This window comes from Leptosomus discolor, chromosome 7, assembly GCF_034619465.1.
Source record: "Leptosomus discolor isolate bLepDis1 chromosome 7, bLepDis1.hap2, whole genome shotgun sequence".
NCBI lineage: Eukaryota > Metazoa > Chordata > Aves > Leptosomiformes > Leptosomidae > Leptosomus > Leptosomus discolor.
In genome coordinates this window covers 22,419,962-22,492,050 of record NC_141397.1, presented here as the reverse complement: position 1 = coordinate 22,492,050, position 72,089 = coordinate 22,419,962, and the positions used below count along the sequence as shown (strand labels likewise).

Below are 72,089 nucleotides of genomic sequence, written 5' to 3'. Positions count from 1 at the left end.
TGGGGGGATGCTAGAGCAATGGAGGAGCTGAAGCCACCTGCTGCAACCCTACACAAGCGTTCGCAGTAATTTCACAGTGGAGGGACTCGTGCCCACTTGCCCATGATGCTGGATTCCCATCACTGCTGCCTCACAGCACTCCAGATGAGAGCTGCTCTTTGGGAGGCAGAGCAACATCCACTTAAATTGTTAGTGTTTTACTGAACTTGTAACACACCAGGCAGGAGCACAAGAGGAGACAGCATTTTAACCAAGAGATTTGCCCATTGCTGGGACACGGCCAGGCAGGAAGCACACACACCTTCCTGCGTAAACAGCAGGGGCAATAAGGATACATGTGCAGGCACCAGGATCTCCTTTTCCAGGGCTATGCAGCAATATCATTGTGGGCGCTACAGAGGGGCACATCTGGCAAATATCAGATGCAGACTTGCAATACTCTAAACTAGGGTTTAGGGTTATTTGATCTTCCTTTCCAATAGAAATTTTCTTTGTATAAGTATCAAAATACTCCTAAGAGAAATTGCAACCCAGAGGATTCAATGTAGATCTTAATTGTAAAGTGCAATTTTCACATCAGGTTGAAACAAACCTGATTTTAAGTGTCCATTATCAAATTCTCATATTTTTTTTTTTCCTAAATGAGTTCTGTGCAGTGAATGTCTTTCTATAAAGACAAAGGAAATATCGAACAGAATACCAGAAGTAATTAATGATTTTGCATGCCTCCAATCTTTAGGTACCAAAATCTGAAATACCTTAAAAGGTAACTGAATGATTTTGAAAAACAGTTTTTAGTACATCCTTCCTAGGAATCTGATTTCTTTGCAGCTTTTGAAATTAAGAATCAAAAAAATCATTCAAAGTTCTTAAAAATGAAACTATTTTTAATCTCATCTCTATGAAGAATGGTTAAAAAATCTCAGTTAACAGCTCTCTGAAACTGTAGCTTCAGTCAAAGCAAGCCCCAGAGCAAAAGTGAATTTTTGGTTCACACTCCCAAATACTCAGTTACGTTAATGGCAGAAAAACTCTCCTCTGCAGAAAAAAAGGACTAGATCTAGGGCTCTAGCCCTGGTTACATGTAGGATCCAAAAGATATGGGTGGCTTTTCTGTGACTGAGCAGATGACGAACTCTGCCCACACAGGTGGAAGTGAGGGTTCCCTGGGCCAAACCCACAGATTTTACGGACCAATAGGTGCCAAAATAATGGAGTTTCTGGCTGAAGACTGCATGCAGCTTTGAGCAACTGCTGCTACTACATTGAAAACAAAGATTAGAACTGGAATAGTTCAAAAGCGGACTTAAAGCCATTACAAGAGTTTTCTGAACTGAGGGATTTCCAAAAAGCTTCCAGGCAGGCAGACATGTAATGCAAGCTGCCTTTGTGCAAAATTTTATTTCAAGGAAACACGATGTTTTAGCTTTATAATGTCCTGCAGTCATATACCCTTTTAAGCCAAGGGACATTGGCTTCCCAGGAGGCTCAAGGGGAAAAAAAAAAAAAAGCTTTTAAGCCTTGCATTTCACATTATCTACTCTCCTTTATGCATTGCATTTCCCCTTGACACAGCCTCTCTGATGGTGAGGGATCAGCTCTCACTCTTGCTGCTGACTGCATGCCCAGTCCTAGGCACAGCAGCATGGCTCTGCCACCCAGGAGGGGACAGTAAAGGCTCCGGGCTATCCTTCCCTCTTTCCCTCCCTCCTGATGGCCTGCAGCTCTGAAATCAAGAGGTGTCTGTTTTCTAAAAGACAGCTAGAGCTGGTCTGAGGTAAGGGCGCTTTCCTTGGACTGAAGTGCACGCATCTCTTTGTGTGCCATAAGGTACTTCGAATGCAAATGGCACCAAAGTTGCTGATTGTCAAGAGGAACCCAAAAAAGCTGCTGCTCAAACTGAAGTGAGAATGAGAAATGGTGCAAGAGCTAATCTCTAGACACGGCCAACATGCCCCATCCAAATCCCAAGTGGTCCAGGCTCAGCAGCCCAGAAGGACCAGCATCACTTCAACAGGCTACCTGCAGGTTTCGGAGGTTAGGGTTAGTGTAATTTGACTTCTAGCAGTACACGCATGGGCATGCCCCTGTGCACAGGATGACAGAGTGGTGTTTCTGGAGCTGACCACAGGGCCATGCATTTGACAGGTGTTAATGTCACTGAGAGAAGCACAGAGGATTTTTCAGGAGTTCTCAGCAATCATCTGCCCCAATAAAAGTCCTGTGAGTAGGACTTTTTGTCTTTGATCATGGAAGCACTTTGGGAAATGCAGACAGTATATCTAAATTTCCAAGTCAGGTGTGAAAGTCGTAGCCTCTTTCTTCCAAAGACCTACAAATCTCGGCTAGGTATATGCAGGATAAGAGATTCAATTGCAGTACAGAATTAAATAAATACAAAAATAAATGTTCCAAGCCAAAATTATAATGAATCAAAATATAATCACATCAGCAAATTGCCCTAATCTGACAAATTCAACAAGTCATCCTAGACTTCAGTTAATATTATTGCCTCTCCAAATTTAGCATAATGATATTTCACAACTCCAGCAGCCTCAAGTTAGTTTAACCACTAGTGTTACCTAGCTCCAGGAGCCTTGCCAAGAAGCTGTGACGTTTACTCATCATTGTTGACATGATTGATGTCACCATTGAATTTGCCTTATTTCCTGTCCTCAACCTGAGATGCTTACCTCTGGACTATACCTTCAGATGCTTGGTATGGAAAATGATCAGCTACGTGCAGTGCTTTACAATAATTTCAGCTGGCATAATTACCAGGCCATTAGAGTGACACCCTCCTGCCAAGGAACCAGAATGCCTGCAGAGATCAGGCCTAGCTGTTGTGCTGGGCATAACGGCGAAGCCTTTGTTCTGTGCATGTGTCTGGATGTGAGAGCTGACAGACAGCAGAAGACATAGTCACTAAGCCAACAAGAGTTGATGCTATTTTAACTTTGGTTTTGGCAAATAATGAAGGGTCTATAAAAGAGCCGCTTGTAGAAAACAGTCTGGGATGGAATAATCCTGAGTCGATTCTCTTTAAAGAATCAGAGAGGCAAATGGGAGTCTCACACAAAGGCACACATGAAGAAATAAGGAGAACTTCTGGAAATAAAGGTTTGCTGGACTGAAAAGATTAGTCTTTGAAATGCAAAAGGCTTCATATTTCCATAAATCCAAGGGAAAAAGAAGTCCTCTTCGGAGTTTCCACCTGAAGTCAGGGGAGAAGACTGTGGGAAAGGGTTCCCAGAGGGAAGGACGACAGAACATTTGGCCTGCTAAAAGCCAGGATGGGGTTTAGAGGCTGAAAATATTAAGGTAAATCTAGATGCCATCCAAAATCTGAGTTGAAATGCTTTTGCCTGTTTCTGTCCAGGACAATCATGTTAGAGAGACAAAGGCAGCATAGTTGACCTCCATCATAAGGGGTTGTGCAGCACTTCATGGAAGTGCTCTTGCACACACAGTTACTTGTGTAAGAATGAGATTAAAAGAACTTTGAGAGCAACCTTGAGATTTAACTGCCTGGCCTCACTACCATGCAAGTGTACAGAACAAAGCTGGGAAGAAGAGAGTCATTAGGGACAAAAAAGGGGACAACATCTAGCATATGTTTACCCAATGCAGTTGTGTCAGACTAGACTTTTGTCTGTCTTTGATGAAAAACTTATTTGCTAGACAAAGGAAAATGTGGTGAATTGTATCTATTGGAACTTCGTTAAACCGCTACAGAGGATTATTAGATAAACTGTGAATTAATACAGGAAATTTCAAGTGCTTAAAGTGACTGCAACCAGCTGGGCTGAAGAAAGGTTTCATCAGGCAAAGGAAGATTATAAACAGAATTCATTACAGATCAATGTTTTCAATTTTTGTATTCATATTCATTAGTGTCTTCATTAATTACATTGTGTCATGAGCACATTCCCTACCAAGATTTCAAAGTGGGAACTCACTGTTAACAAAGAGAACAATAAGAAAATTGTCTAAGAAAAACTAAGCAATCTGTAAGAGAGGAACAGTGGAAATTTAATTATAGAAAGTGCCAGATCATGCACTTAAATGCTATAGTGAATCAGATACTTCTCAGCTGGATCCTGGGAAGGGCGAGTAAGAGGGAGCTGTTTTGCAATTGCCAACTAAGAGCTTAGTTTATTCTAGCTGTGAGACAGGACTGAGTGGACACACAGCTGCCCTCTGTAAAGAGAAGGGCAGTGAACAATGGGTCAGAAGCACAGAGCTGCCCTTATTAGAAGAACACAAGTGTTCAAACTGGCCAGGAATAAATCTAGCTTGGGAACTAGAGCACTCAGGTTTTGAAGGAGCATCCAAAATAAGCAAGAGGCCCAATAGTTTAACTATCACATTTTCAAATTTTCAGCCTTTATACGATTTATAAATATTCTATAAACCAGCAACAGTGAGGGTTGCAACCATGCACAGCTCACTGGAGATGAAGTGTACTGCAGACATGCCCAGCCTCTGATTTCCCCTTTGCCTCTGAGTTGTTGAACTTTTCCTCTAGAGGTACTGTACTTTTGCACATGTAATCCAAACTGCCTATATATAGAAAAATAATAATACTCTGAAGTGGATCTGGATTCATTGATGGTGGGAATTACTCAATGTAGTGGCTTGCAACAGTAGAGGCGCAGACCTGCAGTTGTAGAAAGTCCTGTTTTACATGCTCAGACTATAAACAGTTGTCCCCACATCTCTAGGTCAGGAGATGAAAGGGATGATGCAGAAATGGCTGTACTGTGTGGGACCAAAGGTTACACAGATCCAAAGGGTTTTTTCTCCAACCAGTGCCCAAAGCAGAGTGCAAGAACAGGGCAAGTCCACTGAAATGTTTCACTGCACACTTTCCTGGGGAGCAGGGGCTGAAGTACTCTATAAAGGCGATAAGAGATGAAAGATTATCACTTTATAGCAGGTGATAATATCCTACTCTCGCTGGAGTCACTGCCTCATCTATCAAGTAAGCTGAAAAATGCCATTGAGCACAGTCTATGTGTTAGAGAAGACCAAATATATTTTGGACTTAGAGTCACAGTGTGCTACACTCTGACTTTCACATCATTTATTTCTCCTGTCCCCACAGCTTTTTCTCACAGATGCTGTTAGTAGAAATTAGGGAAACTCCTACCCTTAAAATGTGCTACTGCACGGTATATAGTCACTAGAATTCCTCTGTATTTTTTCTGTAAACAAAAATATGAGTAAGTGAAAACAAGTTGACCTTGATAGGACACCATCATCTTTGCCTGAACCCTGATTTTGCTATGTATGCAAAGGCATGTCAGGCCTCAAAAAGTTCTAAATATACAGCAAATTCATGTAATCATGCATTAAGATCCCACGCAGATGTGAAGTAATCAGCCCTCAGTAGCCTTGAGCTCTTTTCTGTTTCCCACTGTATGACTGCAGTGGAGCGAACTACTGCAGACTGTTCTGCAAAATGCATAATTCCATTTCTGTACTGATAAATGCTGCAATACGCAAATCTGAAGAACATATCTAGTAAAAATGCTATTATTCTACCAGGTATTGATATCATGTATCGGTACTGTTCTATAATAAAGGGAATCATTTGAACTGCTGACTTCCCAGGCCAACACACCTCTGATTTCCTTGATTGTCCTGCACAGTTCTCTCGTTATCTTAGCTCTGTTCCCTGCAGAATTTAGATGGGAATTTCTCTAATTTACAGCAAAGTACTGACAAACTTGGTAGTGACTCCTCTAAGTAGCAGGGATAGTAAGCATCTTGATTTAGAGACTATAACACAGCTTTCCAGTGTGTGGGCACTGGGAATGCAGTGCATAAAAGGAAAATCAAAGCTGATGGCCCTCAGAAACGAAGCCTGCTCCAGCAACTGGCTTGTTGCCAGCCATCAAGACAAAGGACAGGGGAGATCTTTCAGTAAAATAAAGTATAAGGGAAACTGCAAAAGTGTTTTACTGCAAGCCAGGCCCATATTCATCATCTACACAGTAAACAGGCTCAGTAAAAAGAATTTCTATGAATTTCAAGTAGGTGCAAAGGTTCGGCGGCGAATGACTGGAGTAACAGAGTTCATCCATCAAAGCTTCAATTACTCCCAGTCATCCAGGAAGGGATATGGTTTACGTACAGACCATTGCTTGCTTCGTGTCAGCTTTATGCCTTTTGTGTCAGAGCGTTTGTTTTGCTGGCAAACTTGACAGCTTCTGTAACGCCAAAAGAGATGCTCTCCAAAGAGTGTGGATGGGGGAACATGCCAGTGAGGCTCTGCTATGGCCCAGGCCGAGGTCAGCACTTCAGAAATCCCCTGGAGAGGCTCCAAGGAAGCTGGAAACAAGTGCGTGTCCATAAATAACTGAAAAAGGAAAGCTGTTCTTGCTGGAAAAGTAGAGAAAGAAATCAGAAAAGGAATACTGCTCTCTGTCTTTCAAAACCAGGGGAGGGAGGAATTTTTAAACCTCTCCATCCTGCCTCTTCTCCCTTCAGCATACAGGAAGACGTCTCTGCCCATGGTGCCAATGGACCCCCATACTCTGGAGGGGGTTAAGTGCAGGGAAACAATTTGATATGCAAGATCCTGGTCAGATGTGAGACAGGATCAGTCTCACTGACTCCGAGTCTTGAGTTCTGCTATAACATTTTCAATGTGATTTTTCGCCTTGTCATTTCTCCCAGAAAGAGAGCGCCAAGATTACCTGGCTGCTGCAGGTCCTGGGTCCAGGTCAGCATAGGAAACTGGAAGTACATGGAGTTCTGCACTTAAAGATCTCCAGCTTCTTCCAGACCAGTGGTGTGGTCTTTTTTAAAATAACAGTTATCATGACTCACGATTTTCATAGCTGGTGCCTCCTAATTACAAATGCCTGTTTATTTGGTGTGTTTGTTACACTGAATTACATCTTAGAGGGAGTGATTCCATTTTATTCTCCCAAAAAAAAAAAAAAAACCCAAACAAAAAACCAAAAAAGCCAACCAAAAAACCCCAAAAGAAATCAATTAGGCTCGCACACATTTCAGACTCCTCAACATTCACTTTCTGGAAACTTCAGTAGTCTTTGAAATACAGCCTGAATCACTAAGAGCAACAGAAGATGTTTCAGCTGGCAGCACTGTTAGACAAAGGGAAATAATGAATGTGGACTCCTGAATATGAAGCCAGACATTGGAGGGGGCACCAGAGGACCCCTGCTGCTACCAGAAAGAAACTGGGATAGGTTATAACATTTTCAGGGTGTGGGACTGGAAGGACATATCAATGGAAATATGCAAATTCTTTCTCAAATAATCCTATTAATAAATCCAATAAGATAAAAAACAAACAAAACAAACAAACAAACAAACAAACCAACCGCAACCCCCTAGAAAAGGGCTTCCACTTTTATTCACTCATCTGGAAAAAGCAGATTCCTGAACTAGTTTCGCCAGCACAGCATAAGTTAGTGCTGACTTTATAAGGCTTTATAGATTCTCCTGACACAGATTTATGCCAGCTCAGGTCTTTGCTGGCTCATGCCACATAAAGGCTTGTCTCACAGGCCTTCAGCAGGTTGTGCAATACATCAGGACCCAACTTTCTCCAAATCACAAGTGCATCAACCCCATAAATTACTTAAAACTGACTGATTAGCCTGCTTGAAGTTAAACTCCAATTTACAAGCTTTGCCAGTTCATGAACCTAAATAATTCTCCTCAACACTATAAAATAAATGGAGAATGGCGTATTTTGATGCTATGCTCAATACCACTATTGCCTGCTCAATCCAAGGCCATTTTTCTGACAGTGCTTTGAAGATAACAAACTTCAAAAATACAAAATTGGCTGAGCTTAACAAATTTAAGATGTTGGATACAAACTCCTGATATATTCACTAGTTGCATCCTACAATTGTAGATGCCAAATAAATGGCCAGACAAAATTTGTAGGGTAAAACTGGGACCAGTATACACCAAAACATTGAGCAATGGCTCATATCAGGCCATGCCTTGGGAAAACAACCAGTTGGAAAACATGTGATGGTTCTATTTGCTGACATTTTCAGTGGTCTCCTTATCTTAACACCTATGTCAGCACTGGTGCAATGATTGTCTCTGCTGGCTCTAATGGGACTCCAGGCCTTGACATCTGCCTTCCTGAAACTGCCCATGGATAAAACATATAAACAAGAAAATCTGTTCTCTCTTGGGGAAAAAAAAAAAAACCAAACAAAAAAAGTTATTCTGAGAATGTAAATGGACTCTGGTTGAGATATTGCAAAACCCAAAACCAACAGTATAAACAGGTTTGTTATGATGGGAAGAAAGAGAAACCAAGTTCTCTTCCAAGTATTTTACTTGTTTATTCTCAGGTTGTTGTTATGTTTTGTAAACTGCAGAGATTAAAAAGATCCCTGGGGCTCCCAGGTGTAAAAGATCAGCGCTACTGAAAGTAGCTGAGGGAGGGAATGTTCACGAACTATATTCTGTCATCATTAAATCATTTTGCTGAATACATCAAATTGCTAAACAAAAATATTTACACATAAATCAATGCATCTATCTATTCACGTTGCTAGCAGAAATACACAAAACATATGCAGAAATTAAATGGAACCCTTTAAGGCTTCCCCCCAAAAAATAATCAAAAAAGAAATTCATGCTGAGAAAAAGCTAGCTCCTAACCTGGGATGTAACTGAGCAGTCACATCAGCAGCTTGAGTTTGTAAACAAGCAAACCCAGCAGTTTGAAGCAGCATGAATCACCTCTGTTCATCTCAGTGGGGCGTTAGCTTCATTCCCAGTAATGAGCCTCTAACGCATTAACACTGTGAATTATTTCACTGCTGATCAAAGTGTGTAACGGGCAGAAGGAAAAAAGAAAAATGCATGACGTACTTGGAGCAATACCTTATTTTGGCACCACGATGACGGAGCAATGCCAACTCCCAGGCAGTGTCCAGGGGAGCTGTGCCTGCAGCTCCAGGGAGCTGTGCTAGGGAAGAGCCTGGCTCACCAGTTCCCAAAGAGATTCTTCCGTAGTAAGGGATTAAAAAGTATAGGTAGTTACCATGACTACCTGGGTCAAACTCAGCAGCCCCTACGCTCTTCACATTGTGGTCAGACTACATAGTCTTTACCGATGCCAGCGATTTTGGCCAGTGCTTGTAGCCCTGCTGATATTTTGGTTACCGTTCCTAGGAGCATGGGCTTTGCGCCCCTAAAATAAAGGCAAGGATTACAGGATTAAGCCTTCAGTGTGGCAGGATAAAGCCTCCGTCTATTTAAATTTAGGTATGACATTAATATATCACCCCGCAGGGCTTGAGACAGGTAACAAACAGTGCAGAGCATCCACAGAGATTTTGTTTTCTTGCAGAATCCATCATATCCCCTCTCATAAAACCTACATGATGAAAAGGGACCAAAATCAAAACACACAGTGGAGGTTTCAGGCAATTATTGATTTTGCTATTCAAGTAGAAAGTTCCTATGGCAACAAGCCCATCACTCCCTACCTATGGCATCACTTGCTCTTGCAACACCAACTCTTTATTTAAAGAAATATGTTCACAAGTGTGCCTGTTGGAGACTGATTTCCTTTCATTTCACCCTGACACAAGCAATGACCTGCCCTGTGTCTGACTGCTTAAAAAAATCTACTGAGGGCTTTCCCCACCTCCCACAGTCTCCACAGGGACAGCAACGGCTGCAGTGCGGGGGACGCCCACCTGCTGCCCCAAGGGGTGCCCACTGCGGCAGTGCAGGCCATGATGCCCTGAAGCACTTCCAGATGAAGCAACCGAGGGAGCACCCTGTCGTGCTGCTGGCTGGGTCCCCAGTGAAACCTCACTCCTTTTGCATCAACATTACGTAAGGACGGAGGTGCCCCCCATGTTTTTTAATTGTGCCACATTAAACCTGTCATTGGTAGGAAGCGAATTCATGTTCAGCATTCACAGTATGTCTTCTTCAATCTGTCTAACACTAATTAGGGCAAATAACCCTCAAATACAACAAAATTAAATAAATAAATAAATAAATTAAAAGGAATATCACATCACTACAGAAAGTCATGGCAGTTCCAAGTAGAAAAAGTCAACCACTTCTGATATTTTCATCACTTAAACAATATGCCAGCAGGACAGGCAGGCTCCTTAAGAGGTGTAAATCAGCACTGCTCCCTGTTGTTTCAATAGCAGTCAAGTTGTACGGGCTGATGAGCAGGCTCCACATCTCCGGAAGAGAGAGACTGCTCAGAAAAAGGCAAGAGAGATGGTCGTGTTGGGGTGGCTGGCAGGGCAGCACTCAGAGAAAACCCCTGTTGCAGGCTAGCCAATGCTCACAATAGGGCTTTATCTCCACGGAGGGGCCCTCTCCTTGCTGCGACAGCAGAGGAAAGGGCTGCAACCTGTGCTGGCGAGCAGCATTGCTGGGCTGCAGCCCTGTGCAGCCGCCGGGGAAAACACTCGGGCTTGGACAAGAAACATGAGAAGCAGCAGCGACGCTGGTTGGGCTCAAAAGTTAAAAGCAAAATCTAGTCCAGATGCAAGATTTTCCTTCTGAAAATTAGCCACTGGAAGAGAGAAAACAGGGATCAGTGTGGCAGGGCTGAGAAAAGGTGTGGCTGGGCTGCAGGGGCACCTCACTTTACTTCTGGCTGCACACAGGAGGAAAACGCACTGAAACTCACGCTCATGGGTGTGATCTTTCAGATTAATTTTGGTCTCCTGGTAAAATTTTATGAGGCGTAAGCCATTCCCAAGCCACTTTTTCACATGGCTCCAGGCTCCTGAACACAGCTCTGTGCAGCCTGGCTGCAGCTGCCTGTGCCCGTGTGAGCAGGACACAGGACCTGGCTGTATTTCCAGGCTGCAGTACCCAATGGATTTGCAAGCCAGATGCCTTGGTAGCTTTGGAGATCAGAAAGGAGTGTGGTGTGCACAAGCCCGATCGTCCATCTGGGCTACGGGCAGAAGGGTAGCACTGCAAGATGTGCAGGGAGCCCAGTCAGGGAAACCTCAAACCAGGCATGAAGAAAGGAGGTGAAGATATTTTTTTTGGAAGATGATAGAGGAAATCATGGAGAGAATTACAGCAAGGGAGATCAGACAAGCCTTGGCTTGGAAGAAGTAAAGGTGTTAAAGCTGAAAGAGCAGCAGTTAAGCTGAGGGGAAGAATAAATATTAAAAGCAACAGCAGGAGGAAACAGATCAATTGGAATAGCTGGAAGTGAAAAGATGTGAGGACATCAGAGATGTTACAGCGCAGAGCCTAGAAAGATGCAAAGACTGAGGAGACATTAATGGATTTAAAAAAATAATTTACAAAGTAGAAATCTCTGAGAGATACTGGATATGGGAACTGAAGATGTGAGGAGTCAAATCTTGTTACAGGGCTGGGAGGCAAGGAGAAGGACAAGCAGGTGCTGGACCGGGGGCTAAGGAGAGATAAGGCAAAGCTCAGAGGCACACAGGGGGAGGGAACTATGGCAGGAGCAGGCTATTTCATTGGGTCCAGTAGGCTGGCAGTGCACATGGTAAGGGCTCTCTAACAGCCTGATCTTGTCCTGCCCCACACTGCAGGGAGAGGAGAGATCAGCAGAGGGGGCAGGTAAAGCCTGTCCAGGAGTGCTGTAGCTTTAGAGAACTCAGTGCCCTGAAGCAAACCCGATCCCAAAAGCCCGTCCAGAGGTTACTACACAGGTTTGAATCAGTTATTGCGGAAACGAATTTTGTTCAGGAGCTGGGTGGATGACAAGCAGATCTGTAAATTCCCACTCAATACAAGGGAACATCTATTTCACAGAAACTACTGGTACAAAAGCACTAGCAAGTGTGAAGCAAACCAAGGGGTGACAAAGGATAGGGCTTGTAGTATACCAGTCAGCCCGCTAATTCAGCAAAGGAAGACTAGACTGGTTTACCCCTGATAACTTGCATTTCAATCAGATCATATTGCTGAACACACAGTCCTTCTAGAACATGACAGAGTGATTAAAATTAAGACAGGAAAGAAAGTCACTGATATGATATATCATGCACCGTTTATCTAATATCGATGATTACCCAAGACATAGAAACTTCAGGTTCTTGCTATTTTCCTTCCTTTCCTCTTTCCAATTTTCCACCGATTTTCATGGTATTGAAGGCTCTGTATCATGTCTAAGGATCAGCCTATAGAGAGGCATTAAAGAGGGACAAGAAAATTATTTTCCAGTTCTTTCTTACAGCAGGATGCTTTTATAGGAATAATCAAATTTTTTCAGTATTCATTTCTGAATCTGCACAGAAGGGCTAATAATTAGGAATCTGAAAGAAATTCTCTGGGAATAACTGTGGGCTTCAAGGTGCTCCATACGGAAAGGCTACCTTACTATTCCCATTGCAGCACAGTCATCTGTTGGCTACTGTCATGGAAACAGAGCTGTGCAAGACAGATATGCATTTACAAGAGCATTGTCATCAATTTGATGCATTGTATGAATAACAGAAGTCTTCTACCTGCAAATATGGTTGCTGCGCTGTTCACAGCAGAAAAAGCTTTGTCATGATTTTTTTTTTCCACTTCATTGCTGAACAAGGCTGGGATGCAATAGAAACGATGCCCTTGGCATCTCATACAAGGCCACATGAACAACAGTAAGCATCTTCCTGATATCCATTGCCTTATTTGTACCTTTATAGTGCAGAAGAGAGAAAGACCCTTTTATGTAAAAAAAAAATATTTAAAAAAATCTGTGTTTCATGATCACATCCATTAGGATAGAAAGGAGGAAAAAAAAAGCAAGCTGCTGCTATTTAATCTAAGGATAGAAGGTGGGGATGGATGGCTCTTTTCCTGTTGACATTTTATCATTCTATGAATTAGTCATGATCGTCCAATTATCTTCAAATATGTAGAGCACAACCTTTTAAGTAGTCTAATTTGCGAACTTGCTTCATGGCCCTCCTCATCAATTTACCATTTAGTCCCAGATTAAAGGACTGAGTTTACCTTGCTGATGTGGCACTGGGGACGTGACAGCTGAGGAATGTGAAAGCAGGGTTTGTCTCTTTCCTCCTGCAAGAGCCGGGTGCTCCTTTCACGTGTCATGGGGAGAGAAAACTCGATCACATTTTCCATAACACAGGCTAAAAAAGAACATGATTATCCTCTGTATTAAGTCAGAGAATAAGAAAGAAGGATGAGGAAGGATGTGAGGACGGCAGGGGGTTAGAGTTTTGATCTCCTCCAAAACTGCTCTGGGTTTAATCCAGTGTTTAACAGCAGAATTTGGCCCAAAGCATCACTGTCCTGTGGGGATGTTAGATGATGTATGTGATGGGTAGTTTGGGCAATTAGCAGTACCCAGTTAAATCAGGTCATTATTCGCAAACCCACAGAGATTACGTTAAAATGCAAACCCAGGGCTGCACACACAGGTGCTTGCAAAGACCAAGCTTGCAGTGCGCTCGTGCCATACCTTCCCCAGGCTGTTTCACTGCCTCAATGCCACAGATAACCCTCCTGTTCCCCCACACTCTGCTTTGGGGGGCGGGGGGAGACTTACACTCTTTGCTATCACAAAGCACCTGCCTCAGAGAGGCCAGCAAAGCTGCAAAGAAAATGGGAAATAATGCATTAATAAAACCAGCAAAAGCAGGTCTGGGACAGGCGAGGAAGAACATCCCAAGTTGAAATAAGCTGCAAACATTTCTGTTACACACCAGTGAAGGAGACTGTGAAGCAGGACGTTTACCATTTCCATCCGCATTTCAAAGAACTTTTATTAATCGGCAAAAGTTCAGAAAATTATAATTTGTGATCTAGCAAGTCTACCTTATAGCTTTAGACAGATGCAGTTTAATCTACAAACTGTATCCAGAATTTTATCTAGAGCTGATTTGGTAATAATTTTTCCATGCTTACAAAGAAAAGTACACATATATTTATAGGTGAAGCCAATCTGTTAGGTGAAGCTTTAAAAAAAAAAAAAAAAAAAAAAATTAAGTGACAGCCAGATTAATCTAGACAAATTCAGGCTGAAAGGAAGGAGAATGTTTCTTTCTACATTGAACAATGGAACAAGGCAGCTTGCAATGTGCTGGATATTAACTGTGCGAAGTCCTTAGCTTTTCAGAAGAGAGTTAATTTGAGCTAGGTCAAAAAATTTAGGCATTAATTAATAAGTAAAATGAAATTACATGACCTATGTGACAGTGAAATTCAGATTCAAGGATCATGATTTGTCCAGCATTTAACTGGACTGATCCCTGCCTCTCTAAGGGTCAGGATTAGACCTCTGCCAGGAGAAGTTCTTCGGGGGTGGGAGGTCCTCAGCCTCCGCCCACAGTGGGAAGCCCTCTGTGAAGGGCTCCAATAGGATTTTTGCTTGTTTAGCACCTCCCCATTCATACATATTAATTTACAGCATCCCAACTGTGAAAACCTGTTGTTCCTCAACAATCCAAGTACTTCACAGAATCAGTATTTCTGCCATTCCCATAGAGACTATTTCTAAAATTTATCCTACGTTTATGCAGGTTTCTACAAAAATATTCAGCTTTTTTCAGTGGTCCATAGATAAGTCTTCTTTCTGGAGTCTGCAACCAGACACTTTGGTATTAACTATTTCAAAGAGAAACAATGTGAAACTGAAGCCAGGTGTCCGTACTAGTGAATGCCCCAAGAAATAAACTTTTAACCATTGGTCAGAGAAAAAAACCTCCTCTTATGGTTTCTCTGGAAGCAGAGGTCAGATTACAAGAGTCAACACTTAAAATCAAAGGCTGAAGAGTGATTTCTAATGCAAACCACAAAAGGAAGTGAATGATGGCAATGAACCTACCCCTCTGGGTTCCAGTCCCTAAGCTGTGTGCGGGGATATTTGTTATTGCATTTCATAATTAAGAAACAGATTGCCATAAAGGTGCAGCGATACGGCCCAGGACAAATTAACAGATGCTCTGTTGGCTTTTTCTGAGTCTCCTGGTGCAGGCAACTTTGGATTTAACTGCTGAAAAAGCAGTTAACCATAATCTGATGCCAGATGTTTAAGAATTGAGTAGGATTCTCAGGAAAGGGTTCCCATGGCGGAAGATCAGCATGCAGCTTTGGGGTGACATGTCAAAGTCAGCAGGGTAGGAGCCTCCTCCCGGGACACAGAAATTGAAAGCTGTGGGGCAGAATGGTGGCTTCTGCTAACTGCAGTCAAGACTGCTGATTAAAAAAAGAAAAAAAAAAAAAACAAAACCACAACAAAGAAACAACCCCACTATAGGTAAAAGCATCATTTTCCTCACACTATAAAACACAGGGAGGCAGCACAGAGTGCTGGTGAGAGGGACAAAAAGAATTCCATGTAACTGCAAGTCTGAAGACCAGCCAAAAATGTGCTTTGTGTTTGCAGAACTTTTTTAAACCCATGAGTCTTCTCGTAATTTAAATCCATGGGGATTTTCCCTCCCCAGGAAGCTAATTAAACTACACAACATGTTTTGTTATCTAACAAGAAGCCTGTATCCTTTATGGGCCTATGAAAAACCCCACGAAGGCTAGGCTATCACAAGCAAGCGCTGTACACACCGTGCTGATGTGGCCTGTACATACTGCTAGTGTAATATGAAACACACCAGTGCTTCTCAAATGTGTTTCTAGGCCTTCATAGTCTTTTCTTTAATTTTCAGTTTCCATCCATTTCCACTTGATGCGGATGTTGCTTATTTTCCACTCAGCTGGCCGGTTACAGTCACAGCTGATACCGTTCCCTACACAGGGATGTCACCACTCCAGGATTATTTATGCAATAACCAAGAGAATAATTCTGGATCTCAACTGCTTGAATACAGGCAGAACCAGAGGAGGTGGGTCCATGGCCACCTGAGTTTGGGAGGAAAAAAATGCAGAGGGAGTGACTTCCATGCTGCCTCCCTCCCTCTGGAAAGAGCCCCCAGTCCTGTGCTGGAAGCATCGTGAGTGCAGCCCCTTGAGCTGGGCAAGCTCCCTGCAGGCCATCACTCTCAGGTATCAGGAGCTAACACTTAATTCACTCTTTATTTTCCTCAATGATTTTGTCCCCACACAAAGTCAACAACGCATTTCAAAATCTGCACCGCTTGCTTTGCTGGGCACGACCTTGAGTGCTTAATCACAAGCAGTCCACAGCTTAGTCCTGAGCTCAGCATCCGGACAAAGGCCAGGATACAGTTAGTGTTTGTGGGAAATCTGCATATTGCAGGAGAGCAGCCTGCACTCTTCCTCCTATGCCCTTGCAGATACGGGGCAAATCCTACCCTAGTACAACTCAGTCTCAGCCACTGGTAGTGATGGAGATACACCTTTTTGTCCAGGCTTCACAGACCAGTTTAGGTCAGACTATACTGTCTGTACGGCTGGGATAAGAAGGACAAAGTGAGATTTTAAAGAAATCTAGTCTTTCTAAGGTGTAGCAATGGATTAAGATGCATGGTACAGGAAAACAGTCAGTGGAAAGAAGTCTTGATTTAGGTTAGTTTTGTTCTTCAGGAAATCTTACCTCTCATTTTGACCAGCTTCTCTAGCTTAGATCAGCAGGCCTGACCATTAATTTTCACATGCCTTGGCTACTGTGATATTATTCTCACCTTTCCTGCAGGCCCCAAACCATCTCCTCCTCTCCCAGTGCATCAGGTGTAACAACGCCACCCTGCCTTTTGTGACAAAAGTGTCCCCCATGCTGGTCCCATCCTCCCCTCTGCCAGGAGCCCTCCCTCCTGCGCGCAGGGACGGTTCCAAGCAAAATCTGGAAAACCCTGTCTGGGTTTTTCAAGCAAGCAGATCACACTAGAAAAAGGCTTGAATCTCTCTGGGGAAAAGATTTTTTGTTCTGCTCCCAGCACTGTACACTTCCAACTGACGTGGTTTCTCACTACTATAACAATAGAAAAGTATTGATAATACTAGTAATTTCACAAAGAAGTTTGTGCATCAAGGACCATATCTCACCATGCCATTTTTGCCTTTTTTTTGTTTAAAACACCATGAGCAGATACAAACATAGGTACATATATGCAATATGTTATATTTCTGTGGCCTGATATGGAAGAATCTACAGAAAACAGAAAATAATTTGTGCATCTTTTCACCTCATAAATATTTTTCAAACATTTGGAAAGGGAAAGAAAGAAAACTAGAATGTAGCAAGACTCTTTCTAATAATTTCCTTTCTCTTTCTAACCTTCAAGTGCCACATGAAATCTTCTCCCAAGAAAGAGATGTGCCTGCATTAAATGCACTCAACTAGAATCAGAGCTCAGTTTTTCTCTACTAAGAATAAGGAAGTGCCTCACAGGGGATGCTAGACAGCATGTATTTTGAAATGTGGGATATCGTAATTATTTCTATTCCATTTTAAGAATACCTCATCAATAGTCAAGCAGCAAATACTCCCTCTGTGGTAAACTGGAGGAAGAGCCAGATAGCTTGTTTAAAATTCAATGCGTCAGCCAGAAAAAATGCAGCCAGAGAGAAAAGGCTGTGCATTTCTGCTAACTGGCTCAAAAGAAGAGAAAAGTCAAACGGGTCACATCAGAGGTGACAGTGATGCCCCGGAGTGAATCCTGCCCAGCCAGCTCACAGAAACCCACATCCTCACTGCTGGGACCAAGACAGCCCACATCTCGCCCTGTACCCAAGCGCCTTTAAGACAGCAAACCTGTCTTCAGCTTTCTTTCCTTCTGGTGAATAAAGCGACTTCTCTGCTTCGTATGATGCTGGGAAGGGAATTTATTGGTACTTGTAAGCGTGCAAGTATTGCAGTGGTATTACAGTGCCTAGAGAGAGAACTAATACCCCTAGCTTTCCAGACCATATACAAAACTGAATCTTTTTGTGTTACCCCATATTTAAATTCAGGCTGGGAAGCTTGGCCACAGTTTTCCCTAATATTAACGAAAGGGCCTAGCTGAACTATGGACTTGAATACATTAGAGCCATTTACTGATGATATCTTTTAAAAACACTGATGTTACTCTGCACTCAAACCAGCATTAACTCCAACCCAGCTCTGGCCAGCATTTCTAAAGTACAGTTCTCTGGGAAATGCAGAACTAACAAAGCGAGGCAGCATGGATATCTGTGGATACAGTTGTGACCAGGTTTCCAACACTGAATAGGAATGATAACGGTCGTCTTCTGTTCAGTTCAGCAAGCTCACTTACACTCTTTGAGCCTTTGGGCATCGTTTAGTTCCTCATACTTACATACAAATCACAACATAATTTTCACATGCATGAGACAGAAGTGTATATACACACACATACATATATACACACAGCAAGGAATTTTCAAGAGCTCGGAAGAATTACTTTTCTATTATGCATTTCTGCAAGTCTTGAGAAGAATTTCCAAAGCATTTCACGCCACAGCGAGTTGGTTGTGCATGTACCAGAACTTGTGATGAGCAGCTTAGGAAGAAATAAATGCAGATAAAAGGACAGTACGTCCCACTGCTATGAAAATCAAAATTAAAAATGCCAAGAGGTTTCTAGCCAGCTCACAAGACATCCTTACATCCATACACCATTTTTTCATGTCCCTATTAATGTTCACGCTTTACATTCTGAATTACCAAGTGCTTCATGCTCACTGTGAAGGTAACAGCAGCACTCCTCATGATGGTGTAGTTTCCTGTGGCTGCTTCATGCTGACTGCTTTCACTCTAGCATAATACTTTTTTGAGAGCAAATTAACAAAACACAATACTTCATAATATGCTTATTTCCTCCAAATGGTACTGAAAAGGCAATAGGTGCTCCAGCGTAGCCTTGCTTGCTCTCCAGTACAGTGATACAATACATGGGCTTTTGTGGCACACAGTACTTTCTGGCACAGGGATTGAAAACTTGTAATTTCTTATTGATGGGGTTGTTTGAGATGGAAAAGTGCCTTTGATTGCTGGGGAGGGGACACACACACACGTTCTTCAACTCATTTTTCTTGTTGCTTAGTATGTAACGAACTTTTTCTTCCTTAGTCTTATATACATTAAAACTTTGGCTTGTGTTAGTCAATCAAAAATATACACTTATGCCAGTTACCTTTTTATTAAAAGGTGATGGTTCGCAAATTTTGGAAGTCAAGCGTCCAGTCTCCTCAAGGCAATCTCCTTTTCATCCTGCCCTGTATCTTTCACAAACCCGACATATAGAAATAGATTCTCTTCAAAATTTCCTTTTACAGATCATCCAGTCGCCCAGGAAAATTTTCTGATTTCACACAGGAATTCATTGTGCTTTCAACTTCTGCTGCTGGTTTTTACTCTTGCAACTTTTGTTTGTGAAATCATTCTGCTAAAACCACGCACAAACAAAAGTACCAAGAAGAAGGATTCTTTCAGATTTTCTTTGAGAAATACAAGCGGAGATATCTATTTCAAAGTTGCAAGAAGTAGTAATAAAAATGGATTCAGCTGAGTCAGGCTAGTAAGAAACTCAAGGGAGTGAAGAAGAGCAGCCTGAACTCCATCCTAGCAGCTGCTTCTGGTGATAAACTCAGCAATGAAGTTTGCTATGTGAAGGATGGGGCTTATCTGTAGGGACCTGGGAAGGCCCCTCTGACAGACAGACAGAGATGCTTTTAAAAGTTTTAAATCTGTCCAAGCCATTTTGGAGGGGCCTGACATTTTGAATGTAAGCATCCTCCTTTTAGCAGGTAAATATCGTAGTTTATCTTCCATTTATCTTGTCTGAAAACTTACTCTCCTGTTAATGTTAACCTGGTTTTCCTTTAAAAATGCCTTAGCTGTTCGATTTTTATTGATTGATAACTACACAAATCTACTGCTGTAATCATTCCCTCTCCTCTGCATTTATAGCCTTGCATCCATTAAGTCTGCATATATATATATTCAAATAGACACTTTAATCTCTGAACTTCTTGACAGAGAAAACTAATTTTTATAATTTGTATTTTTTTATAGTAGCAACATTTCATTCCCAATAAATTACCAATTTGGTGTTATCAGTGAGTGAAGCAGTACAGCTCAACATTATATTCACTGAGAAGCAGCAAGAATCCTCCTTTTACTTGACAATGCAATGAAACCCATGTGATATCAAGAAGTCATATATAAATTCTTGAGAGCACACTGATTTGTAGCGTCTGAGGGAGGCAGGAGTCAAAAGTGAAAGCCCACTGGAATGGTGCAGTGCCAACAGTCATATATTAAAGGATCTATGACAAATATTTCTCAGATCCATACACCGTAGTCTATATCAGGTTAATTATAGCAGAATGATTTGGCTCAAATAAGCACATAGAATTAGTTTTTATGTATGATAAACAGATATATTTGTGTAATGATTATTACATTCCTTAAAACTCTAAGCAGATTTAATACTGAAATCTGGAGACGTGTTTCCCTTCAGTACTGCCTAAAATTTTAGGGAGGTTGAAAAAAAGAGCTACATTGAACCGAAAAATTTTTAAGGTGAACATAAAAAGTTTTTGGTTTTATTTTGTTCTGAGTTAAAAAAAAAAAAAAAAAAAAAAAAAAAAAAAAAAAAAAAAGAGGCAGAAATTTCTCAGGAAAAAAATTGTGTTGGAAAAAAATTGTGTTAAAAAAAAATGAATTAAATGCTTGTGGTTTTAATTTGGGTTTGGTTTTCTTTTTGTTTTTGTTTTTAACTATACCTTTCTCCCGGCATGTTTTCTTTGTATCTAAAGCTACTTGCCACATCCATATGTTGATAAATAATTTTGGAATTGTAGTGAGAGCAAAAGTGGCTTATAACAAAGCTGCTTTGCATCAGTTAAATTCCACTCCTCCATCTCTGTGAACAAGCAGAGATGTGCTGCTGGATGAGGCCGGATGGACCCAGCTTCACGTGTGTCCTCTTTCTTGTGGACCACCGAGACCTCTGAGTTCTTGTGGGTGGTTTTGCGGTCAAATGCTCAACCGTGCCCAGCGATGTGCACCTCCTGCACTCACACACAGGGAGTGCATGCCAGCTCTAGCCACAGCCTTAGGGCCAGGCACCTCACAGCTGAGAGGTGAAGGCTTTCTGCATCCCGTGCGCCCCAAGAGATGATGCACACCCACACATGGTGAGCATAGGTAAAGTTAACTTTGCTGACTCCATTCTTAAGTGCATTCGTAGTGCTCACAAAATCCGCTGCCACAAAGAGGTGGTCAAGAACGCTGCCACCTCTTGGGTGCTTGCTGCGGTATCCAGGAGGGGGAATGAGCGATAAAAGCAAGTTTTTGACTCTGTCCTCAGGCAGTTTACAACCATCACATGGTAACAGCTCTCAGAAAGGCAACAATGTGTTCTTTCTGAAAATAAGCAAAGAGCAGCTTTCTGAGCCACCTCTCAGCCATACTTTCTGAATGACAGCCTGGTCCACTCCCTTTGTATCAGGAGCCATTCCCTTCCATGCATCAAGAGCCCGTGCCCTTCTCAAATGCTGACACTGCCAGCAGATGCCACTCAATGAAGTTCAATCAGCCCCAGAACTGTATTTTGTATTACATTTGATAAAAGTTTTACTGTAAGAAGCAAAACATACTTTTCAGATATCCGTTTTTAGTAGTTTTCAATTATTCCATTTGCAAGGAAATATTAGTATACCTGCATTCAAACTGCTATTATAGTTGTTAGCCAAAGATTCATTTTGAGTAAAACAGAGTAAAAAAAAAAAACAACCAAAAAACCCAACCAAACAAAAAAACCCTCAACCAAATCTGAAATGTTCTGGTCAATCTGCAATGATTGCCCTAACAGGTTTCCCATCACTTCATAATGTTTGCATTTAAACTCTAACACAGGCTAAACCAAATTTTTCACATCTTGAAATCCCGCAGAAAACTTAATTTTCCTTCTCCATGTAGCTTCCAAGATGGAGCAAAATTAGGTCCAGCGTTCTAAATGCAACAGCTCTGTGTTTCACAACCAACATCCCAAGTTATTTGATGCCTCAGCTAGCCGCACTGCTCTGAAGTCTCTCCAAAAGCCTTCGGACTCAATAATATTTTCCTCCATGATTTCACACAGTTTCACAAAGCTCAATTGCATTCTTTGTCTTTAAAAGACATACTATAAAAATGCACTTATTTTCTTCCATGTGTGCCCTGCAGCTCCAGCTTCCCCTGCAACATGAATCAGAGCTCAATGGATGGTGGGAACGTCACCTGTGATCTCCTGGGAGCACGAGCACAAAGCATCATTTTGCACAGGCTTGGCAAAATGGTGGACCAAATCTTTAGGCAGTGTAAATCAACATGGCTCCATCGATTTCAGAGGTGCTTTCCTGAGACTAGCTACCGGTATACAAGGCAGCATGTATTTATAAAAAGGAACAAAATAAAAACAACCCATATCACCTTGCTGTCTGCTGAAACGTTAGGTGTAGATAGTCTTTAAGCAAATACACTTAAAGGACACTGAATTCAATGTAGAAATGGAGGCAACAGAGCAATAAGTGATTAATACAACATAGCTAAGCCATTAAATCCCTATGCTTAACTCACATCAGGTCCTTGATTTTGCCAGCATCCAGGTCCCTTCCTCATCCCCAAGCCCAACCTTTGAGAGACAGACTTTAGAACATAGAGAAAATTATCCCGACAAAAAAAAAAAATCTCATCTTCTTACAGAAGCACTAGAAATTACAATAGAACTGATGCTATACAAGTTTCTTAGCTCTTGCTGACTGCAGAAGTGGGTGACACACTTCAGTCACCCAGGCTCATGTCTGTCCACATTGGGCAACTTCCCTCACCCTGGCCATAAGGGTCTGTGCCTAATTCAATTCACATTCATTTAGCAGAAGCAGAGCAACCACAAGACTGAGGAACTGAAACTCTCAGGTAAAGGTTAGGGCATTTGCCTAGGCAAGGTAGAAGTGTCTGTAAGCTCCAGATCTACACAACTTAGAGCAGGTACCCTGGCCTGGATTTCCCAAACCCCAGACAAGTGTCCCAGCCCATGAAATACTGGATACCTTAGAAAGGCAAAAAATCTTTAGGATAAAAATTTCAAAAGTGTTTGTTTTCATCACAAGGCATTTAAAAACAAGCTCACAATGTCAACTTCTTTTTTAAAAAAAAACAACCACAAACAAACAAACAACAAATTAAAGACAAACAACAAAGAACAGGGTTCTCCTTTACCAGCCCTCCTTGCTCTGGCGGTATCAGCACCCCCAGACTAGGCACAGGTTTTGCATCAGTGAGTTAATTGCCTACTGTCTCCCCATCCACGCCCCTGCCTACCTCCACAGCTGCTCCTGGAGGAGCTGTGGACCCTCTCTGTGGTTTTGGCTGCTAGCTGGGGCTGTAAGGTGCACACTCGAACTGCAGGGGCGCAAGGGCTTCCAAAGTCCCCGGGCAGGTCCCATGCCAGGGACAGGCCTGGGTCTGTGCTTAAACTGCCAGGCACATCCTCAGGCATCCCCTTTCAAGAGCCAGTCTTGCTTGAGAAGGCAATAACTTGCCCTTCTGGATCACTGTTTGATCTGTAGCAATCTTCAGATGCTTCATCTGCCCAAAGACAACAAGGGATCCATTGGCTGTTACTCGTCTCCCCCTGCACTCCATCCACCCAGGATACAGTCAAGAGCTACAACATGCCTGAGGCACTTGCAGTTTTTTTAGCTCACCCAACCAGAATATCTATTTTCGGTCAGCACTGTTGTTACTGAAGATGCCCCCCCAAAAAGTTTTGGGACCAGAGATAGGAATAGACGGTGCCTCTCCTGGCCCTGGCATGAGACAATGCTTCCATTTGCTTCTCCAGATACCTCTCCGGCCGTGGTCAGAGACTACTAATGCTGCTGTTGTCTTAAGAAGTTTTTTCTCTACCCAGTTTGCATTCTCACCCTGGCCTGTTCAGCAGGGAAATGTCTTAATAACTGTGTTAGGAATTTCTGGGTTAACAGACTGCAATTTAATTAAAAACCAGGAATTTAGTCCTGCTTAGAAATCTCTAGCAGGAGGCACACATTCTCCTTCAACCCATGGCATCAAAAGGGATAGATAATATAATGGTGAAATGCTACGTGAAGGTAATGTGTTGCTGACAGTCTCAAGCATGCCACAGCGTGCAAAACTCTACAGAAGGACAGGTTCATAAAACCAGACATGGGAGGTAAAGGCTGCAAATAAACATGGATAAAGCACAAAACTGGGAATGGGAAGACCAGAGTTGAAGACCTTCACTGACCTTCTTGAGCTCGTAGTTTAACACCCTTCAGACTCAGTTTCCCTGTAGTAAAACAAGAATAAAGCTAGATTTCTCCTGGGGCACAATTTGCTTGTATTTCCCTATAGAGATACAAAATACATGAGCAGCAGTGTTCTGGTAACTTAAAATACCACACACTGGAAACTATTTTAACATAACTTAACAAGACAAAATCTTGAGTCTTATGCAAACCCCAAAGGAACTCTGAGTTTAGCAGGTCAAAAGGAAGGCCTTTCAAATACCTTTCATACGCATAAAGGCATGAGGTTTAGTGAAAGCTCTTTAAAATTCCATAAAGCCAAAGAAAACCAACAGTCTGGTTCTCAGGGGAGACAAGTATATGGTTCAGGTTGGAAATGGCAGGTGTAATCAGCATTTCTTTCTGTCACATAAAGAGAACACTAACATCCTTTTTGGAAAGAAAAGGAGGACTTCAAAACTCCAGCCCAAACTAAAGGCTTAGACTATACAGTCTAGATTAACAGAGTAAAAAAAAAAAAATTAACAGCAGGGACTTAGCAGCAACAATAAGGCTAATCTGCCCAGTGAACATCACAATGTTTCTTAGGCATTTGCCAGAAACCATTTTGCCAGCCTAATCCCAGCCTGCTTCAGCTGCTGAAAGATCATGATTTGTCACAGCTGGTAACTCAGCCAAAGATGATGGAAGAGGTTGCCTGAACACACCTGCATTCAATTTTTATTTTAAAGTTTCACAAAAAATCCAGTTTCATTGTGATGCCGAATCCCTCATGCATACCAGCTCAGTTTTAGTTTTAACACTGGATTTACCCAACTCAAAAACTGAATCCTCCAGAATATGGAGTCAACATAAATATTTGTAAGCTCAAAAGAATATGAACATGCTACTGTCCTGGCCACATTTTAGAAAAGGCATGCGGATACCTTTTACTTTATGTGCTTAATGCTAGGTGTGAAGTTTCAGAGCACCCAGCCATATCAGAGCTTACTGACTCCATGATACTTTGAACAAAAGATACATGTACATAAGTGTATACACACACATATATGGTCACATATTACACATACATGGTCACATATATAGGTGTACATATGTACAGACACATATTAATAATAGTAACAAATGACCCTCTTCTTACATCTCTAAACAAAGAGAGTTTTCTCATAAATCATCTAAAGTGAATAAAGGCACCAGAAGATACTCGGTGACTTTAAACAAAGCCCAGATAAAAGCAAAAACTTTTCATAAGGCAACTATATCAGCAAAACACTCTGGACTGGTAAAGGATAGGCCTTTATCTATCATTACATTTTTCTCAGTCACTATTTAATAATACACAGTCATTTTTAATAATAAGCACGGAAATAACTAACACTTCAAAAGCACATACCTTGTTGGGAATTTTCTTCCTTTGCCACTTATTAGGTATTTAATTTGTTCATGAGACAAAACAACAAAAGTTTCCACTGAAGCTGGGGAGTGTTTTGCTATGAATGAGAACCTAACAAAATTTTCTCAAGACATGCTGGCCTGTTGCCTTGCGTTTTGATAATAAAGTGCGTTGGTTGTACATTTAGGGAAAGAAACGTTGTGAAAACAAATTAAAAACACTTAGAGAGACAGTCCAGATCTTTTTTCTCAGAAAAATAAGGGCTCCAGGTACCTCTAAAATAGGTCTTTCCAGCATCAGTAGAATTGCACCAGAAACCAACAGGGTATCATTTCTTGCTTTGGATACCATAAGAGACCCAGACTCACCAAGTTTCTGAAGCCATGCCTAACACAAAGCATTTACATGGTATGGCTGAAGTCAGTTGAATTACTTAACTGCTTGAAAATAAATCTCTACACACTTTAGCCCCATATAAAAATATTTTTCTATTATTAAATTGGATTACTGACCTCAGATCTCAGTCTCAGCCTTCCTGTGCAAACTGCATGACTTGCCAGCCTCAGCTGTGATGAATGCTTCATCGCACACCCTGTTGGGAAATAACAAATCTATTTCTTTCCAGCCCCTCTCCCAGTAGTTTTGGGCTTTTCCTAAAAATGTTTGTGGTAAGTTATTGTAAAATTCCTCAAGCTAATATTCCTGAGAGATTTTTCCAATTTGCTTTTATTGCCAAGAAGGAATTCCAACCCGACCTCTATTCGTTAAACAAAGGTTAAACAAATTAAAAAAAAAAAAAAAGAAAAGAAAACATATCCTTTAATAGCAAGATGTTTAGTAGTCCTTTAAAAAGAGACAGAATATAGAATGTGTTCTATTGAGGACTTACACAATATGAAACTAATATTACAAAAGGCCTGGTATGTCACTACGCATGTAATTTAGTATATGATGCATGTTTAAGCCCACAAAACCCTCTCTTGCTTTCCTCATGTCTGTTCTACTTTTTGAGGCTGTAGCTCCAATTTTACCTAAGAAAGCAGAAGATAAAGATTTCAGGTTTTAATGAGGCTGACATGAGAAATGCTTTGTCGATTGGCTGATTAGCATGCTAGGAAGTGCTTAGCATCCATCACCCCTTGGCATCTCTCTCCTATCAACAATTACCATCTTAGCACCCAGAGGACAGGAGGGCTTTGGGGCCGAGAGGCTGCACCATGATGTTTTCTAGAGCTGAAAACCCAAAAGGTTTGAATCCAGATGCGGTCACAGAAACCATAAGTCTACTTTGATTAGACCTCTCCCACAATACTTTTGGAAAACATTTCCATTGCCATCCTCAAACAGAATTTTCCCCAGTTTTCCCAAAAGCACTCCCACCTCCTACAGAAAGCCACCCGGCTTGAGGAGAAGCTACTCATACAAGCCCCCCCTGCAAACTGTCATGCAGTGGCACATGCAAGAATTAGAACCTTGAAAAGATTCAGGCAGAAGGCAAAATTGTGCTTGGCTCTTGTAAAAAAAACTACTAGCTGACCCAGGGAGCTGTGCGAAGAGGAGGGCATCACTGACAGGAGGGATGGGCCACTCCTTCATCCTCCCTTCTGCCAGTTTGGCCCTTTGCTTCTCACAGGACATCATTTTAATTGAATGATATTTCGTATGAAAAGAAAAAACCCAAGCACCCAAACCTCGGTTGGGGGTTTTGGTGTTCCATTTAGGGGTTTTTTTGAAGTATCAATAAGAAAATATTTGGGTTTAAAATGCAGGTTGTATTTAACCAAAGGGTCCCTTTTTCCATTCAGTTTTTCTGTTTGGCAGCCACCTTAAAGAGCCAGTTATCACTCAGCCTGGGTTATAGCTCCAGTCCCACAAGATCCCCGGAGCCCAGGGGTGAGCATGGTGAGCATCTCCTCTTAATAAAATGGGTACGGCACCACTGGAGTCACTGGAGTGTGAAATGCAGTGGTGCTTTACAAATCCAGAGACTGCTCTCTAGAAACATTCATGGGGGTTATGGCAAGCTTAAAAAGGACTTTTTTTAAATGTAGTATTTTAACTCAGTACCGTGTCTGGTCTGCCACACTGGATTTCTTTCTGAATCAGATGCCCATGAAACCTCTGCTGACTCAGTGATGAGAGAGAAAGCAGACACAGCGTGAAGGAAAAAAATAAATACCCGTTTCATACAGGGCAAGCCCCCATTGCTTTATAAAGTGTGCCGCCTCTGCCAGAAGGGATGGTAAATCTGCTGGAGCGATTTGCTATGCAAAGTGGCTGCCACAAGAGGGAGGTCCCATTGCACTGCAACAGGGCTCGCTCACCTCGGCTGCATGGAGCATCACTGACCCCTTCCACCCCCTGCCATGAAAGCCTGGTCGCCATCCACTTCTCTTCCCCTCCTGTTTCTCAAGCCCATCTTGCACATGAAGGATGCCATTGCCCTGAAACATCTTCCCTTCCCCTAGCACCTCACTGTGCCTCTTCCTGCCTGTGGAGAAGTGGTCCATGGGCCAAGGACAGTTTGACTGTACATCACAACTGACCTGGGCCAGATCTCAACTAGCTAGCAGTATACTAGGAGCATATTGCACACAAGCAATGCTGCTTTCTTAGCAGCAGAAGGGGACCACGACTCTTGTGAGTTCATCGGTCAGGGAGTGGCAAAGGGGGAAGCAGGTTACCGTGGCATGATATGCATGTACTAAAAGAATCACTTAAGATACTAAATCATTGTATTTCTCTTCACCGAACAAATTGCTTCTGTTCTGTCTTAGCTTTCTCTCATGCTATGTGAGTTTTCTGGACTACCATGATGCTGGTTTTATGATGCATTTTATTCTTTTAGAAAACTTACCTGGAAAGCCTAAGAAAAAAATAATTCAAAGCATTTCATTAATATGGCTTTACACTTCTAACAATGGCACAGGGCCATGCTGTTTTGTTTGTTTGTTTGTTTGTTTGTTTTTCAAATAGCAATCAACTGTGTATACGGCCTTGAGATAATTTTGAAGAGTTCCTAGTTCTGACTTCCAGTCATCTCTCACCTCTTCTCTTCTGACACCGACAGGGACCTTCACAGGGACCTTCTGACTCTACAAGTGCTGTATGGGGAGACCCCTCAAAGTCCTGTGTATCACAGAGCGTGCAATCTAGCAGAAGCTTTAGGGTTATTTGGCACAAACCCATGGCTGGCGTAACTTGTCAGAGCATTGTGGAAGTCACTAAAGCTTAAAGGGCTTGTACCAGCTGAGGGTCTGGCTTGCGCAGATGAAGGCAGATCTCCTTACTCTGCACATTTTAGAAAGAGGTTAGAAGTATACAGGATCCTCCTGTCATGATTGGATTGTCAGGCAGCTTTGCCTCTGTCTTTACATATTAAAAAAATCTTTGTTTTCAGGCAAAGAAATTCTAGACAAAACTGAAAGAAATTTTCCCCATGTAAATCCTCTCAGACCCAGAACAAAAAAGGGGGAAATCCAGCAGCAGCCTGGAGGAGCTGGCCATGAGGCAGCAAAAAAAGCTCGACTTCAGCGAAGGACATTCTTCTCCTGATCTTCTCATACTGTGCCCTTCACTAGCCTTTTGGGCACATCCTACAAAGCTGAGGGCACCATGGTGGAATTTCTCCTCCAGACCGAGCAGGTGTGTAAGGTAGGAATGGAGCACACCAAAAATGTTCCTTCCCAAGAAAATGTTCCTCTCTTAGTCCAGAATTTGTGCAAAAACGTGCCCTCCTCTTTTTCACGTACATTCTCACCTGTTTTCTCTTCTTGTCCTTGAAAACTTCACAACCTTCATTTATGGACTTCATTAACTCTTCAAATAGGGAGTGATGGGTTGAAAAAAAGATTGTGCAGTGTCCATTCCCTACAAAGCATGTGGGAGATGGGTAGAGGTTTCTGTCTGTGGTTTGAAATCAAAATGGTTTTCCCAATGCCACTTAGTTACTCACAAAGTGCCAGGACCAGAGGATCTTGATGCACACCATTTTTTGGATGAACAAGAGCCTCCTGCTCTCAAAGCCTGTCAAGGCCAGTGATGGGGAGGGGTGATACAGGAGCAACATACACCATCTGACATAGCACCACTGCCAAACACCTACATGCCATGTTTGGAGAGCACTGACAGGCTCACATGGACCCAGGACAGCTCTAGGCCTGTGCTTAGCCTGAGACATGGAGTCAGTGAAGATGGCAGTGAGCTGGCAGACATGGGCTGTGTTTTGCCCTAGGCTGGGGTCTTAATAACTGCAGTGTTTCCCACAAGACTGCTGCTAAAGGAGCGCTCTGTTCTCACACAGCTAGGCAATATAAGCATAGTCTTAAAAAAAAAAAAAAAAGAAAAAAAGAAAAAAAGAAAAAAATATTACCAGCTTCTAGATGATAAGAAGGGGTTGGAAGACTGAGGGACTGTGTCCTGTGATTGATCTGATGTTCAGAGATATCTCCCCAAGCTGGCACAGCTCCAGGACCTGCCAGCGCACATCCTCCCCTTGTTTTGGTTTAATTCTTCCTGACATGCCACCTGAATTAGCAGCCCTCTGGCAGTAATTGTTCTTCAGCTAAAACACAGACTAACAACATGTACAGAGCTTGTTGCACTCCTTCCCAGGAAACTCCCGTATGTGCCTTGAGGCATGAGGTGAGTGAAAGCCAAAGAGAGAACAGTAGGAAGTAATGACAGGCAAGAAATAAAAAAGCCATGGCTCTGCCTCCAAGGATCTCATGCTCCCCACCTTGGGTTGGGATTAATCAGATAAAGGTTATTTCAATGGGCAAAGCATGAGCTGACAATGCACTGAGTTGAGTATCTTGAACATCACAAACTAGTCTCGTGCGATTTCTTCCAGTGGGACTGCATCATCCTTACAAGTAACTAATGCCCACGCTGCACGAACAGCATAGGACATGTATTTGACACTGTTCTACTGCCTCCAGCTGTAGTCCAGACCCACCATTCTGTGTGGGAGCCAAAGGGTTATCTTCAGAGACTGCAAAAAGCTGAGAAATTTCTTTTCCAGATTATGTTAAATTAATGAGACTGTCTTCCCATGTGTTTGCTGTGAACACTGCTGACAAGTCCTTACCTTCTGAGCGTTTCTGTGCTGCTCTGTCTGAGGTCACTCCAGACCCTTATACCAAAGTACAGAGAAAAGCTGCAGCATTGCAGAGCTTACATCAGGGCAAGAATGACCTCTGCATACATATATGCTCAGGTTAACGTGTAGCCCATGCTGGATTTCCATGGCTTTGTCAGAATTTCTTTTTGCAAAGTTAAACCCAGATTTTGGTCAAAAGCCAGGCTAGATCACAGCTGAGCTGAATCCAGTTTTATGAAGCATGCCCGAGAGACCATGGAATACATGATGTCCTGGTTTGGCTGGGATAAAATCACAGCCCAGCCATGCTAGGCAGGATGTTAGCAGTTTTGAGTCAGTCAGGGCAGCTGACCTGAGTTAGCTACAGGGGTAGCCCATACTGTAATGTCATGGTCATTATAGAGGGTGAAGGTTTGCTGAGGAGAGAGAAAGATCTGGGGGGATTCTGGCTGGTGTCCTGCTGGGGTTCCTCCTGCTCATGAGGACTGTCTTCTGTCAATTGTGACTGCTGCATATTCACTTGGCTGAGTATAACTTTGTATACCTTTGTTGATATTAGTGCTCTTTCATTAAATCTGTTTTCACTTCAACCTGCAGGTCTTTTCTCCTTTTCCTGATTCCCCCCTTCTGGCTGGTGAGGTGTTGTTGGGTGATAAAGCAACTGTTTTGGTTTAGCCCCAGATATGGGCTAACTGTAGACACATGATTATGTTGTTTAAAAAAAAAATAACTTGGTTTCCTTCAACAGTCAGTCTGACAGAACTGAGTCAGTGTTGGGAAGTGATCTCAAACTTTTAAATGTCTGTCTCAGATATACTATTAAAGTTGGTGCCAGCAATCTGCAATTTTTAGGCCCTCATCAAAATATCCACACACAGGTCGGGTATTATTGTTATTACTGAAAATCCTTCTCAAGTAAAGATTACTTATAGATGAGATGAACGTTGAATAAATGTAACCCATGGATTAATTAGCTAAAGCCCTATGTTAATCAGAAAGCAAGAAAGGGAGAAACACTAGCTCATTAAGCATTTAGAAGCATGTTGTATGTGCTTCCAGGATTCAGTTACCCTCTCTCCATAACACAACTGCTTTTTATTTAACACTTGGAGGTGTGTGAGACATCCAATATCCTCATATGTTAAAACTCAAAACTGTCAAATTATATAGTGTTAGTTACCAACATGAGGAAAAAAACCCTAAATACCATAGGACAAAATAATTAGTGCTACAACTCCATAAATTGCTCACACTCTGCATACCAAGTCTGACATTTACATAAGTAATAGCTGGATTCGTGGTTGTGCATTACTTATTCATACCTTGTGTGGAATAACTCAGAGGTAAAAGACTAATCCATTAATTCCTCCGATCCATAATCCCAAGAAATCATAAACCCTGCAAGACACTTTATCCTCTTAGGAAAATCAGACTCATAAGCTGAGGACAGCAGTGTGCCTGATGATGAAGAATGGCAGCATTTCCCCATTGTATGGCTATGCAAGCTCAGGTCAGTCTTACACGGAGCTATTTTGGGATCTGTCATCTCTTTGATGCACAGACATGGAAAGTCCTTGTCTGTGACCTCTCTCATAGCACACAAGATGTCTCATTGCTCTCCCAGGCCTGTTATGTTTGGGGCTTGTTCAAAGTTTTTGTGTATATGTTTCCTTTAATAAAGCACCTTCTACAATCAAAGATAGATGGGTGTCAAAAGGATGTGAAATGAAGTACATTTTTCTTACTCCAAATACAGCATTTTGAGAATATCCCACCTTATGTTTTTTACCCCATGAATAATTCAGTGTTGCATGCAAACAACTATATATTTTTTTCTTTAAACTCACTTTTTTTGACCAACACTCTTCAGTGTTTGTGCTCCACAATGCAGCATCACACAGGCAAAAACAGCGCAGAGGTAGAGTGAGATCTCCACCAGGCTAATTCTGGGGGGAAATTAGATCTCTAAGCACTTACCAAAAAAACAAGACAAAGAAGCCTGGCAAGTCTGTGGTTTGGCCTAACCACACTGCACTTTTTCTTGGTGTCAGCTTGCATGACACCATTTTGTTGCACTGAACCCTACTCCTGGAGGCTCCCCAGGCTCACGTGCCCAGCCTGTCTTCTGTCCCTCTGGCACTGCCTGGTCCACTTCAAAAGTGATGGTGGCTCTGCACCTTCCCCTGAGGACATGTGCCATGAGGGACAAAGACCCTAAGGTTTCTTGTCATGCTTGTGTGGCTGCACATCAGCTGCAGATAGACCACTGCTTCTGAAGGAGAAAGACAGCATCAGCTGGGGTCTTACTTTTCTTGAGGCTCTAAGGCAAAGGGAGCAGCAGATCATATGCTACACTATAGGCTGAGTCTGAAAGGTAATGTAGGGATTTCTCCTTAAGGGTAAGTGCTTGGGCAGTCACCTTAATAACCCTCTTCATTAGGAAATATTAGCCAGCCATTATGCACCTCCCTCCCCTCCATGGGATGGAGTGAAGTTTGAAACATAATGAACCCTACCTATGCAAGGGCAAAATGCTGCCACTCAGCCTGTAAGAGTACAGTTTTATCACTCTCAATCGTCCCGTGTTTGACAGTGTAGGTACGGAGTGGCAAAGCAACATCCATACAGAGCTTACTGCACGTATGTTCAGCCACTAACCAGCCGTACTGATGTGTTGGCTCACAAGCATTGTACAAAACGGCTACCATTCCTGCTCTGTCCCTCATGCTGGTAAAGGGTGATCTCATCCCCCCATGGAGCAAGGGGTGCCCAGAGCCCCTGTGACTGCCATGAAAACATCATACCTTGCCACCACCGCCTTGAACAGATTATATAATCAAAGGACACGTGTTTTGAGTCGGAGCAGGAGACAGAGGTATTACCCATCTGAGCATTTTGGCTGTAAAATGAATTTGCAGTCCCCATTGTTTTTCAAAATCATGCACTTGGTACCTATGCGTATGCCCAGTGGCACAAGCAGGTCTGGAGCCTGCAGCTGCCCCAGCTCCAGTGCAGATGACGGGTGAATTACTGACTATGTGATGGGGACACTCAGCTCTGGCAACGAGACACTCACATGAGCATACCCTGAGCATGCAAAAAGCATCTGAGTATGCCTTGGTGGAGAAGAAGGGTGCCATGAGGCAGAAGCAGTGCCAGCACAAAGCACAGTATGTGTGGGTGTGATGGGCATTCACACCCCTTTTTCCTCTTACTACCTGATTCTCCAGAAAACTTTCAATTAACAAGGAAAATTAAGTCCCTAGATCCTCTGTTTGGGAAAGAGATGCTTAGGGCTGAGGCTTGAGGCAACTGAAGTAGCCTGCAGAAAATCTATTCCAGTAGCCTCCAGCGATTGCGAATCGCTCCATTTTGCCTGGAGCAGTATTAATGCAATGACCTAGTGATCATATTTAGAACAACTTTTCAACCTACCACATCGACACACAGGGTTATAGCTGAAGCTTGTTCACTGAGAAGAAGTGAAGACATCACTACTGCTGTCTTCAGCCGCAGTCAGACCCACTGGTGTGAGGAACATATACTGAAAATGCCCTGTCTACTGAACTTGTAGGGTTAGAGTTGTTAATAATGTACGGGCATATACCATACATTATGTATTTAGCTCAGGCAAGCTGAGCTAAAGTCAAAGGAAGATCAAACAATCTGTGGGATTGGACCTAAAATATTTGAAAGGTGCCTTTAGACCAAAATTCAGCAGGCAAAAAGCAGCAGAGTCTCCTGTTCAGACTGGCACCTCCTCGGGTGCTGCACCTGACCCAGAACAGGAGTCATCTGCAAGAGTCACTGGTGGCAGCAGCCCCAGACTGATCACCACAACATTCCTCTCTTTTGGGAGAGAAGAGGGGAATTAACATTCTCCCTGCCAACGCTTGGAAAAAAGTCTTTGTGTACTGTCACTACACCAGCTCCCCCAAGGGTTGCCTGCGTGAGCCGGGGGTCGGCAGCAGATTTCAGAGATGGGGCATGAGGGTAAGCTTTCCTCTTGGGAAACTGTTCCTGCACAGTCTGCATGCCTGCAGGAGAAACCCTGTGCTGGGAATGCACCAGTTCTCCGAGGAACCTACAGCTGGGGCAGTTGCAGCAGGTTTTACACCAGAGATCACTCAGACAAACCTATTTTTGGCCCATCGAAAGATGCAAACTGAAGCATGCAATACAATACTTTGCGGTACTAAAGGACCTTCCGGATGAGGGTCTCACATTAATTAATTAAGCCTCAGAGCACCTAGAAGGAAAATCTATCCTATTTTACCAGCAAGTGCAATGAGTACACAAAGGTCACACAGAATAGAGGAGCAAAGGAAAGAGAGATCCCAGTGTCCTGACTCCTGACTCCTTGCTGCATCTATTACCTCCTGAGTCCCCTACAAAGGACACACATGGAGGACAAAAGGTGACCCACAGCTGTGCCCTGAGAGGCACCGACTGAGAAGTTTAATAAGGTGCAGGAGAATGACTAACAGAGTTACACAGATTGACGCAGGTCAGTAAAGAATATGGCATTAAGAAAATTGATCCTTTCAAAGCCTCCAGCCACATGCTTATGTCAGAACCAGACGTGACTTGTGTCTGTGTTTCATATGATAGCACCAAGTATCCACCAAAGGGCTTTCCTTCATGTTTAAATAATGAAATGCAATATAATGCCAACAGGTGCTTTTTTTCACAGGGAGAAGGGAGCAGGCGGGAAAGCATTTGGATGGGCTGAGGCAGAGCCCGGGTCTTCCCTGCCCTCCTCTGCCCACATGGCTTGCAAGCCGGAGGTCACCAACAGCTGGACGTGTCTGTCTGTCTGCAATGCCAAGGAGGCAATCACACGGGCACTGGAAGAGGGAGTAACCTGTATATGACTGGGGTGTGCGTGCACAGCATAGCAGCTACGGTATCTGTGCAAAAGACGGGAGGCTGTCATGGGGAAGAAAAAGAAATGTGCTTTACAGGTCATCATGGAAGATGGTTGGTATCACTATGAGATCATTTCAGTTTAGATGCTTCCAAATACTTGACAAAGTGTCTCGGGACTTCCCAAGCACACCATTTTGCATCTCTTAAAGATCGTGCAATTTCAGTTTGCTCATGCAGGGAACTTTTGTTGGTCTGCCAAACTAAAGTAAATATTAAGAGCATCACTGTAGGAAAAAAATATAATGTATAATCAATAAGGGACATTCTGCCAAGTTCAGCTGGCACTTGAGGGCTAGCTGTGTAAAGCATCGTTTCTGTAAATCCCAGCAACAAATGCAATTATTCTTTTTTCTTGTCTTGCAGCCGGAATAGAAATTGATGGACAAGTCGAAAGTGACACAGAGAGTGAAGGTAATGTAGAGATTAAAAAATGCGGTCTTGTTTGAAATACAAGAGGTGATACTTTTTATTTTCTCTCTAGCTTGTGACTTGCTTTACAACAGAAACCATTTCATGAGCTATTTGTAAGCAAGCAGATTTTTCCCTTGAGGTTTGACTTATAATAGTGATATGTAACCACCGTTTTGAAGCAGTATGTCTGCTTTCATCCATGCTTTTAGAGCAGGAGGCTGTCAGAGCCCACATCCCTTGGTAGTCATCCCTACTAAACCAGTCACTGAAGTAAAGCACCACCCTATGCAGGGCTGGGACTGCTTTGCACCACACCAAGGTCCTGCTTTGCCATCCCTGTAAAGTTTGCTTATATCATAACACACTGGTATCTTCATTAATCACGGCCACGAGAAGATAAAAATGAAAATGGATTGGGGGGAGTCTGATGGCTGTGAGGAAAATCAAGAAAACCAAGTGACAGGATTAAAAACAGTTTTAACCCTGTATGTATAGTAAATAAAGAGAAATACCTAAGTGGGAGGACTGTAACACTAAATAAAGAGAGATCACTAAAAGGCAAGATCATAACTGCACTGGATAGGTGATATGAATGTAGACGCCACTGCAAAAATGTTTCACAACAGTGTCTGTACGATCCATAAAATATGAGAAAGTAATTAGCAAACTACTGGGATTTTTTTTTTAAATTATACCCACCTTTTCTAGACAGGTAAACAAGGCAATAAGATAAAAGTAACAAACAAATGCCCCACATTTAACCTAATGTTTGGTAGGTTGCAAATGAATACTGTGATCGTTGGCTGCCCAAAATGAACATTTTCCCAAAGAGGGTAGGTGGTCCTTTGACCTAGATCACTAACTGAAATTCAGCTGAGATGGACCATTACACAGTAACTGAAACCTACCTAATGGCTCCTGAGAAATTAGTTGAAAGCTGCTTCTCATTCCGAGTGACAAGTGTGACAACCACCACCTCCTAATTTTTTAACACTAGCAAGCAAAAACTATTTTCTTGTTATTAATTTCTAACTTTCCACCAAAACAAAAATGCAAATATTCAAATTCTTTTTGCTTCTATTTTCCTTGCCTTTTAAGCTGCTCATTTTTCACTCTGGATCCCATTCCAGCATGATTTCCTTCCTCCATTACAATTTCTCCAAACCTGAAGAAAAAAATCAATGCCAAAATTACAAATTTGTTTGTTTGTTTGTTCATTTGAATATTTTCATCAGCCAGAAATTTTGGAAAATTAGAAGCCAAAAGACTCTGGAAAACTTACTATTGATTTTAATGTACTTGGTGATAAATGGGATGAAAAGGCTTGGCTTTTTTTGAATGTTTTTTTCCCCTTTCCATAATATTCTGCAATTACATCATGCTCCATTTCAGTCCTTCAAACTAGAAGCACTTCTGACTTCTGGACAAAAGAGGGTTTTAGCTTGCAGTGCCAATAAGAATGAAATGTGCATCAGAGACTATCCAAGTTTTTTCTTCTCTGGATATATACCTTCCTATATAAAAGAAAACTCAGAGAACCAAAACCAGGTGCTGCCTGAGCTGTACCTTTTCTCTCTATAGACAGAGAGAAATATAAAACCTATTTCTCTATAAAACCTCCATCCCCAGCCTTGAAAAGTAAACATCTTCCAAGGACATTGTACCAAGAAGCAAACTATATACTGTATAACCAGTTGCAATTTCTGTTTCTGTTGCTCTGGTGTGTTTACAGGTCATGAAGATATCTGCCTGTGCTCTCTGATAGATGGCCTTTTGCATTTGTAACTAATTTCCAGTTTTCTTATGGTCACATATAAGTCACTGATGTGCTCAAATGAGCCATACTGTCTTAAATGGGATTTGCATAATGGAAGAGTTGGATGTGGTTCTTGGACAGGGCTTAATGCAAAGCCACCAAGGTCAGCGGGCATCTGCTCATTGACTTCACTAGGGTTTGCACCAGGCATCCTGGCTGCCTGCACTTATGTGGTGAATACTTATTTTGCCAGCATGGATTTCCCAAAGTACTTGGTTTTTATCCCTTGCAGGAGATGAAGTAAAAGACAAGACACTTAAGAAACAGCCCCTCAGGGAAACCAGCAGAGCAACCAGACTTGAAAGGAAAAAGCAAGAGAAAGACAAAGAAGAAGATGAGCGCAAAGAGGAAGACAGTTGTAGCCAACACAACAGAGCTTCTAGGAGAAAAAACTACCAAAGAGAAAACAGTGATGGAAAAAAGGCAGGAGAGGAAGGAAGCCAGCAGAGAGAGAGAGGCAAAAAGGCTCCTACCAAAGATCAAAAGCAGTCAGAAAATACAGAAAAGAAAACAAACAAGAAAGGAAAGGAGGGGGAGAACAAACAGAAGACAGACAGGAAAAACAGGTGATTAAACAATCCCTGAGTATGGTGCCTTGTGTCAGACTGGCAGCAGTATCAACATGCCAGTGGTGTATGGGTCAGAACTGCAAAACCAATAGACTGAGAATAAATTACTGCTCTCCCAAAAGAGATACAACAGTGGAAAACAGTAGTGTTATGCCACATATCTAAACTGGTCTCCTGTTACTTTTTCTCAGCCAGGATCAAACCCATGCACATAGTGGAGTCCCAGTGCCTACACCTCGGGGTAGAAAGGCACTCTTAAACAAGACAGCTTGAGCAATTCGGATCTGGGCACATTTTTTTTGGTTGGTCTATAGAAGCATTCAGATTAAAATGGATCTCATGTTTCAAGTCTCTTCTTCTTTTAAATCTTGCTTGTCCCAGCCTTCTGCTTCTCCCCACATCTTCCATTTCCTTCTGAAGGTGTGAAAAACATTTCTCCAGAGCCAGCTATAGCCCTAGGCAATGCTTCTGTAGCTGAAGCGTGGTCCAAAGCGCAATGTTGTGTGAGTTACGGTGAGGCACAATCAACTCTTCATTATCCTGGCTGGAAGTGGTCTGAAGGGGTCACGCTGGCATAGCATCGAGCCAGGGGACAGTGAGGCACTGTGCCCACATCAGAGTGGGATCCCCAGGGGCCAGTGGCACTGTGCCCACCCCAAGCAAGACCTTCTCTCTTACTCTTGTGAGTTTTTCTATTTTGTGCCCTTTATTTTACGTCTCTCCCAGTACTTCTTCTGCTTCTTCCAACTCATCTGACGAGGAGTCACTGTCAGAGGAAGAGCTTGCGATGCTGATGGAGCAGGTGGAGCAAAAGAAAAAACTGATTTCCACTATGAGGAACAAGCCCTGGAGGATGGTGAAGAAGCTCTCGGTGCTCAGGTACCCATAACACTGGGAATACACACCCCTGGGGTCTTTGCTGACTGTTGGATGCACTTTGCCTTTCCTAGAAATTGCATATTTACTGCTGCTACTGTAACACGCCTATCTCAGAAGAAGCAAGTGGCAGAGCCTGGCCAGCCTGTCTGCGTTTAAATGATCAGAGTTTAAACGTGGAATTTGATTTTCAGCCTCTGTAACCAAAGAATGGACAAGGTGCAAATCTGTTCAACTGATACCCACGGCCAGGTCATTCTACCCTTGTGTTTAAAACCAAATGACTCACTACTGTCAGGCTACTTGTTAAAGTAAACTCTGTGCCCTGGTTTGCTTATTCATGCCTATTGTCAGACAGAAATCAGAGCAGCAAAGTGCCATGTTACTTCACACTCCTGAGAAGGGGCTGCTTGGAAAAAATGCTGTATTATTTGCAGAGGTTTATGGAGCCAAGATAATACTGCCACCCTACCCACACTGAATGTGGGAAGAACTCGGGCAGCTGCAGAGATCCCTAAGTGCAGAGAACTGGGGGCAGTGGGACAGGGCAGACCAGGGAAATCAAAACCCATAGGTCAACAGGGAACAGCTCATAACAAACCATTCCCATGTTGACACAGTGATTCCAACCTCAGCTCTGCTGGTTAAAAATCCTCTGAAACACCTTTCTACCAGGAGAGTTTTTGAAATAGGGTTGCAAGGCATGCACAGCCCCACAGGGAGGGGAGATGTCGCCCCTCCATGTTTGCCAAGAAGCTGCTCAGTGCTGCAGTGACCGGGCTGTGAAGGCTAGCAGTCACTGTGTGTCTCTGCTTCTCTCTTTTACACCCTGAAGGCCAAGACCTGCTTCAACTTCCATTAAAACCAGGAGCCTTGAATACTGCCAATTATTTCTAAAAATCTAAGTAAAGATCTATACAGGGAAACTGTATTAAAGCAGCTTTTCTATCTCACAGGCATGCTACAAGCCCAAGCTCATTACAAATAAAATCTTATGACCCTAAAAATCCAAAGTTCTGCAAGGAAAAAAAAAAAAAAAAACCCCCAAAAAAATAAAACAAAGCAGTATTATTTCTGACATATTTTCCCTTTGGTGTAGGATCCTAGCTAAAATTCTGCTTAGGATCATATTTGATAATGTACCTCTATCCCTTCATCTTATCCCTGAACCGTGGAAATCATTACCACCCACTAAGGTACCTAAACAAAATTGTTACATTGCTTGTGCAGGGGTCTCCAGAAAGGCTCTCGGAGTGCTGTACATTCATTAGTTATTTTGGCTGCACAAAGTCAACCCTGAGACAAGAAAGGATTAGCCCCACTGCACAGATGAGGAATGTGAAACACAAAGAGAGCAGAACAATATGTTCAAGACTTAGAAATCTCCTTTAGGTTTGCAAATAAAGTCTCAGGTGATTTTCCCAAGGTTACGGGCTGAACTAGCCAACTATTTCTACTAAACAGAAGTCTATCTTTCCCACAGGCTTAGGATTGCAAAGGACCTCCCAGCTCCTGAAATTTAATCTCTTCTTATGCTATATTAGCAACACCAATACACGATATAACTTTATTCACAAACTCAGCATGCTCTAACAGCATCTACCTAGGTTCTTTTCTCTGTATTTCCCTTAGAAATCCTACTGTAAAACTGATTTCAACTTGCAGCTTGATTTTACTCCTGACACTTATTTCTCTGGTGCTGAGATTATCCTGTTGGGCTAATGGCACATCTCTGATATTTATCCAGGAGGGAAATTCTCTTGGAGTTTGTGTCACTAGACAATGTTACTTTCTTCTTGACAAATGCACGAGGAGAGAGAAGTTACTGTAGGCATGCCAGGGTGGGAGAGCACTGGAGCAACAGGAACAGGCAGGCTTTTGGTATACACCCAGAGAAATGTGTGGAACAAGATTTGGGACACATCTCTGCGTGAACATGAGTGCTTTGGGGACCTGTTAGCTAGCCCCAGGCGGGTGTGTGAGCTCCACATGGCACAGCGACACCACCAGCAGATAACAGCCAGAACCCCAGGGGCAGCACAGGGTGCAGAGAGAGACCAAACCCCCACCTTTGCACAAGTGCAGCTGCTTTCCCACTGGTGCAGGCAGAGGTGAAAAGCTAAAGACCTCTTTGCTGTTTCAATAACCTACTTGTTTATTTTCCAATTAGGGAGGCACAAGCTTTTGTAGAAAAGTTTGAAGGAGCTCTGGGAAAAGGGAAGGGAAAAAAATTGTACGCATATAAGATGATGATGGCAAAGGTAAGTACTGTAATGATGTCAGGGAAAAGCTTGGGTACCCGGTTATGTATTCAGCACGTTTTTGGTAGAGTTTATAAATCTGTATTTGACAAAAGAGACACCAGGAAATCAGAATAAAACTTCCTGCCTGCATTGAAAAACAACTAGCCAGCTTCTATGACTATTATAGGAAGAATAGGGGGAAATTTCCCCCAACTTGAATCTCATTGCGACGTTCCCTGAAGCAAGGAAGGGTTTGCAGGAGCAGGGAAAACCATGGCTTTCTGGTTGCAATCTCAAAACCCTTGATCTGTGAGACAAGGCACCCCTAAAGGGGAGAGAGGCCATGCCAAACTCTTGCACTGCTCCATCGACTCCTGTAAAATTTCATCTTCCGTGGTAATGAGGAGATAACAGGGAGAACGATGAGCGTGTTTTAAGACTGAATTCGGTAGCCAAGTTGCACGTTGTCATGGAAATTATATTGAAAAGTGAAACACGGTGCCAGGCCTGAGGTGATGAAATCAATGAGAGTTTAGCTGCTGGTCTAATGAGGAAGGATTCAAGTTCAGTATTTTATCAAATTAAATTTTGTTTTACACAGAGTTGGTTCTGCATCAATTCTTTCAATCCAGAGCTAGGTCTGAATTTTCCACCCCTATATAATATGGTAAACTCATAGCGCAACTGCAGCGTTCCAAAAGCCTGGGAAGGTTAAAACTTAGATAACGAATGTGAACTGTTGGGGGTGGGGGGCTTTGGGGTGGAAGGAAATTTCTGAAATAGTCCAAAAGATCAGGCCTAGACTAAACCAAAAGTCCTTGCTTTGGACTTCACACCCATTCCTAGCAACACTACCAACCCCTGACATTAGAAAGCCCTGCAGACAAAGCAACGTCTCTCTTTGCACCTCTGCTCACTGCGATCTTGTCTTGTTTCAGAAATGGGTGAAATTTAACAGAGACTTTGACAATTTTAAAACCCAGTGCATACCTTGGGAGATGAAGATAAAAGAAGTGGAGAGTAAGTGAAAATTGCTGTGCAGTGGCAGTGAGGCATTTTGTAAGACAGCTTTGCCTTCACCGAAACAATGCTCCCCAGTCTCCGCTTGCCCTGGGCACTAGTGCCAACCAAGGAGCATGCACTCCGGGTGGCTCCAGGCTTTGCTGTCTCCATCAGCGGTGGGGACTGTTGGACGGTCTTGGGCAACACACTGGGGAGACCTGAGGTTAAAGGGGGCCAGGTCTTGCTGAGGGCAGTTTAACACTCCTAAACTCCTAACCATGAAGTTTCTTCTGGTTTAAGGTCACTTTGGCTCCTCAGTCGCTTCCTACTTCATATTTCTGCGATGGATGTACGGAGTAAATCTTGTCCTTTTTGGGTTAATATTTGGACTGGTTATAATTCCAGAGGTAAATGCTTAATTCTCCTTTCAGTGATATCTTGCCTGTTGCTTAACATATACATGAGATTGATAGCACAAGCAAGTGTCTTATAACACGAGGTGCTTTAGAAAAATGAAATGTATAAGGACGATTGTGGGAGGACATTTATGAAATAAGGGACATGTGAACAATCCAGCCTTTCCAGAGAATCTGAGCTGGGACGTATCGGAACTGTGGAAAGCATAAACAACTTCTGGTGCAGGGGGCATGAACATCTTACAGGTGCAGGAGAATAGACAGCCGCCATTAATGACGCAGTTTTAATTCTTGAAGAAGATGGGTGTGAACATCTGTGAATGTGACTTGAACATGACTCGTAATGTGGCCAGTCAGGGTGGACTATGGGCTGTTATTTGCGACGAAGCCAATCAGTATTTATTGGGTGTGGTCGAGGGTTATAAATGGCACTGGAAACACGGAAATAAAGGTTCACTTGTTAGATCACATTGATCGTGTCAGTGTCCTCACGCAGCTCCCGCAGACGATCACTTACAAAGAACAACTTACAAGGCTGTTACTGACACAGTAGCAAACGTTGGACTGAAATCAGGAGACCTAAAATGCTATCAAAGATCCTGCCCAGCCAGCAGCTAGAACAGGAGCTCAAAATCTAATCTAAGGCTAGCTTTACATTTTGACTAAAGTGAAAAACATGACCTATGAATCCTAGGTACAAGCTCAGGTCCACAAGAGCCATAAGAAATGGACTGTGTTCTGAAAGTGATCAAGAAACATTTGTTTGGGAAATATCACTTTTCTGTACTTCTAATATAGATGATTCACAAGGAAGAGTTTTATTTTTAGTTTTCCTATTTCTCACTGTTCTTGGAGAAGGAAAAGGATCTCATAGCCAACTTTATACTATTGTTTATTGAAAAAAAATTCAATGTAGCCATTACAGCTCTGGCTAAATTACTCAGTGCAGTCTTTAAAGGCTGTGCAATCCGCAGACAGTGGCATCTGTTCTGTTCAATGCAGATTTTTATGGAGCAAAAATGCAGCACAGAGTCTCTCCTGAGGACTGTGCTTTTGTTCTCCTTAATGTCTTTGCTCACACTATTGAAAGTAAAAGCTCTGTTTCCTCCCAGGACGAAGAGGCATAACCATTAGCACTGAACAATACAAATGTATTTTGTTAGGAGCTGTGCATATGGCAGAAGACTAAACAGCTTTTGTCTTTAACGTATGCATAGTTACTTGTTGCCTACTGAGCTGTTACAATATGGAGAGTAGCTGGGCAATAAACATTTAATCATAAATTATTTTGAAATTAATTAGCCCTTAAAAATAAGTGATAGATTATATGATAGGGGCTTTCTAGGCTATGAATGCTAATGAGATATTTTGGTATAGGCAGCAGTCAGAGTCTGCTTGGAAATATGTTATTAACTCTCCATAGCCTTTGACATTCTCTGTCTGGACTTCAATAGCTGCTGGATTTGCTGCAAGACCTGCTTTGCATGGTGCCATCAGGAGAGGCTGTACCATGGAAACTGTTCTTTCCGTCATTATGTCATATGTTTTTTGCCATACGTTTTTTGCCCATACCTGACTACCCTTCACCTCACCTTGAGATCATTTTTCAATTCAAGACTATATGATACAAAATATACTGCAAGCTCGACCCAGCGCTCTTGACTTCTCCCAAAGGAGGAGTCCTGCATAAATAGATAAAGCTAATCCCTTTATTGCATTAGACCCATGAAGTTCAAGCGTAAACTAAAGACATTTAAACTGGAGTTGTTTGTTGAGGGTTATAGTTCTTTGGCAAAATACCTCCTGTGCCATGAATGTTACCAGTGAAAGGGAAGTTGTCTGGTTATTTGGGTGAAATCAATTCTAAGTATTTTAAACTGCTGCTCTGGTATTAAGGAAGAAAATATCTATTAAAATCAACAAAAAGGAACACCAATCAAAAGCAGACCAAAAGGGACTCGTTAAGGGAATAACTGCAAAAAACTGTACAGTGTGTTATATTATACATGCATCACTATTATTAATGTTCACCAGGTCCTGATGGGAATGCCATATGGGAGCATGCCAAGGAAAACTGTACCCCGAGCTGAACAAGCAACAGCTATGGATTTTTCAGTTCTCTGGGATTTTGAGGTAAGCAGAGGACTGCTAATCATAAGAGATCAGTTGAATACCTCCTAAACCCCTTCAGAAGTTAGTGGTGCTTTGTTCCAAGACAAGCCAGAAATGCACCTATTTCTTGCAGAAAATGAAGACACCTACTGCCACGAAATCTCTGGTTCTCCAGAGATTTCTGGCCAAAACTGCATGTGCACGCGCAGGCACCTGAATATGGATTTGAACCACTTCCATATACAAATGTGCTGACTGGTGTATGTCACATGTGTGTGTATGCACACAAAGACACACAGACATCTATTTCTCAGGTCTGCATGAACAAAGCAGACGCACTTTTATTCCAAAGGGGACATACCACATCCCAACACAGCTGGCTAACACCACCTAAAATGTGTCTGTCTGGGGTCAGTGAGGTACAACAGGACAAAGTAAAATCCTCTAAGGCCAGTGGAGTTATACAGTTCTATGCTGAAAGAAGTTAAAGCAGATTCAGGAAACCCACGTCCTTTTATCTACTCAGTATTTTTATTCATGAAGCACAAGAAGCCAAAGTTAGGTTTTAATGTGGGCATTAGTAGAAGCAGGTGACTATGTAAACTGCCCAGTGATGAGCTTGGTACAACTCATTTAAACCATGTTCACAGAGTTGCCTTGTGAACTCAGGCAGAAAGAAGATCCTTTTTCAGAGAAAAATAAATAAAACCCCAATAAATAAATTTCTGCTGTATTTTAAATCTACATAGAACAATCTATAGATATTTATATCATACTCTCACATTCATGATGTAGAATTCTGTACGCACAAGAGCTGTTTTACTTCCAACTAGAAAGGCAGCCAGCACACAGGCAAATCTCAAGAGCTGCTCCAAACCAGGCAGCCAGAAGGCAAGTTCAAGCTGCGGACCCCCTTTGCAGGCAGGCAGTACCTTGCCATACCACTGCGCTTGCTTGTAGCCTTGGGAAGGAGATCGCTCCCCACATCCCTGCCGTTCCCCTGAAATATTTGTATGAGCCTGAAGCTGGAGCCAAAGTTTAGGATTTGCACCCAAAGGGAAAGCCCATGTTCCCAGCCACCTGTGAGCACTTGGCTATCACCCTGACTTTAACACACACAGCCCAGTTACTCTTTGCCTTTGAAGATTTAGGCCAAAGGGATTAAATGTTTTTAGGGGACAGCTCAAAAAAAGAGAAAGATGTGTGCGGAAGGTGAAGAGATTCTGCTGCGGCCAATACCTTGGGATCTGACTTTCAAAGCTGCTGCTTCTGGAATTATGTTTTAAATGCTTGTTGGCACTGGCCCACATATTATAAGCCTGGGGACCCAGTCCTTCTGTAACAAACCTCACCACATTTTCCTTAGCTACCAAACCCCACAGTAACTACTTTAATGTAAGCCACATTATTTAAATAAATTTATTAATAGGGCTTCAAATTCCTGGTGTTTCCAGGAACCTGACACAACCAGACCTTCATTCACCATCCATTTTCTGCTAAGGACCCTTTCAGCTCTTGCTCTCCCAGCACTTTCACCCACTTACCAGAATCCAAGATTCAGAGGTCAATTAGCAACATTTTGAATAACACTGCACTGAATGAAAAGCTCATTTGAGCAGCATGCTGTAAAAATACAAGAAGCAGCATTTAAACTCATTCGTCCAGAAAAAAACAAAAAAACAAAAAACCAAAAAAAAACCCCAAACAAGCCAAAAAAGCCCTGCAGGAGTGTTGCTGAACTGCAGCTGCTGATTTGTCTGGGAGAGCGTAAACTATATGCACATCAATAACGAAATTTGCTGTTGGATGAGACTATACCGTTGCATGAAAGGCAAGTCGTCTGCCTGTGGCTCAGTACATACATCTACATTCCCCTGTTATCACCAAGGGCATGATCCTCTGAACTCCTCTGCCATACAGGTCCCCATCCCATACCCACTCCCTTGCTGCTTGACACCAGGGAGCAATCACACAAGCTTAAGAAGCAATCTCCAGCTATGGGGCAACGATATACACCTATACCCTTTGCAGCCAGAAAATGTCAAATTAAGCCCTTCACAGAGGCTTGCCCTTTGAAAATTAATAGATGCTTATTCCAACGTGCTCCACAGGAGAGGTGCAATGGGGAAACATATTTCAGAGCAGGCAGAAAATGAAGAGTCAATACTATGATCCCGAAAAATACATTTCGACAGGCAGAAGCCAGGGAAATGTATGCTTTGGCAGCAAGTGGGTCACATAATGGATTTCTAGAGGAGTAGAAAGGAATAAATATCACTTAGACACCAGACACCATGTCTCACAAATGGAGTTTAAAGAACACACTGAATGATGTGAGCAGAGCAACCCATTTTTCAGTCCCCACCATTTGATGAATCTAAAAGACAAAGGTTTAGGATTACAACCTGAGAAAAAAACTTCACTAGCACCCTCCAGGAACATTACTTTTTATGAGGCTTTTTTCATTACACCTCCCCAACACATGTTATACATAACATGCTATGAGCCCCAGGCCACCATGCTGTGGTATGCCAGCTGCGGGCTTGCTGCATTTCCCCAAGTGGCTCAGCAGTGCTGGCAGAAACACATGCAGAGTTGTCCGGTACCTGTGGCACTGTGCTTTCTGCAGGGCAAACGTGGCATCCAGGGATACCAAAGTTTTGTATTAGGTTAGAAGTGAAAAACCTAGCACTTGGGGGAGCTTAGTCAAGTTGATTAGATGAAGGTGGTCAAGCAGTGGAAGAGAGGCCCAGAAAGGTTGTCGGATCTCCATCCTTGGAGATTTTCAAAGCTCAGCTGGACATGGCCCTGAGCCACAGCACTTAATTTTGAAATTGGCTCTGCTTTGAGCAGGGGACTTGACCAGATGACCTCCAGAGGTCCCTTCCCATGTAAATTGTTCAATGTCTCTAAACAAGATCCATTACACAGCCTCTGATAAGAGCTTTAAATTGTGTCTCAATTTTAGTCTTTCCAAAGACTTGATCAGAGGGGAGCTTGCTCAGCTATCATAGCCAGACTGATTAACTACAATTAACTTATGAGCTGAAAGACAACAAGCTAAAAATAGAGAAGTACAATATGCAATGGTACATATCAACTTGGATGAGATATGACAGAAAAACAGGGAGAGATTGCTCATGCAGATTAGGAGATCTGCACACTCATTGAATGCTCAACAGTTTGTACAACAAAAAATAGATCTACTTGAGACAACATGGTTGATATTGTGTCTGAGCTCTGCTTTCCAAATGAAAGTAATGCTTTGAATCTGGTCTTTAGTTATATTTGCTCTGCAGGTGGTAGCCAGTAAAAGGAACTACATCTGCAGCGTAGCGAGCATCAACTGCCTCCTAGCTGAAAGAAAAAGTTTTGTATCATGGTGAGAAACCCCTTCGCTACACCATTTCTGCAAGATCTGAGTGTTTGATACTGGCTTAGAGAAGCAGGTGGGCTACAGCCACAAAGAGCCATAAAAAGGTTTTTCTATGAGGGATGAAACAGTGATGGATAAAAACTATATTCTAGTTTTGAGCCAGTATCCTCCGATGTGCTCTTCCTCTTCTGTGCTCTCTTAGGAGGATAAGCTTTTAGGAGGATGGCACTCAAAGGTGACAGGGCAGCAAACAGCTCAAAATGAGGCCCTAAAATCTTTTCTAAGTTGATTTTCCTTTTTTTAAATCTTCAGTTTTCACCAGAAACCTCTTTCCTACAGAAGAAAAGCTGCACAACTTACACAAGTATTTGCTTTTGCTTTTCCTCTAGGGCTACATCAAATACTCAGCACTCTTTTACGGATACTACAACAACCAGCGGACGATTGGCTGGTTAAAATACAGGCTACCAATGGCATATTTCATGGTTGGGATCAGTGTATTCGGCTACAGCCTGATGGTTGTTATAAGATCGTAAGTATGGCTGGCATTGACCTCTGAAAAATCCACCCAGATGTGTCTCGCAGCTGGGTCCCCCTCCATGGGCACAGCTCATGGCTCAGTCCAGCCTTGGACAGGCAGCTGGGTGAGCGTGGGGCAAAGTGGGCTGCGTGCCTGCTGTGTTCATGCACTCAGCCTCAGCATCCACTACACCTGGCTCTGGCGGGCTGGGTGGACCCAAGCAGTCCCCTGCGTCAGCTGTGTGCTCACATGCATTATTTTGAATCCTCCTAACCTCATTCTCCAGCCCTCTTCTTCCTCCTCCTCCTCTCTGGATCACTTTAACCCTACCTCTAGGGCCATCAGGTGGATTTTGTACATGACGGAGGATTTTTCTTACAGTGAATTTCAAAGGCTCCTTTTCCCATCTTTTCATTGCAAAAAAATCATTCCTAAAAGCCAATGTGAGTCACACAGACGGTGTGAGGGATACAGAAAAGAGACAAATGCTACCAGACTGCTTTTGCTGTGTCCCCAGAGTAATTGGCAGGGTGTTAAAGTAGGACCCCAACCTCTGTGTCCCTGGTGCACTGTTCCCAAGCACTGCTGAGGGCCCTGCAGCATCCCCAGGGCACTGAGGATGTAACCGAGGCACTTCTCGCTGCTGAGACAGTCTCTGCAAAGCCAAAAATAAAAAAAAATAACCCTCCCTGTTTCTGCCTGGAGAGCACAACATGCAAAGTTTTCCCTCCTTTGCAAGAAAGGATAAGCCTGTGGATTTGTATTGCTGCTGAAACAGGCCCTATTGCTGTGCAGTAGAAAGAGCCTCTTGAGCCTTTGGCTGGAGAGAGACATGGGGATTTGCTGTACATTTGCCATGAAATTGCAGCATCTGTTGTCTCACCTTCCTTGAGAGACTGGTGCTAGGAATTCTAGTGGGAGTTACAGAAGGATTTCAGGGATCAAATAATAAAGAGGAAACTGCAGAAGCCGTATCTGCTCCTATGCTGATTAACAAGAATAATCCTTTTTCTCTCCCTGCATGACTTGCTGCAAGCTCTTTGGCTCCAGCATTGTGCAGCTACTGAAGTCTCACTAAAGCTTTGTGTTGCAGTAGGTGTATTGCACAGCACCAGTGGTTTTTGACTGAATTTAACTAACCAAAGGTAACTACAATCATATATTGTACCCTAGGACCCAGAAGTATTGTAAATAGACTTTCTTCATGCTCTAGCTGGTGGAAGCAATCTTTAATCTGCTTTAATCAGGTTTTTCCTACATACAAGACCTGCATAGCCCTGAATGCCCCATTTGACAGTTCAGTCCTCCTTAAACCTAAAGTCCAATGGCACGTGTCAGAAAGTTGCACCCAAACCCCAAGAACTGTCACCCCACTCCTTCCTTAGCCATCAGCAATTCCAAGCCACTGGCCCTGCTTTGCAAAGCTGAAGGACATGTGATGATCCTATGAAAAACTGTCTGACCTTGTCACTGCACACGTCCTTACGCAGGATGGCACGCAATGCCAATGAAAGCACATCAGACGGGGACGATGACAACTTCATTTTCAGCTGGAAAATGTTCACCAGCTGGGACTACCTCATTGGCAACCCAGAGACCGCGGACAACAAATTTGCATCCATCACTACCAGCTTCAAGGTAACCCTAACCAGCATTTCTCTCTCTGCTTCTGGGGATGCTCCCAGCACATACCATGGCAGAGGTTCAGAGGGAAATCTGGGTACCTGTACAGCATCTCTCTGTACAAACAGGATATTGCGCTGAACCACAGCAGCTCCAGTTCCTGTGCCCTGGGTCACCCTAACCCCCTTTTTAGGATGTGAAAAAAATTTGGTTTACTTCAGAGTGCAATTCCCCACCACATTCCCCAGGGACATGGGAAACTGTTTGCCACTTGATGTCTTTCAGTCAAACCAGGATGCCTGTATGAAGCTTAGTTTGAACTTAACACAAACTACCAAGTTCAATATAGCCAGAATAGCATCGGATTGCATTTCATAGGGTGGAAAACCATCTATTATTGCCTTAGACTCGGTGCTATGAGATAATTGCTCCAATTCTGTGAGAACACCTTTTTTTTTTTTTTTCAGGAATCTATCGTGGATGAGCAAGAAAGCAACAAGGATGAGAATATCCACCTGAGGAGGTTCCTGCGGGTTTTGGCCAATGTCCTCATCATATGCTGCTTGTGCGGGAGTGGCTACCTCATTTATTTTGTGGTGAAACGCTCCCAGACGTTTTCCAAAATGCAAAATGTTGGATGGTATGAAAGGAATGAGGTAAGAGAACTTTGCTTCCCGTTTTCTGCTGTGATAATTTGCCCTGGACATCAGCATAAACATTGCCACAGCTTGAGGACAGCATCCAAGGTGGAGAGATTCTCTGCCAGGGCCCAGAAATCCCCTTCAGTACCTTTGTATTTGTTTTAGCCAGGAAGCACATTGGTCTCACTGAGAGTTTCCAGGGCAAATTAACAACTCCTGCAGAGAGGGGAAAATACTCTTGCAATACATCACAATAAAAGTCAATGGGTCTTCAGCACTTACAACACTGACCAGTTTCTAGAGAATCTACCTCAAGTTCCTATTAATGCTTACAAACTCTGTTGTACTAGAAAGCTCTCTGGGTTTTAGCAATGTCCATGATCAGACTCAGATCTTTATTATCCATCTTGAATTACAAGAATAAGATTTTAGAACCTGCAGAAAAATTTCGGTTGTCAAAATTTTTCTGTGTTGGATTTTGGAATGAGAAGTTCAAAACTGGAAGCTCTTCATAAAACAAAAAAAAATTGTTTTGACCTATAGAAAAGTTCAATTTCAATGTATAGTACATTATCATGTATTTATATATCAAAGCCATGCATTTTCATAATTCCCTCTGAAAACATTAGCAAGACAGCACTTTCTCACAAAATGCTTTGATTTATTTCAGTGAACTTTTCCCACAGAAAAAAATCCTATTAAAAAAAAATTAATAAAACAAAACTTTAATGTCTGACACTTTCCTGGTGATAACTTGAGATCTGCATATACACAGTTCTAGGTACTGTTCTCTCTCTTGGAAAGAAAAGCATAAAAAAGACCTGTGGTCAGAGCCTGCCAGCAGCTGCATGGACACAATCCTCTGCGGGCTGACAGGCACTGTAGGGCGGTAAAAAAAGATAGAGCCTGCAAGTCATGCCATTGACTTGCCAATGACCTCATTGACCACAGTACAACTTAGCATCTTGTGCTGTAGAGAGGAACAAAAATATCACTAGGACATATTTCCTGAGCTGCAAAACTGAGTCCTTGATGTGCTTCCACTCAAATCCGTAATTGCCTATTGCAAAAGCAAAGGTGCTGAACATGGAAAATAAACATTAGCATCGACTAATTATCTTTATGCACACAAGCCAAGTCTTGCGCTTCCTCCAAAACTAAAATAAGAACCTGGGAGCTGATGCAAGCAGTACTACGAGGGACTTGAGGAACCTAAATATTCATGAGTCTGGACTGACAGGGAACAAATTCTTCAGAGTTCATCCCTTTGAGATAACAGCAAAAGTGCTCCTGCAAGAGCAAGCTATGCAACCCAGCCCTGAAGTCTGAAGCTGTGCTGCCTGCACACTAAGCAAAGCCAGAAGCTGAGCTCGCTTTGGCTTCCCTCCCCTTTATAAATCCTTCAGAAATGTCCAACCAGTGGCTGGCAGCCCCCACTCTGCTCAAAGTAAGATAGTTGCTATTACTGTTAGTGGTAATCTCATTTTCCTCATGTGGCAGGTGGAAATTGTGATGTCCTTGCTGGGCATGTTTTGCCCTCCACTGTTTGAAACCATTGCTGCACTAGAAAATTACCATCCCCGCATTGGGCTGAAATGGCAGTTGGGGCGAATCTTTGCGCTCTTCCTTGGGAACCTCTACACATTTTTGTTGGCCTTGATGGATGATGTCAACGAAAAAGTAAGAACTGAGCTGAAAAGCCATGTTCACTAGAATTTTCCAGAGCCAACGGTGGGCACAGCTTGTCCCCGCAGCCAGCAGGGATGATTACCCTTTTGAAGCAGGCACTTCTCCCATCCCCAATCCTCTCAAGCATCAGCTGCAGCACCCTGGGGAGACTCACTGACCAGAGGGGTTTCCAGAGAGTCTCCAGCTTGTCTTTATAGCCCTGAAAAGAGAGTGGTTATTGTCTCCTATAATCGTAGCATGTTAGGGCAATTTGACTTTTTTCTCCATCTGACAACATTTGCAATTTCTATTAACACAGTCCTCGAGGATATAGTTTATAATCCTCTTCCCCTGCCCTCCCCTCTTTAACATTATCCTGGTAGCATGTTGCAGGCAGATAACTGCTGGAAAGGATAAACGTCTAACTGAGCCGCAGAAAAAATTACTCTGTTTTAAGCTGAGAAGAATTAGAGGAATTGAGGCAGTTTGCCCTGAAAAATTATGGAGAAAGTGAGGAAGAAGGACTGGGTGGAGGCTGCCTCTGTGCACAGTAGTCTTGAAGGCGGTCTGGCTTTTCCACGTGCAGGTAGATGGTGCCCTGATCTGCTTTCGGTCTGAAAGGGCTATTCCTCCCCTGCTCCTGGCAAAAGGGAAGGAGTTTCTGTGCTATTGCCAACACTGCAGATGCTTATATGTTGGGCAGTAATTTGCAGGGAGGAGGGGGGAACCTTGGGTTTTGCCAAACACATCCTCTGCAACCCCTATTTCCTGACATTTTTGGCTGTTTGTTTCTTCATTGCAGCTGGCTGAAGAGGATGTGGTGAAGAACATCACACACTGGACACTGCTTGGCCACTACAACTCATCCGCAGGGAACGGCAGCACTGCCACCCCGCCTCCCCTTGATCCCGCAGACGTACCCAGGGGACCCTGCTGGGAGACAACTGTCGGCATTGTAAGAAATTCGTTACGTAGTAAGTCTCCAGGCTGATTTGGGGTGGGGTTTTTTGTTGTTGATGATGTTGTTAGCACTTCCAGGCTTGAAGTCTTCCTCGCAAATGACATCCTTTCCCAACCCTCACACAGCAGCACTAAGGCAGTTTAAGTCCTTGGCCATGGTTCTCAAGCCATAGTGGTGAAATCCCCAGCTGGAAGCACCCAGGGCACCCGCAGTTCTGTGGCACTGGCCATGAAGAGCACAAGAGGCCAGGTAGTCTTCAGCCATGCCTGCATCATGTTTCTGTTCAGATCACAACTGCAACTTTGAAGCAAACCTGTCTTCTCCACTTTATTGCCTCACTTCATGTTACAGAGCGGCTTTGGAGCACCCAACCAGAGGACAGGCCTCAAGGGAATTCTTGACTCTTCCCAACCTCCGACACCATGGGACAAGAGCAGATTAGGCCAAACAACCCCCTCAGAATGCATGCAGGGTGGCCTTCAACTCCTCAGAGTTTCACCACACAAACCCACCCTGCAGCCTTCACCTTGCACCAAGAAATTCTGCAGCCAGACTATGCACAACTTAAAAAGTAAAAGCAATTATTTAGTGGCTGATATAGGTAGCTAGGGCTTACCAAGCTATGAGGCTATGCATTACTGTGTATGCACAATGTGTCTTCACAGGCCAAGTGGTTTTCGTCAAGTGGGGAAAAACCAGCCATTGTCACTCCTCAGAAGAGGCTGATCCTAAGTGCAGCTGAGCTGTCATCCTCCAGATCCTTGTTTTTTGCTCTCAGACTTTTAAACCTTTTCTTGTAAGTGTTTTCCCTTTTGAATCCTCGGGACACCAGCTATCTCCATCCTACATCTTACTTCTGCCTGCAATTTTACCATTCTTGTCTTGCACATCTCCCCTCTCTACACTTCCTCACAGGTCTTATCTACAACTGAGCAATTTCCTCAGGAGTCCACACGAAGGTTACGGAGCTGAGCCATAGCAGAGCTATGCAATATCCAAATTACCTTCAGTGTATGTATGTTTTGCACCAGCATTATTTCAGCATTAACATTCTGCTTCCGTATTATGTGCTGCCACAACATATAGCGCAGTCAATATTGCCAGCAGCAACTATAAGGGCTAATGCTGTAACAGAGCTCATGGTTCCCAAGCACAGAGGTAAAGCTTAGGCACTGACAAGTGTTTGAAAACAGACACAGAGTTTGCTCATGGCATGCTTTTTCAGAAAAGTATGGTTACTGTCATATAAGGACAAATGGCTTAATAAAAATTACAGTCCCAAACGCACTACTGAAATTATAGGAGCTAAATGTTTTTTTCCTTGTTTTAAATCGCAGGAGTTTGTAAGGCTCACCGTGTCTGATATCCTGGTGACCTACATAACCATCCTGGTGGGAGATTTCATCCGAGCTTGCTTCGTCAGATTTGTGAATTACTGTTGGTGCTGGGACCTAGAGGCTGGATTTGTAAGTCAGCGTCTTATAGCTGAGAAAACAGAAGTAATTTATGGCCATTTAGGCAAGTGATACAAACAGATTGGTTTTGAATGCTTCCAGTGGTCCTGCTTGTTAATTGGCATAGGCAGTCTCTGCATCACTTCCCTGGATCAATCAGTCCCACCCCAGAAAGAACACTACAAAAATGCGGTTTTCTCCCCCACCTCAGGACTTTAAAACATGAAGTTGAGTTAAAAAAAAATTAATCTGATGTTCATTCAGTTGTTATAACTCCAAACCTTCGGGCCTTTCTATACCTCTTCTCAAAGCCCCAGACCTTCCTGTTTGTTGCCCACCCCACAGGCAGTAGCGTGCTTCTGATCGATGGAAGCTGGTGTTACTTCCGCTGCAGTGGGGCAAGGAGCATTTCCTTCCCCGCTCATGTATGTGTAACACACAACAGCGCTGGACTCTTTGGTATACATAAAGTTTACATTACCAAAGCAGCCAGTACTGGAGCTGCACAAGTACAGGAGAAAATAAGGAAAAAAAAGCCCATTGTTTCACATAAGAAGTGAGAAAAACAGATGGATTCAGACAGAGATGGAAATACCTTGCAAGATTACAATTACAGCAGTGCACCAGCTGCCTAGCTGTCATACTGGGAGGGGGGGAATCCAGGAGGGGTCTGAAGAAGACCAAAGAGGAGGGTTTTGCAAATGTCTACAGGGACCTGGTCAAGCAAAGACGGTTGGGGCACAACAGGCATTTTGCTTCTCTCAGAGATCTTCATATTTCTTCTGGGGGAGGCAGAGAATTTTTCCCAGGGTGGCCAAGGGATTTCAGAGCTTGGAGGACCCCCTGGCAGCCTAACAGCACAAAATTGCTCCCATTGCGTGAGCTCACAGGTCACAATCTTCTTGAAGCTTCTAGTTTCCTCCTTCTGGCCATGTCCTCTCGCTTAGTTAGGCACCTTAGATTATTTTTTTTTTTAGATGCTTTCCTTGAAACAACCTTTACAAATACCACAGGGGTTTTCTTCCTTCTTAAGATCTGCGTTGTACAAACAGCTGGAAATCTCCTCTGGCCTGCAGGCACTCCTTGATGTACTAAGAAAAAAAAAATTCCTCGACATCCATCCTCTACCTCTCAGGGAAAGTTAAGAGAGCTGCTTTAGGACTTGTTCTGCACTTCCCTCTCTACTTTCCCCTGGCATTCAGCATCAGCCCAGGCAGGCTGCAAGGCGATTTTGCACTGAGAAATAAACCTCATTCATCATCTATCAGCGGATGACCAGACTAACATGCTCCAGTAGGTCAGCTATTTCAAACAAGCAGTCCAACCCAGGGAGCTCAGAAGGAATAAAGCAAGGCCCTTATTTATTAGGACTAAGTAGCAGCTTTAATTTGCAGCCCATAACATGGGCAGCACTAGAGGGCTGGCACTCTGCAGCCTGGCAAAGACAAAACTTTCCTTTCATGCCAAGCAGCTCCCATGGTACATACAGAAAGAAAAAAGCACCAGGTCTTCCTTCCTCTTTTTCTCCTACATCTTCAGGAGATTCACATATTCTTCCTGGTGCTATGTGTATTACTCCACTGGTGCTCAAGTAGGGGTTGGGTTTTCTTTTCCCCTGGCCCAGGAATGAATAAGAGTGAAAGATTGTTTGGTTACAGCCATCTAACCCAACCTGGCCATAGGCACCAGCACAATCGTATATATGTTTTCCTAATGTATATAGTGAATAAGTCTCTTGTTTAACCCAGCCTTCTCATACAGAAGTACTCAAGGCAAAGGACAACAGTGAAAGTTATCTTTATTTTCATGGGAAAAAGAAGCAAATATTAACCTCTAGCTAAAGATTTGACGTAGAAATGGACTGGAATCAAAAGAACAAAGAAAACAATGTTTGCACCCATCCCTTCCCAAATCTGTGAGCAGTCAGCTACACAAGTCTCTGACTAGGCTTCTTTCGAGTTTTCACCACGAAAGACAAACATTTCAAACCTCAACTTTATGAAGGGCTGACAGTATATTAATACAGGCAAATTGCATGAAAAACAGACATAATGCAGAGGCCATTTCAAATATATAAGGGCATCACACATCATGTCTTAGAACCATGTTTTCTGCCTTGCATTAAAAAAAATATTTTTTTCAAGTAAACTTAAAGAAAAACTCAACACATAGTTTAATCTGCCAAAAGATATCTGAGTTTTGTGTGTGCAAAAGCAGATATATGTGGAAGAAGCAGTAGCTTCATCATAGGCAAATCTAGCAGAAGAATAATTTATAAAACAACAAATACTGTCAATAGATTAGACCAGCCTGTTCTGGACTTGCCACTTAGCATCCACATCAGACAGGTTGCTCCATATAAAGCAGTATTTTAACAACTGGCTAGCACAGAGCAAAATGCCACCAGATACTCATCAGGTCATATATTCCCTCATATTTCTCTCCCTTTAAAACTCAGTTTTCTGTGCTTCAGCAGCCTGCTGCTGCGAGACCTGAGGATATGGATATATCTGGCGTAGCATAGCTCATCATTATCACTGTTTAAACATTCAATATTTTACCATGGTGGAACTCTAAGTGTGTAGCCAGATACACCAGCTGGAGTGTAAAACTTAGTCCCGTGCCATGGCTCCTTTGCTCGCAGATGCCTTTATACTAGCAGAGAGAGATAAACATAGAGCACCTCTGAGCACCTCCATATATCTTTCCAATTTTCAGCAAGCCAAGAGAGAAGCAGCAGCCCACAGCGCAGCAGCTCCAATTTTGCTTTCACCACACTGCTGCTGGTCATTCAAGTAGTATGCACACAGTGGGAGCCCTCTCAGAAAGCCCTTCATACTAGCTTTAAATAAGCATCCTTATATCCAGCAGCAAACAACAGCAGGTACCTCTAGCCACAACACACTCTCCTTTCTTTCCCCATGCAGCCATCCTATGCAGAGTTTGACATTAGCGGCAACGTTTTGGGTTTGGTCTTCAACCAGGGAATGATTTGGTAAGATATTTCCTTTTTTGTTTGTTTGTTTTTTGCACTATTTAGAAAACCTGACAGTGAAGTTAGAAAGCTTCAAAGCCAGCTAAAACAACATTTGGGTTTTGGTTTCTCTGATTGTTTGGCCTTCTGTGCTTGACTATAAAAGTGGAAATTTAAAAATGCCAGCTTACTCATTTAAGAGGAGTATCAGTGGCATAACTGAAGCAGGGATTGGTTGTTTAAACCCTGCCCCAGTCTCACATTTATCACGTCATTTTTTTCCAGTGGTAAAAATACATTAATATCGTCCATATGCTGGGGGAAGTGATCAGAAAGTGTTCGGGGGGCACCACAAGCTTACACATCAATTTAAGGGTGGGCACAGAGCCAGCTAGAGCAGGTTGGGCAGGAGGGCCATGTCCCAAAACCACCCCAAGGGAGGGCAAACAGAAGCTGCTCTGCCCTGCTGTGGTAGCACCAGAGACAATAGGCAACAGCACAAAGCATCCTTACCTCCTCTGGGAGCAAGCTTTCTTTTGCCATGGTTTGATAATTTCTGCCTATTCCCCTACTACAACATCTCTGCAGATTTAAGGCGGTCTCTCCCTGCTGGTTACATTCACCTGACATTTTCCAAGCCATCTTGAAGCGATTTTGTCACAAACTGAAAATCTTTCATCGCAATCACTGAGGGGTCTGAGACCCTGCTGGTCCTCCATGCGTGGTTACCATACCCTAACACGAAGGCAGGTGGCTTCTCTTCCGGGAGCACAGGGGTAGCAAAAGCCAGACTTCATTTGTGGGCAAACTTGCTACCACATGAACACTTGTTTCCCTTCTTCTGAAAAAAACCCCCAACCTTCCAGCCTGTCAAAAAATAGCATCTATTCTTCTTTCCTTTTCAGGATGGGATCCTTTTATGCACCAGGGCTCGTGGGCATAAATGTGCTGCGCTTATTAACCTCCATGTATTTTCAGTGCTGGGCTGTTATGAGTAGCAATGTCCCTCACGAACGAGTCTTCAAGGCTTCCAAGTCTAATAATTTTTACATGGGACTTTTGCTGTTGATCCTGTTCCTAAGCCTCCTGCCTGTGGCTTACACCATCATGTCCCTGCCTCCCTCCTTTGACTGCGGACCATTCAGGTACTAGCAAAATGACGAAAAAGCTGATACGTGCCATTATTTTCATAAAGTCCTGGACTCCAGCAGAGATGGCGAAATGCCTCCATTCTCTATTTGGTTAAATCCTTAGCAGTACGAGGCAATGGGCCGTGCCCAGCTGTGGGTTGCAAACAGCCGGCTGGGAGCACTGAACCTGCTCTGAGCTCCTGTCTGCTGTTCTCCAGAGCTCTCTGCAAACTCAGCTGCTTTGCCTCCTCTGCTACATGATTCCTGGTGTTTCCCCAACACACACCAATGAAAGCACCAGAGGACAGCAGGGGTAGGACAGCAGGGTGCAGCCCCTAGTAAAAAAAAGCAACAGGAGTACCCCCAAGGCTCTCTGGAACATTGTGGAAACAAAATGGGGCCAAAGCACCCTGCTTAGACCTTCCATAGGACCAAGAACTCCCACAGCACGAGATGTATTTTAGATGCTGAATTTTGTTGGAAAACAGCAGGAAATGGATAGGTCTGAGCCTGAAGAGTTCTAGCTTTTTTTTTTTTTTTTTAATGTGTTTTGTTTTGTTTTAATTAGGACAGAATCAGCACTGCAGAGAGCATTGAGTGGATGGGATTCACATGCCAATAAAGTCTAATTTGATTGAGTAATGCCATTTCCTGGGCTTGCTGGGTCTGACTCAGCAAGGAGTCAGCCTGGAACAAATTGGTCCTGTAGATACACGGTTTTAGGTTATTCACCTGCTAATGGAGAATGACAACAGAAAGCTAAAAGACTCAAGGGAGAAGGCAAGAGACCAAAATTCCATCAGTTCTATAACAAGGACAGGTGTCAATGAGCAATGTCAGATCTGACAAGAAACTTGTTGCGCACACACTATCATTTGGAGATGACTAATCTGTAATGTGAAAGAGCTATTTCGATTCCCAATCAACCCTTCAAAAGCCACTCAGCCTGATTCAGACCCTTGGCACACCTCTCAGCTCGACTGAAAGCTCAGCTTTTCTGGGCTTAAGGCAGTTGATGAAGTTGGTATACCATTTAGCAGAGTTTGTCTTTATTGACTCTGATCATCAGGACAGAATCCAACACCTTCCTGATCAGAATCCTGAAGGATCCCAGGAGGCAACAAACCTAAATATGAGGAATAGCACTTGTAGGGTTGAATTCACAAACCCAGAGATGCTGGGGAGAAAAGAAGGTTGATTATGTAATCCAGCATTTCACAGATTTGTTCTCCTTTTGTACAGAATACTCTCGTCTGCTTTATCAATCCAGCTTGAAATTACTCTTTCACTGAGTTTCCTATTAAGCGATAATCACAGCTTGCTATTTTTGTCATTATTTAGCAGCTCTTCAAGTTGGCTCATTATTACAGAAAGCTGGAATTTGCATATGGAAAGTCATCTCTACCATGAATAGGCCATATTTAACAAGATATTGATCAGAAATGTATGGTTACTGCAATCCATATGTTTATATATATTTCAGAGGGGAAAATAGTCAGAACTCATAAAGGAGCCACGTGCAGAAAAAAATGGAGCAAGCTGGCCTAGCAAAGATTATTCTTACAATCAATGGGGGGTGGGAGGGAATGGATGAACCAATAGATAATTTAAAATGAAGTCATTTCAAAATCCTTGGTGGCCAACAGCAAGCTGATGCTCACTGAAAGAGAGAGGAAACATGCTACTTAGCATTGTTAGGTTAGGAGATATTTTGTCCCTCCAGTAAATACCTATACTCCCTAACTGGCCATTTGTCTTTCCAGTGGAAAGAAAAGGATGTATGAAGTCATTCAAGAGACCATTGAGCTTGATTTCCCGCTTTTTGTTGCCAAGATCTTCAGCTATGTGGCAAATCCCGGACTGATCATACCTGCAATTCTGCTCATGGTGTAAGTTTTCCTTGCAATATTACATGCCTGGCTGGGGGTAGGAGGTTGAAAAAAAAAAAATGCTGGGATGTTAGTGAGGTCTAAATACAGCTTCTGCTGAGATAACAGCCTGGCTTAGGGCAGACACATGCTCCCTACCCTCCTCACCTTCACCCAACGCAATTTCACAAAATTTAATTACCCAACTCAATTAAACACAACTTTGTAGATGAAACACATTGCTGACAGAGGCATTGTGGATATCAAAGTTGTCACAGCTTCCATATAAAAATTTTCGGTAGCCAGCAGGAAATAAATGGACAGTCTCAGCCTGGTGCCTTTTGGAAAAACAATTTCTGTCACAGCTAGCAGTATTTACAACACTGTCAAGCCAGGGTGTTCAAAAATTGCATGTTCCAAAAATATGAGGAGGTATGGTTTTTGTTTGAAATATTTTTGGGTTTTGGCTTTTTTTGGTCATGGTGTTTGTGTTTTTTTCTTTTTCCAAATAATACATCTGGAATTTGTGGCAGATCATTTTAGCTTTGGAACCACACTTAGATCCCTAGTACCTTCAGCAGCACTAGGACCAGAGCAGTTCTCTTTTTAATTTTTTAAAAAAGTTTTTTTGGCACTGTTCTTGAGGTTTCCTTAGCTATCAAAATGAGTGGGAGAGCTGTGGCCGAATTTTATAGGCAGCTCTGAACATTCCAGACTAAACTGTGGGAGACAGAGGTTTGGGGAGTGTATTACAGGTGCTTCCCTGCTCTGACTCTCCCTTGGGCATCCACACACATTGGAGATGGGCTTCTGGGCTGATCCAGTACAGCTGCTCTTGAGCACTGTGATCTCTCATTCTGCATAGAGTACACTGAAGATAATGACATTAAATTAAATCAAATACAAGTTACCATGTTGCAAAGTTTCTTATAGAAACAGCCTGAGAAAAATCCCAATTCAACTGAAAATGACCTGCCATCCCTCTACCTGCCTCAAACTACTTACTCATTTTAACGTAAATAAAGATGATCAGATACTGTAACTCAGGCAGACAGATCCTACAATAATCAGATCAGATACATGCAGGAGACACGAAGCCTCGCGCTACATCCCTGGTACGGCCAAGCATACTATTGAGCTATTCACTCCCTTCCTGCAGGCTTTGCAGTAGCACTAGCAGATGCTACTGCAACATGAGATGAAGACTGCAGAACTAATCCACCCCAAATGGAAGACCTTTACAAAAGGGCTGCAGTTCAGCTTTCTGAGGCTTTGATGCCACCCTCCAAAAATATGATGGGAGAGCAGTAGACCTTTGAAAATATTGTTTTGATCAGTGACAATCTCCTGCCCTTTCCTCCATTGACAGCCAATACAGGCAACAGCACAAATCCAGTTTATCTGCTGAAGAGATACCTTTTATCACCCTTTCCCAGTCTGGGCTGTTCCCACACCACAGCCTTACCATCAGACCATCTCTCCTTGAGACACCATTTTCTCTCTGCCCCAATCCCCTCTGCAACCAGAGAGATACCCTATGTCTACATTACCTAAAACATCCTCATTTCCCACCCAGATGCACTGCCTGTGTGGCCTTTAAGCATACTAGGTATTTGTGATTTCCAGTCATTCAGCTCCCAAGAGAGTCACAGCCCTAAAAAAGTGGTTGCCCCCGCGGTACCTGCACGAGTCAGACCTACACTCCCTTGGCAGTAGCTCTCGCATGCCCCAAGAGCATCAGGTGTCTCTCAGAAGCACTGTTTGCTATGCACACGCAAACTTTTCCTGTGATAATCCCAGACAAAATCATAGCTACGGTACAAAGATGTTTCCTAAGGCTTGAGTCCTTTTCTTCTCTCAGAAACTTTTCAGTCAAGGGAACCACATTTAGCAAGTTACCGGTTTCCTGCCTTCTCCCTGAAAAGTCTTCATCTTCTGCTGCTACTTTTGCTGTGGGGCAGACAGGTAGACAGGGTCAAGATGGAGCTGGTCCTTATGCTAATCCCCATCCAGCTTGCCAAGAGATTAAAACCAGGGAAATGCAAAAGTTTCATTTGGTCTGGATGAGCAGAGAGCCAGAAGCTCTCAAAGTAGCAGGCAAGGCAACCTATAATGCAGACTAAACAAAAAATTGTCTCTACGGAGAGAGACGTGTGGATCTGGCATGCACCTTGGAGGACCAGCCAGGCTGCTTCAGCATTGCTGAGGCTTGGCCTGAACAACCCAGTTCAAATCTGTCTGACTACCTGCAGATTTGGACTGCAGTAAAGGCATCCCCCCAAATCCCCTTTCTGTGGCACTGTCCCTTTTCCCTCTCCCTCCCAAGACCCCTTAACGGCAGTTCAATCCTGGACAAACTCAACCTCCCTTGAGCAATAAACCTACAATAAACCACAGACAGAGGAAACGCAGGCTTAGCCTGCAGACAGAGCACGTTCATATCTCTCAGTGTTTGGGAGAGGGACGTGGTGAGTTCATACCCTTCCCATCAATGCCCCATTCACCACAGGAGTCAGCAGGGGAGGAAGCTGTGGTGCTTGGAGACCATGCTGGCCACTAATGCAGAGGATGAGGAAGGACTGAAAAAGGAATGGAAACGGATTTGCCCAGTTACTCAATGAACTTGAGAAGGCAGCTCAGAAACAGAGTGCATAGCATCCCAGACAGCTTTGAGTAGGCAGATCTAGATACCTTTATATGAAAACAGGGGCACTCCAGGCACTTACATCCTGGCTGGCCACAACAAAAAAGGCAGAGTAGCCCCAAAGCCCTGATTACAAAGCAGTATTTCCTAGGCAGTGAGTTTAATAACATAGAAGAAATAAAACTATCACATCCTTAGAGAAGAACAAAAATAATTTCCAAGAGGTTTTTGCAGATTATAAAGACTGGGGTTTGGGTTAATACTAGTCAAAAGAAAATAAATGTGTTTCCTCTAGACAGACACCTGCAAAAAGCCTCAGGAAAGGCCATCCTAAGTATCCCTTCCTGATCTCCCACCTGGACACCAATATACCAGTACACGGTGCCTTGCTGGGCTTAGAGTCAGGCACCCTGCTGACAAATTCTTGAGCCTGATTTGAGGATGCTGAACCTGGGCTGGATCCACACAAGTAGGTTATGAACTCTCAGGAAACCTTTTTTTTTTTAGTCTGCCTTTTTCTTGGGTTTGTTTTTGGTTTTTTTAAAAGAGATTTTTCTACTTTACATTTAAAAAAAAACAAAACAAAACAAAACAACAAACTACAGTGGTGAACTGAACGGCTGGTGCTTTTTCCTGGAATGGCTCGGAGTCACTGAGCAGATGATGTTTATAATTTAGAAGAATAAAAGCACTATACAAAAGCAGGAGGAGACATTTTTGACAACCAAAATATTACTGGCTGGTGATTGGCAGTGGTAGCGAGACAACCCCAGATGCTTGGGCATGTTTTGAAACATGCGCTTCCCTGCGCGCCAAAGGCTGGCTGCCAGCACACCCTCTCCCATCTTGCTCGCCTTTCAGCTCCCTCCAGCTTGGCTCGGTTTTCCCCTGGCTTTGGCATGCCCTTTTTGCAGAAGAAGGGTTTGAAACAAAAGCCAGGGGCTCCACTCCGACCTGGCTTCTGCTTGCCCTCAGTTCCCATCTCTGCTCACTCCTGACGACCCCTTCCCAGGATGCAGGAGGCAGCTGGTCCTGGCCAAGCGGGAAGGAGGACCATGCCTTGAGCAACGTGCTTTTCAGGAGAGGGTTCAGGGCCCTGTTCTGCCACCATTTTCTTGGTTTTTTTTTTTTTTTTCTAAGGTCCCTGTGTAACCTGGTGCCCATTTTGTCTCCCAGGCCAGGGTTTTCCTTTCAGCCATAGCAGAAAGCCATGTGTTTTATCAGCTAAGTTGGTTTTCAAGGCTGGTGCCTGGTTTCACTGAGGCTGGTGCAAAGGAAGCAGAGGGAGCTCATGGCCAGCCAAGGTGGAGGCAGGAGGGCAGGATGGTCATTTTTCTTCTGTTTGAGCAGAACTGAGCTACTGGACTGGCTCAAATCATCTTAGCTGACCATGCCACGAGGCAGCCTGAATTTTTCTTAAGCCTTGAGCCTCTAAAGGTAGTTTGGAGACAGCTGATGGGAAAATTAGGTATTAGAAGGTAGGCAAAAATTAAATGTTCCCTCCTTGTGAAACTTTCTGTCTCCCCTGATGCTATCACTGAAGCAACACATTTGTTTTTGTAGCCTCGCCATCTATTACCTAAATGCTGTGGCTGAAGCATACCAGCGCGCCAATGCAGAGCTAAAGAAGAAAATGCAAATGGTAAGTATCGATTTGGCAAAGTCAGAGCCAGAGTTTGATGTGGGATATATTTACTTTTAAATTGCTGCTCACTTCTGAACACATTAACGACACAAGGGGAAGATGCATTTTATGCTTGTTCAGTCCTCTCTGATGCCATTTAACGGCTAACTGCAAAAAGTGGTCACATCCCATAATAGGCTGCTATTTCACACATCAAAACTACAGTGAGTTTCCCATAAATTGCGCTTTCCACCTACAAAACCAAGTTACCTCAAAGTTTAAGTAATGTTTTGGAGCCCGAGATTTCCCAGGGATGATGATAAGCCTATGAAAACCACAGTCAGATTTTGTACAAGCTGAAGAGCAAAGAGCTGTAAATAACAACACGGCAATAAAATTTTTTACCAGTAATTCACAAAGCACTTTACAAAGGAGTTGGTGTCTGTCTTGCCACACAGATGGAAAAAGCAAGATACAGACAGATGCAGGGTAGGATTTGGACCTCATGATATCCAGACCTGGGAGAGGGTGCAACATGCAGAGGATCATAACGCAGAGAACCGTGAACTAAATATGAATTAAGTCTGGCAGCAGAATACCCTGCAAAAGCACAGCTCTGCTCAGATAATGAGCCTCAATGAGAAAGCAAAGGTGTCCTGCTACCAGGGCCTGTGCTGGTCCGGCAATACGATTCCCGCAGAGCTTTCCTGATGGGTCTCTAACCATGTGTTGTTTTGTACCACATAAATGCATCCAAAATATTGAGCTTTGCATCAGGAGAGGATACAATGCTATCAAAGGACCAGTATCAGCCATTTTACTGGCACAGCGCAGGATCCAAGCCAAGGAAGCAATGCCACATCAAGCAGCGCATTGCATAAAGCAGAGATTGGTGCAACATTAAAAGTGAGGATGTGAGCACTGAGAAAGGAGACTCCATAAATTACATCCAAATGTTCAAGTTCAGAACTGAACACTCATGCACATGGCTTAAAATAAGGGTTTTGGTGCGTAGAGCATCCTCAAGTATTGCAAGAGTTGAACACGTGCTACAGCACACTTAGACTTAGAGGCACGTAGTCTATTTCATGCTGCACAAACTGGTTGTGATCAGGGTTTAAGGGAGCACAAACCTCATGAAGGGGTCTCAAAGCAGGGTCCAGAGCTAACCAAAGGGACAGAAACATCCAGACAAGCACCTGTCTTTGCACAGACGTTACGTATCTTTGTGCTGCCGGTACCTGCAGGTTTGCTGAGGCAGCCAAGCACAGCAAAAGGAGGGGTACACAGCAGGGCAGGCAGAAAAGCAGGTCATCAGCACAGTGCCACTGCTTAGGGAGCAAGAGGTGGGAGCTGCCTGGTCATGGCAACGGTGGGCAGCAGTCGGAGCCCACCAGAGACCCCCACATGATGACCTGCTGAGCTCAGATAGATCTGCTGCGCCTGCCCCCAAAGTCTGTCAGGTTTGCCAAATGGATGGAGGCTGCTCTGCGGGACGGGACCTCTCAGCTGTAGCAAGGCCATGAGCCACCTTGCACTCCATGGCTCCAGCACACAACTCCCTCTATTGGCAGATCACCCTTTTGGAAGCAGGGATGGAGCTGGAGTGGAGTCCATCCAAGCTTTCTCACTGCATGAGAGAGGGCAGCTTCTACCTTCCTCATCCAACATACTTGTCCTGAGCAGAAACAGCCTCTAGGTATTTTTCTCCCTTTGCCATCCAGAAGGAAGTAAAACCAAAGACAGCCCCTACAGCCCATCCCCATGCTGCCATGCCTTCCTGCTGTTCCTCTGGCATTTATCACTGACACCCTCCCTCCTAACAGGTCCACATTTAAAAACAAACAAACAAACAAACAAAAAAACCCATAAAACCAGGGAAGGCAGTGGCAGTTACAGAAACACACAGACAGTCCGGTAGACCAAACCCACATTTATCAGCAAGTGCTTTGCCCTAACAGGAGCAGAGCCATTGCTTCCCAGGCTCTCAGTCCTGCCTGGGATGTACTTTCTTTCCCTAAAACCCTTGGGTCACTGGACCAAGATTCAGTACCTTGAACTTGGCAAAAAGATTGCATTCATACCAACACAACATTCACACAAACCTAGCTAGGCCAAGCATGAAACCAGTCCACCATTTCATGGATTATGTCTGCAGTTTCAAACTAAACCCTATGTTTTTGATTGATGCAGCAACGTGAAGAGGAGAAAAACAAGAGAAACAACAAAGCCACCACTAACCCCGTGCTGCAAGATCTGGAGGATTTACTTACACCAAGTACAAAGAGCGAAAGTCACACCAAACAAGCAGAAGGTAAAAACTAAACAACCTCCCCTCAACCCTCCTGAAAAGGCTCCTTTTACCACCAGACTGGGGAATCAGACGAGTATAACTAGCGCAGATTTTGTCCACTTACACAAGTCCACCTGCCAATGGACACCCAGGACGTTCAAGTTTCTAGACTGGATTACATGTCACACAGGCTTATCGCAGTGTGGGAATTGTAATCCAAAGTTACGATTCATATCCCAACTATTAAAAGTGCCAGTCATGAAACCAGCAATTTTTTCTGGGAACAATGCTGAAACTCCAGCATATTTTCTGGGCTGATGAGTTTAGCCAGGCACTGACTTTTCTCCAAATTGATGTTTTCATTGGAAAATTCATTATGAATGAGACAGAAGATTTTCACAGGTCTTAGTTGGTTTTAGGGTAAATAAATGCGCGCTGTAAACTCTGCTAAGGGGGGTCGTGGCTGTACATAAAAATGCAGGAGAAGGTATTGGCACTAGGGTCTGGGCACTCTCAAGGAAGACAGATCCTCCAGGCTCGGTCTGAACCAGCCATCTCCTGACTGCCAGAGCCTCCTGCTCTCATTTGTGAGAAACAGTGCAACACGTGTGAAAGATTTTTATTTTATCTTTATGCAGACAAGAAGAGCAGACTAGTGCCACCGTAACCCTCTTGCATTTAGATGGGCTGTTTCTTGAAGAGGCAGAGACGAGCTGGAAAGTTAAGACAAACCAAATACAGATTCACCCCAGACCAGACCCAGGGCATTAATTTATATGGAAATAGTGCTGGCAGCACTGTGGGTGCATTGAAAATAAAGACTAAAATCAGCACTTACCCATGACCACCACATAGCTAGAGGTGTACCAGCATGACTGGCAGGACTATCGTGTCTTATAAACATATCAGCCAGAACCTGAAAAGAGTGCTTGGGCAGAAGAGACACACTGGCCAGGGGCTAATGGTCTTATTTATGGTTTCTTCACTCAGATGCTCAGACACAAATCCCCAGACACTTGGGTTATAGCATAGAAGAAACAGCAGCCACTGGGGAGAGGAAGAAATGCAGTATTTGCTCTCAAGAAAATAACATTCATAATCTTTGCTCTAGATAAGAAAATAGAGTCTCCTAATGGAACCAGACCTATGGGGAAACAAGGCAAAGGAGCAGCCCTGGATGGCAGCCCCATGGCTGGCGGGAGAGGAGCAGCATTCAGCCTGTCGCCACACGTGTTCGTGACACAGCCACCGATGTTGGGTGTCCGAGCACCTTACCCTGGCCAGCTCAGGCCGAGGGGGCACCCACCAGGACCAGTCCCTGCAAGAGGGAGAGGGCAGCCACGCTACCCACATGCTGCTCGATAAGCTCAGCAATGTTTCTCCCATTTGACATTAAAATAGAGGTGCTGCATGAACTATGATAGTTTTAGTAGGAAATGATTACTGCATGTTGGTCACCCACTTGTGATGGTCTGTATTTATCCAACACTGACTAGAACAGCTTTGCTTAGAAGCTTAGTAGTACTTTGGAGTTGCAAGGCCCAATGGCTGCGCTGATTTTGATCACGAAGGAAACAGGAGGCAGTCAGGGTGAAAACCAGCCGTGGCATTGCTAAACTACTACATACAGGATGCAGCCCTGTGGCCACCACCAGCAGCATGGTGAGCTTGCTCTGTGGCATGAGTGCTTAGTCAGTCCCTTCAAAGGCTTCTCCAGTTAATAAAAGTAGCATGAGTTTACCTGTCATTTCAACAAAGGGTTGGGTTGTTTTTTTTTGCTGTCCATCTAACTGAAGAATTACATATTCTTTAAAAAAAGTGAGTGTCCTGTCCAGCTGCATGGCAGCCACTACTAGGAGCAGAGGACTCCTACTAGACCAGCACAGGAGAAGGTTTTGTCAGCTGCATTTTGTCCTTCGTGATAGCTTTCCTCCAGTCTATCTCCTCCAAACTTTCATCTTTTTGTTCCAACTCTGCTGTGTATCTCCCCACCACTTTCTCTGGGTTCCCGCTCTGCACCTCTTTTCATAGTCTGTTGACAGTAGCTTGTACCATTATTTCAATCCCTATACACGACTCCTAATTTAGTAACACCACCCAGCTCAGCTGAGAGACTAAAAGTGCTTTGGCCTAGTTTCCAATTATAACCAGTTAGAAATTTCTGGTGCAATTTAAAGATCATATCTTCCAGATCTACAGGACTTCCCAGGACTCTGTAAGCAGGACATCTCGGGGTTGATCTCCTCTTTTACGCCTACAGTTTCTTCCTGGTTTTGACACAAACCCATCCCAGCCAGCTTAGAACTGGTGTTCACATACATGTTGTTCTTCATAAAGTTTTCTGTAAAAAATAAACTCATGTTCTTCAGCAAAAACGAATCCATAAATACAGCTAGTAACAATTCCACTACAGCTGGGATAATTGGGACTAAAGGTTCTCATCTTGAATTTTTCCACTAAATGCCACAAATATTGTCATATGATATGTTCACGACAGGAAACTCAGTAACTTATTTCTCCTCTATGGCATTTGACCTTAAGCTGAGAATGTCCACCTTTGAGGAGCCGGGCAAAGAGGTCCTGTTAGGTCAGACATGAGGCAGATTGCAAAAAGGATTCCATTTTTTCTGGTCTAAACCAACAAAAGTATTTAGGCATCTGATTCCTCATAGGAATTAAGAGCTTAAATCTTGTGGTGTGCTTATTTGTAGAGACCTAGCTCATTTTTTTATGTCTGTGCTTCACAAAAGAGACCAGAGCCCTAGAGAAGTACTTCCAGGAGATACAAGTGAGAGTCAGCTAAAAGGAGAATTCAGAATTTCTTCAAAAATGAAATCATTGCATTTTGCTTTCAAATACAGAAAAGTCAACGGGTTATTTGTAGAAATAACTGTCTCTGGTGTGCGGCTCAAAGTCAGTTCGGCTGTTCCCAGGCACGCTGCGATGGTCGGGGCTGGTCATTCTCCTGGGGAGCCTTCACATGGGAAGCTGCTCATCAGATTTATCTCCTGGTCTTGGAAGGACCTTTCTCTGAGCTGGGTCTCACAGATAAGGTCTTGTCTTGCCTCTTTACTGTGAGAGTTGCTGGTGCAACACAGCTGCTATTGCCTCTCCTGCCACCTCTGTCCACAGAGATACCCAGTCATTGAACTGAAGAAAAGTCACATGAGAGAAGGTCTTTTTCAGGAGACAGCAGCTGTTTTCCTCCATCCTTCCTCACAGGTGTCCATAGAAAATATTGGTCAGAAAGTGCCGGTGGAAGGTGCTGCCAGCCTGCTAAACCAGAAGGTTATCACAGAAACAACGCAGTGCCCCGATGTCAGCACAGCTGGTCTGTCTTGCAGATTCTGGTATCTTATGGAATAGTTGCATAATGAGGAATAGGATTTTCCTCATCTTAGCTCCTCATCTCACATTAAAACATGACTTGGAAAGGGAAGACGTGGCTTCAGATCTCACTCACCTCAGCTAGAAAACAGGAAGGGGCTGGAAACATGCATGTGCATACATACATGTGTGCATACGTGGAAGAAAAGTAGAGGATATTTATTTATTTGCACAAGGAATATAAGGGCAATAAGAAACATTATGAAGAAGCCACAGAGAACTCCAGACAGGTTTTGAAAACCTGAGAAGCAGAAGCAGATTAGACCAGATGAGTAACTATTCCAGGATTTGAATGCTTTCTGAATCAGGCCCCCGAGACCTGCAATAACACTGAGCATTACAAAGCATTTTGTCATCTCTAGAGCATGCAATTGCCCATTAGCTAATTGTTTTTTCAAGGTTTGCTCAACTCTAATTGTAATACATTAGGTTCACCTATTGATCAATGTCTTTCGCAAGCTCAGAGCTTCAGGATACGAGCGTGACGGTATCAGCTAGATGATTTCTGCAGAACAATGGCAACTTGCTTCCCCAACCCCTGTTCACAATGGGGTCCTCTGTTAGAGCACAACAGTTGTGAAGGATGTGAAAAAAAAAAACAAACAACAAACCTTCAGTCCTCATATTGACCGAAACAATTATTTGGCTTTCTGAGTTTTGACCCTGATTGACCAGTTAGTCACATGCAACTGGAGGTTAAACTCCACAAACTCATAGGAGTATTCAGTAGCATTTGGTTTCATCCCTATTTTTCTATTGCTAGGAACAGCAATAAGTACATGTCTGTGAATTCAGCACTGATGCCCCCTCCCTGCCGTGACATTTGCTGAAAGTCTATATATATCCATCCCAAGCTTCCTCTGGTGCTCAGGCTAACCTCAAGGGGAAATAAA

General features: G+C 43.3%; 1 protein-coding gene across 1 annotated transcript; it reads left to right on the top strand.

Moving 5' to 3' along the window:
• The first annotated feature begins 35,135 nt into the window (after positions 1-35,135).
• Positions 35,136-69,174, top strand: TMC2 (transmembrane channel like 2). The gene is made up of 20 exons (XM_086468537.1): positions 35,136-35,166; positions 35,952-35,999; positions 38,048-38,381; positions 39,111-39,263; positions 41,431-41,521; positions 42,442-42,523; positions 42,806-42,912; positions 44,956-45,054; positions 48,799-48,941; positions 50,420-50,567; positions 51,020-51,208; positions 52,694-52,873; positions 53,664-53,816; positions 55,160-55,288; positions 58,204-58,271; positions 59,156-59,395; positions 61,144-61,269; positions 65,456-65,534; positions 67,710-67,830; positions 68,921-69,174. Exons 1-20 carry the CDS (start codon positions 35,136-35,138, stop codon positions 69,172-69,174), a joined length of 2,775 nt encoding a protein of 924 aa, XP_086324663.1.
• The last annotated feature ends 2,915 nt before the right edge of the window (positions 69,175-72,089 follow it).

Bases quoted from the DNA above. Each gene is read 5' to 3' on its own strand.
- TMC2 (XM_086468537.1), top strand. From the start codon at position 35,136: ATGACTAACAGAGTTACACAGATTGACGCAG. The intron at 42,913-44,955 runs GTAAATGCTTAA...AATGTTCACCAG, and splicing joins GACTGGTTATAATTCCAGAG to GTCCTGATGGGAATGCCATA. The intron at 50,568-51,019 runs GTAACCCTAACC...TTTTTTTTTCAG, and splicing joins CCATCACTACCAGCTTCAAG to GAATCTATCGTGGATGAGCA.